The following is a 72,089-nucleotide window of genomic DNA, read 5'->3' on the forward strand; positions in this document are numbered from 1 at the left end:
CCACACTCATATTCCAGGCTCATCTTTATTATTTTTGCATTTCTTTTCTGCACTTGGAATTTCTGCTTTCCAATTTTTGACCATTTATGTTAATGCCCAGTCTTCACTTCCAGGCTGGACTATAGTGTCTGGAGGAAAATTGCTCTCTTACCCTTGTCCGGGTCCTGAAGGCACGTGAGGCAGAGCTAACACGCACACTCAGTACACTCTTAATGACTACTCATCAGCAAACCTGGCCTTACCCTATTATCTTTCTCTAGCCCAGTGGCTCAGAGATGTCAGTCACCTGACTAGGGCCATTCTAAATGAGGTTTCCACTGATCTTCAGTGAAATGAGAAAAATGAAGGCAATGTAGACAGCTTTTCATAAAACCTAATTTATTCTATTTAGAGAACTAGAGTATTCTAAAATTATGTCTTGCTCCTACTTTGATATTAAAATGTCCTCTCTTTTATCAAAATAATGGTGAGAGTAGATGGCAATTACCTGTTCGTTATTTAATAGTCATAGTCAACAAAATAAAAATCTCAGGAGTAAAACATACATTTTCACTTCCTATTTCTTTTTCCTTTTAAGATTTTATTTATTTAGGGGCGCGTGGGTGGCTCAGTGGGTTAAAGCCTCTGCCTTCGGCTCGGGTCATGATATCAGGGTCCTGGGATCAAGCCCTACATCGGGCTCTCTGCTCAGTGGGGAGCCTGCTTCCTCTTTTCTCTCTGCCTACTTGTGATCTCTCTCTCTCTCTGTCAAATAAATAAATAAAATCTTTAAAAAAAAGAAAGAAAGAAAGAAAGAAAGAAAGAAAGAAAGAAAGAAAGCTTTAAAAAAAAAAGATTTTATTTATTTATTTGACAGAGAAATCACAAGTAGGCAGAGAAGCAGGCAGAGAGAGAGAGGAGGAAGCAGGTTCCTCGCTGAGCAGAGAACCCGATGCGGGGCTCAATCCCAGGACCCTGGGATCATGACCTGAGCTGAAGGCAGAGTCTTTAACCCACTGAGCCACCCAGGCGCCCTTCACTTCCTATTTCTTATTAAATATTGTTAGTCCACAAAATTGAAAAGTCTGGAAAACCCTGCTTTAGAAAACAGAACTTTTAATTTTTGTGGGGTTTCTTTGTTGTTGTTTTTGTTTTTTGTTTAAAACAATGTAATGGTCCCTACTGATGCTGCCAGATTCCTCCCTTGGGAGCATTATGTCAGTTGAATAAGTAGAAATGCACTAGTAACTACTCCATCTTTGGGCAGACGCCTCTAATCATGAGTTAGTGGGCTGTGTGATTTGCTTGAGCCAATGGGTTGGCAGCAAATCTGACATAAGCAGACATTTGAAAAGAGTTCGGTGGGTTTTTTTCCACACAGGGCTTGCCCTCTAGCTATTCTTGGAACCCTGCCTCTGCCACGCTTAAAAAGCCCAAGCTGGCCTGATCGATGGTGAGAGGCACGTGGACCATTTACCCCCGTTGCCCTAGTCAACATCCTACCAACTGCCAACCATGTGAGTAAGACCATTGGTCCTAGCCAGCTTCCTGCCAGCTAACCAAGTGAGGGCAGGCACATGAGCAAACACAGCAGAGACCACTGAGGCCCATATAAGAGATCCTCAGCAGCATGACGAGCCCACTAAGTGGCTGTTGCTTTAAGGTCCTATGTTTTGATGTGGCTTGCTCTGTGGCAATAGATAAGTGATACAGAGACATGGCACCAGTCTTCAAAACACTGAAGAATCTCTGAGATCTTCTCAGACTTGTAAGGATGGCACGACATCCATTGGCTAAGTGTATTTGGACTCTCAGGCCTGTCTTCTCTTCGAGACTTACAGGCCTGACTTTCTCTTATAAGATCTTCTCCAGGGCAGGAACCTAGGAGCCACTTGACCAACATCTTTTGCACAAATCTAATGTTTGTGATTGGCGCTGGCCTGGTATCGGGAGTGACCCACCGAATGTGATCTGAAGGTTGTAGGAAAGGCTTCCTCTCTCCACACATCTCCTTGATTAATAGTTGAAATTTCAACATCAGCAATTTATTCTCTGTGCTGAAGTTGTGCTCCCCATGAGGCTTCTAAAAAATGCAAACATTCCTGGCTGGGTTAGCATACTGTCATCCTCTTCCTGTGAACGCACTTATCAGAGATCTCGGTCACCGAAGGGTCAAAGTTGGGGTGAGGGTAAACAGCAAAAATGAGGAGAAATGCTGCGGGGTGACAAGGTCCCAGTTGCCAAACAGGGGGCTAAACACACTTCCCACTGTGGCTGAGTCAGCTCTGATTCCTGAGGAGAGCCCCAGCCACGAGCTGTGCTGCCCCCTCCAAGGAGAGGAGGAATGGAATCTGCCTGGCTCTGGACTCTTGCCCTGGGGGCGGGGATGGTTAGACATGGGGAAAGATTCATCACCTCTCAGGACCAGCATTTCCCTTGGAAGTCCTCATCTGCTTCTTTGTACCCCCAAAGCAACATGCTTTCAATACTTTTGTAGGGTGCACATTAGCCCTCTATTCTTGGCTCCACTTTCCACTGTCAAATCCTGGATGTCTCTCTACTTTTTCTTGGACTCCTTGGATGTGAACTGGTTTTGCCAACATGCCGAACCACAGTGATGAAAGCCACAGAGAGGTCAGGCCTATGGGATGCATGGCTTGCTGCTGCCAGATTCCTTCTTTCTGAACATTATCCAAGTTTAATGAGTTGAAACTCACCAGTATAATTAGCATGAGGCTTAAGATACTACTCTCTGTACGTAATTGAATTTAATTTACAGCTTGAATAATTGCATTTACATGTTCAACCAAATGTTTGTCTTTGTTGGTTCTAAAAGTCTCCATCCATAGTTATCTAGGAAAACTTAGCAAGGCCAAGGATCACTAGTGAAGAGCTAGGGTGTTCTCAGCATCACTTCGCTTGAACTGGAAGGTGGATTTGTAAAATGCAGTCCTTGGAAATTACCTAAAAGACTTTAGGCGTTCTGATCTGAGACACTTATCAGTTTTCTAGATGTATAGCCTTAAGCCTGGAAAGAATGCTGTTCTGTTGCTTAATACAGCAACCTTTAGCCTCCTGGGGTGAAAAGTACTTAGCATAATTAAACTGCTGACTGTTCTTGAAGGGGGAAGGTGGGTTTTGTTTTAAGATTACAAGTGGCATTTCCAGGCACTTTGAGTTGAGGCCATCTTGATAGTATAGGGTATCTTGCATTCTGCCATCCTTGAATTGCAGGCATAGCAAACTAAAAGCGCTTGTAAGAGACAGTGTAATTTCATACGCAAGTTCCCTAGGGTACCCCCAGACGTAGATGAAAGTATCTCTTCCCTCCCTCCCCCGCCCCTTTCCTTAGTAAGCTAAAGCAGCGCCTGAGCAAGACAATGTTTGCAAAGCTGAGCTCTTCTTTCCCAGGCATTTGGAGCAAAGATTATAAAGACTTATGATCTCATCTTCAAGCCTCACAGGCGGATGTAGAGCAACTGCAAGGCTTGGCTGGGGAGGATCGCTATCATTGAGCTTCAGCTGAGACTTCTCTGCAGTTGGGTTTGCTTTAGACTACCATTTTTCAAACTAGAATAATGTGTAGATAGATTCTCTTTCCTTAAAAAAATAAATTTAAAAAAATCCACATTCCAGGGTTGAATTATAGTGCTACTTAAATATGTCCAAACGCTAGCTTACATATGGCTTAAAAAAAAAAAAATAGAAAAAGAAAAAATCAGCAAATAAAACAGAAACAAACCTATAAAACCAATGACATATAAATGAACATCATTAATTAATTAATTAATTTTAAAGATTTTATTTATTTGACAGAGAGAGACAGAGATAGTGTAATAGAGAGAGAGCAGGAACGGGGAGGAGAGAGAAAAGCAGGCTCCCACCTGAGCAGGGAGCCCCACATGGGGCTTGATCTCGGGACCCTGAGAACATGACCTGAGCTGAAGGCAGAGGCTTAACCCACTGAGCCACCCAGGTGCCCCGAACATCATTAATTTAAAGAGATGTCCTGCTTGGGCTTTGAAGAAACCACATCACCTATGAATGAATTCGTCAAGACTGCTGCTACCAAGGACAGTTTGCCCCATTGAAGTTATCGGGGGAGAAATGGATGAATCAGTCTTTGCCTCATTCTTCTGTGTCAGGACCAAAATGAATTTTTGACGCTGATCATGCCAGTGAGTCGTTGGTCTTCCATGCTGTGAATGTCCATCTATGTATGAAGTGTGTGCCTGTTTCTCTGCACAAGCCCGTGACGATTAATGTCATGATGCTTTAGCAGCGAATGAGAACAGCAGGTGGGAGAAAATGTTGATTGTCCAGACCAGGGAACCAGACCACTCCCCTGAAAGCAGCCCCATCTCAATGAACAAACTCCAGGCTCCAAGATCTGGGGGCTCCTTGCAATCTTCAGATGGGATGAGGGATTTGGAGAGGGATTGATGCCAGTCATGCCTCCTCTTGGTCAGGTGAGCTGTCCCAAGCACGTGTCTGAAAACAGCCTGTTGTCTCAGCAAAGTCCCATCTATACCCCGTGACAGCAGATGGCAGACAATGGTATCAGGGAGAACTTCACTTTGTGGCAAATATACCTGGTTTATCTGTGAAAATCTCTATTGCCTGTGGCCCCTGTAAAAAGACATTGCTCATTGGCCTTCACTCCATGGGTCACAGCCTCAGAAGATGGAGTCCTCCTTCCATCTGGAGGCCCAATGCCTTGTCCTACACCACTCGGGTTCTCTCTCCTGCTCTGAGAAAGCACATACCTCACCTATGCCAGTATTCATCTACTCTTTCTGCTTCTGAATTTATCCATGCCCTGGGCAGGGTCCCAATGATGTATTTGGGAATCCGGTCTCAGGTCTTTATCAACTCTCTAATCCTATCAGCATTTTGTATGATTTCACTCTTACAGCTAATTTAGCAACCAAACCTTCAAGTTCTGAGCCTATTAGCATCCAGGGCTTTTCCCCACCCCTTCACTCAGCCCTCCACTCAGGTGATAGCTGCCATCCAGCCATCACGAGGAGCTCTTCCAACTGTGGAAGCTTAACTTCCCACATCTTTTTTTTTTTTTTTTAAGATTTTATTTATTTGACAGAGAGAGCGAGAGATCACAAGTAGGCAGAGAGGCAGGAAGAGAGAGAAGAGGAAGCAGGCTCCCCGATGAGCAGGCAGCCTGATGCGGGGCTCAATCCCAGGACCCTGAGATCATGACCTGAGCCGAAGGCAGAGGCTTAACCCACTGAGCAACCCAGGCGCCCCTTCCCACATCTTACTCTCTGGTCATAAACCTCTGCTCACAGTACCTCAGATCTTTGCCCTCACCCAAGCATCTGCGATTGCTCTAATTTATTCCATATAACCACTTAATCTCAATGGTACATCCTTCTGGCCTAGACTTCTTGGACTATTGTTTCCATGACTCACTTGCCAACATTCTTGGTTCCTTTGATCTATTGTTCTTCTGTTACACTTGCCCCATAAAATTCCAACTCCAAATCAGCTTAACTGTTTGACTTCTATGTTTTCTTATATTACAAACCTCTCAGACCGCTAATGCTGATTTATAACCTCAATTAGACTTAAAGCTACCCAGCAATCTTTCTCTCTCTCTCTCTCTCATTCCCCACAGTGGTTATTTCAAACCTCCTCTACCTTCAAATAGTCTACCCTGGCATAACTTTGTATACTTTTTGCAAGGAACTAAGCTCTTATTTCACTAAGAAAATAGAATCCATTTTAAAGAAATTCCCTCCATTTTCTGCTACCCTGCCTAAAACTCAGCATCGGAATCTATTCTTGTTGCTTCTTGATTGAATAGAAGAGGAGAATTTACCTACTTCCTCATCAGCTCCCATCATGCCAGTCCTAGCCTGGGACTAATTTCTCCACCTCTGCTCTGGATTGGATCTCTCCCTGCCTCTCAAGAGGCTTTGTTATTCATCAATTATCCCTTCTGTCTCCTATACTTCAGCCACTTTCTATTGGCTTCTTTCCACCAGTATCTGAACACACTCAAGTTTAACCTACATTTAAATAAAAATTCAACTCCCACTTAATCTCATCTGTTTCTTCCTATCACCCTGTCTCCTTATCTTCACAACAAGATCCATCGAAAGAGTTGTCCACTCACACTGTTTTCACTTAATCAATCACCTCCTATTCACTCCTTATCCATGGCCTTCAGGCTGCTATACCCATCCTTGAACCAAAACCCCTCCTCCAGCTTGTCTTCCTGTCCCTAAATCCAATGCAGGATTTCATCCTTATCTCGCCGTCCTCTCTGTGGCACTGTAGACCACTCTCACCATTCCAACACTCAACCTCAGCTCCTGTGGCGCTGCACTCTTAACGGTCTTCTTCCCATCTTTCTGGCTGTTGTTTCTCACTCTTATTTTTATCTCTGTTCCCTTAATTTTGGAAGTTCTTGGAATTCTCTCTTAGACCTTCTTCTCTACTTACTCTGTATGTTTTCACTAGGCAGTATCAGTAATTGCATGGTTTCAAGTTGTTGAAGAACTATGGATGGAGCAAAGATGGACTTGAATTTCCAGCCAACAGGATGCCATTCAGAGGTGAGTGATGATCCCTAGTAATCTCATCTCTGGGAACATTTTCAGTCTTGGGGCCAAGACCGAGGGTTACACTTGAAGTGACTTACTCAGAGGCACAGTCCTAAGGGAAAAAGAAACTACTAAGTCTTCTGACATTTGAAATACCATATTAGAAATTTAAGAGACCCAAAAGTGTGGCCTTTTCCCCTTACAAGATACTTATTAAATTATGGGATGGCATGAGCATGATGAACTTAAAGATGGTCACAATTTCTCAGATATTGAGAGTCGGGATCTGTGCGCCCACTCTTGAGTCTGGGCAAGCTATGTGTCTGCTTTGACAAATAAAACTGTATGGAAGTGATGTTATAACAAATTCCAGGCTAGACTTTAAGAAATCTGAAGCTCCATTTCCTGCCTCTTAGAACCCAGACTCCATGCTGTGAGACTATCCAAACAGATCCATGGTAAAACATGTAGAGAGGAATCTGTCAATAGCCCCCGCTAAACTCCCAGCCAACAGATAGCAAAAACTTGTCAGACATGTGAGTATACCATCATTGAACTAGGTCCTTCCAAACTTGGTTGGGTCACCCTCACTTGATGCTTCATGGGACAGAGAAGAGGCAATTTCTTCAAGCCCTGCCCAGACTGTAGATTCATGATCAAAATAATGATTGTTGCTGTTTTAAGCAGCTAATTTTGGGGGCTGGTTGTTAAGAGGCAACAGACAACCGCAATAGCATGTAAAAGACTTGAAAAGAATGTCAAATTCTTCTCAAAAACTCAGTAAAATCTTCCATGGTCTTAGGAGGTTTAAGAGAAAAAGTTCTGCTAGGGGTAAATGGGTTATCTCTGTCTCAAGATATTTGATTTGATTTGATGTCTTTGATTTTAGAGCTAGTAGGGAGAGTTGGAGGCAAATTAGGGTATTGAAGAGGGAAGCAAGAGACAAAAGAGCTAAGTCCACAACTTGAAGTGAGGAACTGAATTCCTGGCAATATTCCAGGGCCAAGGAGGCAGAAATCTGTCAGGCTTTTAATAAAAACCTCAGAAGGGCCATTCACCTCTCCCAGCCTAAAAAATGGTTAGATAAAAGATGAAGTTAGTCATGCTAAGACTGCTAAGCAGCCCTGTGTAAGCTTAGTCTATAACTGTATCAAGGTGATTATCCCATTACCTTATCTACCTAGTAGAAAAGCAAGAGGATATACTTCCTGGTTAAAGATGACATCTGGAGATTTTGTGACTTTTTAAATAGATATTGTCCAGCATATTACCAAAACTGACTAGACTACTGAAGTTACAAGAATATATAACCCATACTCAGTATAGAATAAAAGACAATAGGAGACCCATAGAAAACCAAAAATGGACATTAAATACAAAGGCTTTAAAATCATTATGATTAATGTGTTAAAAGAAAATATAGAAACAGATGTACAAAAATGGATGAAAATAAATAATTTTAACAGAAGATTATAATTCATAAAAAAGATCAAATGGATGACTCAGAAATGTAAAATGCAGTATTCAAATTTATGATCTTCTTGGATGGTTTGAAATTAAGAGCAGAGATAGTAAAATACAAGATTAAGAACTCAAAGATGAATCAATTTAAAGAAAAGTGAAACACAAAGTCAGCAGAGTGGGGAAGGGGGGATGGAGAAAACAGATAAAGCACAGGAGAAATGTAGGGATTAGTCCAAGGCTAGAATATGTGTGAGTAGAATTCCAGGAGGAGAAAGAAAATGAACAGTTTCAAAAAAATATTTGATGTGATAATTGCTGATTTTCAAAATGATTGAAGGCACAAATTAATAGATTCTAAAAACTTAGTGAGTCTTAAGTATATATAAAGAAGCCACCCATAGGCACATTGTGGTTGAACTTCTAAAAACCAAAAACAAAGAAAAAATCTTTAGAGTAGCTTGAGAAGAAAAGATATTACATTCAAATGAGAGACAATGAAATTTATGGCTGACATTCTGATGGAAATCATGGAACCCAGAAGACAATGGAATGACAGCTTTAAAGTGCTAAAGTAAAATAAATACATAAATAAATACATAAACAAATAAAAATTCAATGGGAAAATGGTAATGAAATTAATATCAAAATTGAAGACAAAAACAAAGGCATTTTCAAACAAGAAAAAGATGAGAAATTTTTTTTCCAGACAACTGGAACTATACGAAATGTTAAAGAAAGTTGTTCTTGTCAAAGAAAAATGATTCCAGATGGAAGCTCAGAAATGGAAGAATATTAAGAACACTAAAAATGTGAATATAGGGGTACATGTAAAGTATCAATGATTTATAGCAAAATTAAAAATAATATCTGTGGGTTAATAAAGTAACTTATACTACATAAATGATTGGAGGTAAATGGAGATACATGGTTGTAAAGTTCTTGAATTTTGGGGAAGTAGTAAGGATGCTTACTTAAGTGAACTATAATAAGGTAAGGTTACATATGTAAGGTTACAATGATGTAAAACTGAACAATTAATAAAGGAAAAAACATTAAAATACAATTAACCTAGGAGAAAAAAGAAAAGGAGTGATAAAGCAGTAGAAAAAAACAGAAGATACCAATTATAAAGAAATAGAATTGAGTCACCTCCAGAAAAATCACACGTAGACCATTAAATCAAATCACTTAATTAAACCATTGAACGGCTGTCAGAGTGAATGTGAAAACTGTCATATGGTCACCTGAATTCCCCTGGTGGGGACCTATAAATGCAACTTGCATTCACTTCTGCTGTTTTTCATAAGATGCAAGCACAGCACCTAGGCAGGCCCGTATAAATCTCCCCAGACTGGAAGAGGCTATCTGAAAATAAAACCTCCCCTAGTGTCATTCAAAAATCCCTTTTTGGGCTCTTGACCTAGACTGTGTGCTCTCTCTCTCCTCCTCAGGCAGTCTACAAAAATCACTTTTGCTATGTGCTTGTTCCTTACCTAAGGATTCCCCTTGCTTTATATATACTTGACTGAGTCATAGACATTTAAATTATTTTGACTGCTGTCATGTCTATAGTAAGTATTGATATTCAACACCTTAGAAAAGGGGAGGAAACAGAATGCCTGGCATCAGTCAAGAGTGGCATGATAATACAAACAAACAAAATAAACCAGATGGTAAACTTAAATCCAATTATGTCAGTAATTACATTGAAATAAAGATTATCAGACAGGATAAGAAAAGCAACTATAAACTATTCACAATACAACACTTTAAATATAAGGGCAGAGAAAGGTTGAAAAAAATTATATTGATACAGTCACCAACCAAAAGAAAATTAATGTACCTACATTGATATGTGAAGAAGGCATAAGACATTTTACTAGAGGTGATGTTAAAAACTCAGTTCAAGAGTGAAATATTACAATTCTACTTTGTTTCCCCAGTAACAAATTTCAAAGCATATAATGCAAATATCAACAGAATTTTTATTTATTATCTATTTATTTATTTATTTATTTTTATTTTTTATTTTTCATTTTTTAAAAATTTTTAAAGGATTTTACTTATTTCTTTGACAGACAGAGATCACAAGTAGGCAGAGAGGCAGGCAGAGAGAGAGGGGAAGGGAAGCAGGCTCCCTGCTGACCAGAGAGCCTGATGCAGGGCTCAATCCCAGGACCCTAGGATCATGAACTGAGCTGAAGGCAGAGGCTTTAACCCACTGAGCCACCCAGACACCTTCAACAGAATTTTTAAAAAGTAGTGGACATATTCTCAATCATAGTTGAATATTTTAATGTTCTCTCTATAACTGGTAGAATCCAGTAGACAAAAATATCGTAAGGGTATAGAAGGATCTGAACAACATGATTACTTAAGACAGAAAAAAGATAAAGATTACACATAACAATGGCAAAATCATTCTTTTCTATTATGCATGAAACACTGACCACAATGGACCATGTGCTTGGCCGCAAAGAACATTCTTCAAAACACAAAAGAACATAAAACACATAAATCATATAGAGTAGTCTTGGACTACATAATGGTGATTTAAATACAAATAACAAAAAGATATTTAGAAAATCATCAAATGTTTGAAAATTAAGTAACACATTTCTAAAAAAAACTCATGGACAATGAAAAACTCACAGTGGAAATGATAACATTTCAGCTGAATGATAGTAAAACTATGAGAATTTGTGGGTGCAGTTAAAGCAGTACTCTGAAGAAGTTTTCCAGCTCTAAATTCACATTTAATTTTTTAAAGATTTTATTATTTATATGAGAGAGAGAGAGCACAAGGAGGGCTGAAGATGGAGAGGAAGTAGCTCTATGCAAAAATTTGATCCCAGGACTCTAAGATCATGACCTGAGATGAAGGCAGATGCTTAACTGACTGAGCCACCCAGGTGCCCTCAATTCACATTTTAGAAATAAAGCTGGAAACCCAAGTTTCTGTACCAACTAGGAAAAGTAGGAGTATATTATATCCCTCTCCCCAAAAAACCCCCAAATGACAGCAGGTTTTTTTTTTAATGGTTTTTTTTTTATAAAGTTTAATAAAACAGACAAATCCCTAGGAAGATTGATTTCAAAAATCACAGACAAAAAACAGAACTTAATAATATGAAGACTCAAAAGAGGGACAAAAATAATAGGTTCTATAGATGTTAAAAAAGTAGTATGTGGCTATGATAAACAATTTTTAAATTTTAAAATTAGATAAAATACACAAATGCCTACAAAAACACAACTTATCAAAAGTGACATAAGAAGAAAATTTAAAAACTAAATAGTTCTGTATCTAGCAGATCTGTAACTAAAACCTTCATACAAAGAAAACTCCAGGCCCCAATTGTTTTACTGATAAATATTTCTAAATAATGAAGAAGAAACAGCTCTTTAAAAAAGAAAAAAAAGAATCATTGTTTTAAATAGGAAGATCCGTTGGCTATCCATGCAGGAGGAAAAATGAACTTTGATCCCATTCCCATACCACATACATAAACAGCTTAAAAGTAGATTATAGACTTATTACACAAAAGATTAAATCATGAATCTTCTGGAAGGAAACATAGGTTAATATCTTCACTTTCAAGTAGGAAAATCTTAACTAGACAACAATTTGATAAGTAGAAATTGGTGAGTTGTACATCATTAAAAATAAAAGCCTCCATTCAGATAAATGATGCCATTACGGAGCAAAGAAGCAAGCCACTGATTAGACGAGGCTATCCAACAAAAGACATGTGCCTATCATATGTATATAACTTCCACTAATTAATAAGATAAAGATTGGCAACTAAATTGAAAAATGAGCAAAATACTTTGAACACATGCACTTCATAAGAGAATACCCAAATTAAAAAAAATATATGAAAAGGTGTTTATTCCTCAGAAAAATACAAATTAAAACCACAATAAAATATGATGTTCATGTCAGAGTGGCTTAAATTAAAAGACTGACAATCCCAAGTGTTGAAAAGAATGTGGGATAACTGTTGCTCTCATACATTTAGCTGATAAAAGTGTAAATTAATGCAATTAGTTTGGAGAAAGTATCTGACAGCTCCTAGTAAGGATATCTATCTATCTACCGACCTATATACCTACTATCTTTTATCTATCCTTTTACCTAGTAATCTAGTTACCCAATTACACTCCTGGACAAATATCCAATAGAAATACATACTTGTGCCCACCAAATACACGAACTAGAATCTTTATAACAGTGATGTTTTTAATGGCTAAAAACTGGAAGCAAAGCATCCATCACATCTGAATGGAAAAAAAAATTGTGATATATTAAATACAGTGGAATACAATGAAAGATGAGAAAGAACAACTTACTTCTCCAAGGAACAAGATGGATACACCTCACTGATATAAAGTAGACTGAAAGAATATAGACACAAAAGATTAGACACTGTAGGCTTCCATTTGTATAAAGTTCCAAAACCAAGCACAGTTAATCTGTGGTGACAGAGCTAAGAATAGCAGTTACTGCTGGATATGGAGTATCAGCCAGGTGCCGGAAGTCTCCCATGTCGTGACCTGCAGAGTGGGGGCAGGAGCACACATATGGAAAAAATCACCACCTTAGAGTTCTAAGATTTGTGGATTTGATCATATTTGAGTTATACATCAGAAACAAAAATCCCAACAACAGACTGATGTCTTCCAAATCTATTCACCCTTATGTCTTCTTGGTTTTCTCAAAAGACAATGGGAAAGCCAAGCCCTCATTGATTGAACCAGTGGAGATACAATGAGCTACTTTTAGAGGAAGACAGTTTATTATGGAAAAAGAAAGAGCAGCCAAAGGTGCTAGCTTCCTGTAGTCCTTGTCCAACACACCAAACAGGCCAACACTGAAACAAAAGGGGCTGATGCCAACACCATGAGTCATGGGCTACTCCGTTGCTGAGGAGCCAACTCCAGACTCCAGCTAAGTAGGTTTGTATTCTGGAACTCTGTTCTGAGGGGCGCAGGACAGAAAGGCTTCTACCTCAACAGAACTTTGGAAGTAATGGGAAACTGTCTCATGACAGTCTCCAGAAGAGAGGGAGGTGAGTGGGGGATGGGAACGGGAGATGGACTCAGAGCAACCCCCCACCCTCTCTTGTTCTCAGAGTATTATAAGACTTCCTGCCAAGATTCAGATTAGCTCTGGCTTTGCCTGTGTGTCTTTGCCTCTGTGGCCTCTACAGATATGTGCGAGGTCACCAAGGTGCCATGGAGAAGCCATTCCCCTTCAGGTTTCAGATCTGTGTCTTGAGTTTTTACCTGAAATATCTTAGAGGTATAGGTGAACCCTGTAGGCCCCTCAAATTCAATGTTTTCAGAACTGTGTTGATCTCCAACATTCCAAAGCCAAACCTCCTCAGTATTCGCCACCTCATCTGCCAAACCCAGAATGTGAGGTATGTATCTTAACACCTACATCTCCATTCAACCCACTCTTCTTCCAGTGTTTGTTATCTGTGTGAATGGCAACAGCACTCTACCAGTTGTGACAGTGAGGAACCTGAGTCATCCTCTTCGTCTGTGTATCCAACACAAACCACCAAGTTCTTTGGAATTTTACCTCTTAAACATCTCTTGTAGGCATCCAATTCTCTTTGCTTCCATCCCCATACTGGCTCCCTGACTATCACGTTCCTTCCTCATGGTGTTCTGCTCAAGCAATCTCTTCTAACTGGAATGACCTTCCCACTTAGACACGACTCTCTCAGATTCTCAGCCCAGTCGCTTCCCTTTCTGTGATCTGCTAATAAAACAAAAAACAATAATGACAAAGCGAATATATTAAAAAACAAAACAAAACAAAACACAAAGATCCCTATGCAATTAGATCTTAAAGCCTGTCTCCAACACTAAGCAGACATGGCAGCTGGGGCTGCCTTCCTGCATTCCCACCAAACTCCCTCTTTAATCAACGTCTGCTTTAAACCTTTCTCTATTCATTCCCCTTTATTTTTCCCTTCCAATTTAGTTTCTGTGATCAACTGAATAGGTTCCCAATGTGTAGAGCGGGGCCACAGTGCAATCTGCACCTGCCCTCTTCCCATCTGGACTGACCTTATTGCCGCATGGGAAAAGCAGCTGCCTAAAAGTTGTGTAACTGGAAGCCAGAATGAAGAGATCTCTGCCTTTCCCAGATGTATCTTCTCTTGACTTCGCCATGGGGCCTAAAGGATGGACGTACTCAACTTGGGACTGAAGTACTAAATATCCCATTAAAGTGCAAGTCAGTTCCTGCCAGAGCCACATCTCAACCTAACCACAATTTCCAGACACTCATCATTTACATTTATTTACTCATTGAGCACAGGTAATTGAGGACTATTTAATTAGGACTTTGTCCTGAGGATGCATTGGTGAAAACCTGGTGTTTCTTGTCCTTTGAAGAGAAGGTAGACATTATACAGCTGATTACACAAGATTGCAATTACTATTCATTTACCCATTCAATCATTATGTATCAAACATGTATGTACCCTGTACTAAGTATGGTGCTTAGTGCTGGGAATGTAACAAGTGACCATCACATTCTGTACCTTCATGAAACTTGCATTCTAATCAATCATAACTCAAGAGGGGCACCTGGGTGGCTCAGTGGGTTAAGCCTCTGCCTTCAGCTCAGGTCATGATCTCAGGGTCCTGAGATGGAGCTCCATATTGGGCTCTCTGCTCAGCGGGGAGCCTGCTTCCCCCTCTCTGCCTGCCTCTATGCCTGCTTGTGATCTCTCTCTATATATATATCAAAAAAATAAATAAAATCTTTTAAAAAAAGAAACAAATATAATCGAAGAGGACATAAGATTGAAGGTGAGGTAAGAGCTACAAAGTGTACACAGTTGTATGAGAGTATATAATTAAATAGATTTATATATATAAATAATATATATGTTATATAATATGTACATATAACTCTATAATTAGGAAAACTGGCTTCATCTGGGAGATCACAGATGATTTTTGGTGACTTTTGATGGATTATGTATAAAATAAGATGGAGGCCTGAGTGTGGAGGCTGGTCTTAAAAGATTAAATCTTAAAGAAATTTAAAAATTCTCTTTCAATTCTGTTGATAAATCAAAGAGAAATTCTCATTTGTGTTCTGGAGCAGCCTTACCACATCTGTAACCCATATTAATTTCTCATTTAAACAGAGAAGGCCGTCTTATGCTCAGGGTGGACTATAATATTATCAATATTCTTTCATTTCTCATGTTAATAATTGTTGTTAACCACAAATTGGTGGCCACTGGGACCAGTTTTTCACTTACTCATTTCAACACAGGAGGATATCTACTGTGTGCCTTCTATGCCATTACAGCAAATTTCCATTTTTTTCCTAAAGATATTGGGGAAACTACTGTGGGATTTTACACAGAGGAATAATATGACCAGATGTCCTCTTGAAAAATGACTCGGGCTGCTTCTCTTTGAACATTTCATTTAAAAAAACAAAAAACAAACAAACAAAAAATGAGGGGCGCCTGGCTGGCTCAGTTGTTAAGCATCTGCCTTCAGCTCAGGTCATGATCCCAGGGTCCTGAGATGGAGCCCCACATCGGGCTTCCTGCTCAGCGGGAAGTCTGCTTCTCCCTCTCCCACTCCCCCTGCTTGTGTTCCCTCTCTTGCTATGTCTCTCTCTGTCAAATGAATAAATAAAATCTTTAAAAAAAAAATCTATGGAAGTATTCTAAAATTTGTGAGAGCAAAAAAAAAAAAACCCTTCTTGCCACCCTTCTGTCGCTCTTCAATGAAGCACGATTTTCTATCTTCTACTTTCCGCGCTTGGAGAGTGTGCCAAGAAAGCTTGTCCAGACTTAATGTGAAATCATAGTTGCTGGTGCAGAACTTCAGGCTACCTCCGTGGGCTTCCTCTTCACCCTTGGCAAAGCCGACTCAGATACTCCGTGTCATTGGCTGGTTGGCATAATCCTCTGTGACCGCTGGAGCAGGGCTAACTCTTCTTCTCCAAATGAGGTGGCGGAGCTTGGCTTGACCGAAACATTCTGAGGTGGGTTGCTCATCTGCTAGCCACGGGGCCATTAAAGATAAACGCACTCTCATGCACCTGGGACTCTGAGCCACGTGCCTTACCTTTTGGTAGGTCTTCCACGGTGTCACACCTTCTTGAAGACTTCTCTATCGGCGTCCCTTCATGACTGCCTTCATTCTTCTACTCCTCCTCTTCCATATTTAACAACAACCATTAAAAGATGACTTTCGTTTCACTTTCATACTTCAGATGATTTTTTTTTAAAGATTTCATTTATTTATTTATTTGACAGACAGAGATCACGAGTAGGCAGAGAGGCAGGCAGAGAGAGGGGAGGGGAGAAGCCGGCTCCCTGCTGAGCAGAGAGCCTGATGGGGGGCTCGATCCCAGGACCCTGGGATCATGACCTGAGCTGAAGGCAGAGACTTTAACCCACTGAGCCACCCAGGTGCCCCTTCAAGTGATTTCTGACAGTGATGCTCCCTCTCCTTTCCAGTAGGGCTCAGGGATCACGTGGAAACGTGGCGATTATAATAGACTGCTTTGGGGAGGGGGTGCTTCTCTCTCAGCATCTATAGATTTCATTACAGACCTGGCATTGTAGGGTGGATGCTCCTTGCTAATTTTTTTCCCCTTTATTTTCCTTCCTCTGAAAAGCACATTATCACTATACTAAAGGCCTTGAGCAAAATTTAATTCATTCCACGGATCCACATCTGTAAAACAAGCACTGATGGGGAGAGCTGTTTGAAATGAAATAAGAGCTGAAGCTTACAAAGTTAAAAAAAAAAAAAAGAAAAAAGAAAAAAAAGAAAAGAAAAGAAATGGGCTGACATCCCTCTCTCAGTGTGAAAGGATTAAGATGGTTTTAATTATCTCACCTGGCTTTGGTTATTGCATTTATTCCCGCTCCCCATTGTTTCCTTTCTATAGCTAATATGATAGCATAAGGTCTGGTGTTATCATCTGGATTCCTCCCTTTAGGAAAGTTGAAGAGCCCCAGGTTAGAAAGTAAAAATCACAGTTCTAAATGTGCATAAATGCGTGATGACAAGAGCAGAGGCTTAAGTTCCTATGCTCAGTCATGTACAAATGCCAGTAATAACCGGAGACTCAAGACGGAATATCTCACACTTCTTTTGAATAAAGCAAACGGATTTCTGATGTGATCTGGATGTGAAAAGATGTGGTTATTGAAGGTATTGGTGCGAGCTCTTGGAATGTAATCTCAGATCCTGCCTCCAGGCCGGGCCAGTTGTATACACACAAAGGCAGGGTGTTTGGGGCATGGAAGTTTCTTTTGTTGACTAAAATATATACAGGCACCAACACAAAGAAATGGCTGCTTCTTGGCCTTTATTTTAAGATGATGGCAGACATCATGTTAATATTTCCTGTTTTTTCCTATCAGGAACTCTGTTTGGCCTGACTGGGAGCAGCGAAAGGAATTTTCCATGAGTCTTTTTTTTCTCTTAACACCTGAAAATTCTCCTGTGATAAAGACTTGACAGCAGCCTTGAGCATGGACTATGTTAAGGGAAAACTTGAAGGAGGAGAGAGTGAATAATATATCGCAAAGTAGAACCAATCCAGGGAACTGGAAATTATTATTATTCCAAACCCTGGGGGTGGAGGAGTAGGGTGGCACAAAGGGAATGGGGAAACCTTGCGGGGGCCCAGGGGGCTGGCTCAGCAGGCAAGAAGAGCAGCCCTTCTCTAGCCGTGGAAGTGAGAACATGGTCAGCAGAGTCATGCAGAACAGCTCAGGGAAGAGAGTAAGGTGGATGGGCCCTGCCGTCCTGCTCTCAGTCACTTTGCTGGGTGGGGGTCTCTTGGGTGCTGCTTCTGTTCGGGATCCATAAGCACCAAGAAAAGGAAATGGGCAGAAAGTGATGGGTCTATCAGCCTCTGATAGGAGCGAACTAGCAGGCCGTGATGGGCATGTAACTCTTATCCTAGCTCCAGAGATCCGAGACCGGCCCGAAAAACAGGCTGAATTTCTGGAGGGGTAAGTCGCATGACTCGTGGCTGAGACACATTTTTTAAAAGGCCTGAGCATGCGGAGCATCTTGGCTGATCAATCAAGGAATCAGTGGTCAAAAAGAAGACACCACCACTCCAGCTGCCCCAAGGCTTCCCATGCCATCCAGGAGCACTCAGAGGGATGTAGACAATCTCTCTTCCCTTTGGAACATCAAAGGAAAAAATCAAAGACCTTATTTTCAATTTGATTCTTATAACTGAATGCCCCACTGATCAGGATAAGCAAGGGACAAACACATTAATGCCCATATAAAATGGCTTTCGGAAAAGTAAGATCTGATCCACTGAGCCAAATGATCGTTACAAGCTGTCATCAGTAGAACCAAATTTCACAGCCAATGGGACACTTGGTGTCTTCACCTGGCTCAGGGGGAACTGGCCGTGGCATGGTGTGGAAGGAAGAAAAAAAATTCTACCCTGCAGAAGTGCTCTGTGTTTGTCTTGTGCAGTCTTGAGGTCACTTTGATTTTGTTTTTTTTTTCAGCTGTGTTCATACCACCAATCCCATTAGTCGGGAGGAGCCAATCGAGCCTGTTTGTGGAATCTGGGCTGTCCCTGGGGCTTCCCACTGACATCAGGGCCGTGCAGCTTGCTCCAGCCCCCGAGAGCAGGTCTGGGTTTGTCCCTTCTTTTAAGGTAAAAACAGGTTAAGAGCTGTCAATGAATAAAATGCAGATGAAGGGAGTGGTCATGATCAGATTACCTGCCCAAGTCAATTTATAGCAATCCCAGCAATCCCAACAGTGCGCATCTACAGACCTCCTTGGGCTTTGTCCAGAAGAAAGAAATCAAAGGTGGTTTCTCCCTAAATCTTTTATAAATTACAAAAATTTTCAACTGGAGTGCAAGGAACCTGCCTGTTGTCCAACAGAATCCCCTTGCCTTTGATTTCTAGAGGTTGACATCTGGGATCAAAATGAGGGCATCTGTAGACCATGGCCAGCCCAGTAAGCTTGCCTCACTGGAGTAAGCTTGCTGGTGCTCTACTCCTGGCTGGCTGAGCTGCCGCAAGAAAGCAAACTTTCCTAAACAGTGTTGACAATAGCGCCACCTCCGAGGGTGCCTCTCAGGCAAGAAGTTCCCACCAACGCCTACAGTGGCCGTCAAGCCGTCTTTGACAGCGTTAGCCATTAGAAAGTTTTTCTTTTTGTTAAGCCCTCATCAGCTTTATTATGCCTCCCACCTCTTCACAAAGGAGACATGAATTTTAAAATGTCTTTGCCCTGGAGCCAAAAGCACTCCGTTATAAATACTGTATTTGCCAAATTCAGATAAAAAGTCGATGTGTACTCTTGAGTGGCAATCGAGAGAATATGTCCCATCTATGCAGGCTCACGTGAACGTGGCTTGAGTCCATTTCGGCATTATGAGCTGACACATAAGAAACTGCTCATTTTGTAGACCACCATTGATTGACAACTGGCCACGTGACAGGATTCAACATGTACTATAATGGTTAAGAATGTGGATTTTGGAGCTCCTTCTCCCACTTGGTAGCTGTGATCTTGGGCAAGTTACTAACAACTCTGTACCTTAATTTCCTCATCTCGGTAATATTTATTTCATAATTATAATATCATTTTCACAACATTTATGGGAAAAAAAAGAATGGGCTAATATATGTAAAGCATCTAGAAGAGTTCTTAGTGTTTAGAGAAAATTATTCATTCCGTTTTCATAGGATTTCCTGGCTGTAATTAAATATCTTATTCTAGAAGGACAGAAGCTATGTGGGGTGGGGTGCATAGCTGCAAGAGGGACATTTGTCTAGGACTTCCTGTACAAAAAAGGCTTCTAAATTTCTGATGTTATCTCCAAATGAAGGTAAACATACAGTCACAGAGACACAGACAAGATTTACAAACTACTATAATTGGTAATAAGGTATTAATTATTAACACTTAAATTTATCACAATATTTAGAGACTTGCTTTGTCCTGTCTTCATTTTTCAATATATTTGAGCCTCATCAAGATATAAGAAATAAAACAGAGGACATGAGGAGATGGAGAGGAGAAGGGAGTTGGGGGAAATTGGAGGGGGAGACAAACCATGAAAGACTGTGGACTCTGAGAAACAAGCTGAGGGTTTTGGAGGGGTGGGGGGTGGGAGGTTGGGTGAGCCTGGTGGTGGGTATTATGGAGGACACGGATTGCATGGAACACTGGGTGTGGAACATAAACAATGAATTCTGGAACATTGAAAAGAAATTTAAAAAAATAAAAAAATTTTAAAAAAGATATACAATTGACTCAATCTTTTCAGTTTTGGCAGAAAAGGTAACAGCTAAAGCCACTAAGTCCTACATATTTCTTACGTGAAATACATAAGAAGAATACTGCTTAAGGTATAAAAAATGCCTTTCTTCTAGAGCCTTTGGGTTCCACAAAGAGATTACCGCTACTTCTAGCTCAATGCCATGTTCAAGTGCTGGCTAGGGGATTGTGGTCACTGGCTCCATTGAGTAGCTTGTCTCACTGCCCAAGGACAAGAGATGCAAACTTAAGCTTTTTGCCAGTGTTTCAAAAATGTCCTATTGAAAAAGATATTTAGGAAAAAAGAATCAGAGTTCCCACCGTATTCCATAAATTTAGATTTTCTAATATCTTACCATGAACTAAGACAACTAAGTAAGGAACTATATATTTACATGACTTTTTAATGACTGTTGCCACAGATAGCTTTCCTAGATAGCCTATATAATGGGCCAGTATGAGAGATAGTTCAGTTCAGACTCTTTGTTGATTCTACTACAATAATATTGTTTTGATTCCAAGTGGTGTCCATTTTATGCATCAAGGAAAATTCCTGTTTGGTCTTGGAACCAAGAGCAGTAAATTTTGTAAATTGACTGAATTTCCATTTTCAAGACAGCAGTTAAAAAGCTTAGAACCAAATTTATGCTTCATTAAATAAGTAAGTTTTTCTTATTCTTATTCTAGGGTCCATTTTTCAGCCCTACTATCACTTAATTTTTCTTTTTCTTTTTAAAAATAGCCTTATTGAGGCATTATTTATATACAACAAAACTGGCCAATTTTAAGTGCAAAATTCAATGAGTTTTGACAAATATGTGGAGCTTAGTAAATACCATCGTGATGACATATAGAACATTATACTCAAATAATGAATCATTGAACGCTACATCAAAAACTAATGATGTACTGTATGGTAACTAAGATAACACTAAAAAACTAAATAAAACAAAACAAAAGAATATTAAAAAACTCCCTGCTTCTCATTTCCCACCATCTCCCTTTCCTGTGCCTTAGAAACCACTAGTCAGGAGCACCTGGGTGGCTCAGTGGGTTAAAGCCTCTGCCTTCGGCTCGGGTCAGGGTCTCAGGGTCTTGGGATCGAGCCCCACATCAGGCTCTCTGCTCAGCGGGGAGCCTGCTTCTCTCTCTCTCTGCCTGCCTCTCTGCCTACTTCTGATCTCTCTGTCAAATAAATAAATAAGATCTTAAAAAAAAAAAAAAAAACCACTAGTCAGCTACTGTAGTTTTTCCTTTTCTAGAATTGTCTATAAATAAAATCATATACAGTCTTTTGTATTTGGTCCCTTTCACTTAGCATAATCTTTTTGATATTTAATGTATGTTGTTGAGTGTATCAGCAGTTCATTCATTTCTATTGCTAAGTACTATTTCCATTGTGTGAAGATATAGATAAGCAAAAATAGAAATTGATTCCAGTTTGGGGCCATTCTAAATAAAGCTGTTATACACCTTAATTTACATCTTTGTGTGAACATATATTTTCCATCATCTTATCAAATACATAAGGGTGGGATTATTGAATCATATGTTAAGTGCCTGTTTAACTTTATAAAAATGGCCAAGTTGTTTTCCCATATGGTTGCACTCTTTTGCATTTTGCCAGCGATATATGAGCATTCCAGTGGTTTGGCATCCTTGGCAACCTGTGGTATCATCAGTCTTTTTCATTCTAGATATTCGGTCTTTTTCATTTTAGGTATTCGATGTACCAGTATATTATTGTAGTTTTAATTTGTATTTTTCAATGCTTTTTTTGATATTAAGCATATTTTCATGCTATTTGTCATCTATATGCCTTTTTCAGTGAAGTGTCTGGTCAAATCTTTTGCACCCTCTCCGCCTTCTAAAGTCGAAATTTTACCTTCTTATTATTGAGTTGTAAGAGCTCTTTATATATGTCCTGCATGTATTCCAGATATATATTTTGCAATTTTTTCCCAGTCAGTTTCTTACCATTTTCTTAACAATGTATTTTCAAATGTAAAAGTTGTTAGTTTTGATGAAGTCTAACTTATTAAATTTTTATTTTATACTTCATGATTTTTTAAAAAATATTTTATTTATTTATTTGATAGACAGAGATTACAAGTAGACAGAGAGGCAGGCAGAGAGATAGAGGAGGAAGCAGGCTTCCCGCTGAGCAGAGACCGCCCCCCCCACCCCCAGTGCGGAGCTTGATCCTGGACTCTGGGATTGTGACCCAAGCTGAAGGCAAAGGCTTTAACCCATTGAGCCACCCAGGTGCCCCTATACTTTATGATTTTTATATCCTCAGAAATCTTTACCTAACCCAAGGTTATAAAGATGGTCTCACATTCTCTTCTAGAAATTTTATATTTTTTGATCTTACATTTGATCCATGATACATTTTAAGTTAATTTTGGTCTGTGGTTTGAGGCAAGAGTCCAAGTTTATTCTTTGCATATCAATATCCAATTGTTCCAGCATCACTTATTAAAAGGAACACCCTTTCCACTTTATCTTTGCACCTTCAAAAAAAATTAGACCATGCATTTATTTCTGGACTAAACACTCTTTCACAAGTATACGTGGCTGTTGTAGCTTCATAGTAAGTCTTGAAATTAGGTTGTGTATCCTCTAACTTTGTTCCTCCCTCCCCAAATTTTTTTAAGTATTCTAAGCCCTTTACAGTTTTATGTGCATTTTAGAATCAGCTCATCAATTTGCACACAAAAAAATTCCTCGTAAGATTTTAATTGAAATTATACTAAATCTTTTTGTCAAACAGGAAAATGCACCTTATGGACAGACCTCCTGCTACCAGGGGAAGAAATGACCTAGGGCCCCAGCGGCTATCCTTTGGAATCCATTTTTTCATTTGGGTCAGATGATGCCTCCCAGGGTCAGCTCCCCAGTCAAGGAATGAAAGTGGTAGAAATACTGAAAGAGACTCATTTTTGGAGACAGGGAACTCCTCTTCTGGCCACAATAGAGTCAAGGAATCCTTGTCATCTGTGTTGAGCTCCCGTAGACTGCACAGCCCCTGAGAGTGGTCCACCCAACCTTTCCTCTCTCCTTCACTTAGGGTCACACTTGCCTCGGAGTCTGACATCTCTCCCAGACTTTTCTGGCTGTCTCCTTAATCCTTTTCTCACAGGCTTCTTCCTTAATAAAATGGTTGCATTTTTAACCCTGTTTTTATGTCTGTTTCTCAGGGGGTCTAGATTAACACAAGTCATACCAAGAGTGGTCCAAGAAAGCAGACAGCAGGATGAAGGCAGAGAATGAGCTCAGCTACCCATTGGCAGGAAGAGGGCCCATGTCTGCTCCCTGGCATAAGATGCAGCTCAGTTTCTAAATATTTCACTGATGGTGACCCTTGAAAACATCCCTATGGAGGCAAATACCATGTTAGGTATAATGATACAGGAGAACAGTGCCTACAAAAGATAGCTGGTTCAGCTGGGCTGATACACTAGGTGTAATCGACTCCCTGCAAAGGAGACTGAGAGCTGTTAACATGCACTACTTAATAGCCAAGCATGAGAGCCCTAAAGCCTCCAGTGGTAATGGTGGTAGCTTATAAGGAGGTCCTCATCACCTATAGGTGGAAGGCAGGCATTACCAAAAGACAAGGTTAAGACTTAATTTTGAGAATGGCAGAGCTCCAAAGATATCCAAATACACTTTAAAAGCCAAGATGCCTGGATGGATGCCCTTGATGATGTTGACTCAGCAACACCCCCACTCCTGCCCTCTGGGCATGCACAGGGGCCTTACCTTTCCCCCTGGTAAGGGCTAACACTTAAGCCAGGCTCAAAGACTACAGGATCCTTCTCCCCATAAGGCACAAGTGCTCCCCTTCCCGCTTAGGAGCTGTCCCCATCTTCCCTCCTGCTGCCAGAAAGATAATTAGGGTTAAATGCCAGGCTAGTCCAGCTGTGGTCAGTGTAGGGCTTGATAATGTAAGATAGAGACTATATACCTAAAGAATTAAGTCAACTACCCACCTGCATGTACTGTCAAGAACAAAGAAAATGCTCCTGGGATTAGGTTTTGAGGATATTTGATTGAGGAGGATAGAACATAAAGCTGGATAAGCAACTATTTATTGATTTAGGGACATTTTCTCAGGATATGGGATTTATCACCCTAGTAAAGACTCAGGGGATAGAACAAACTTTTTACTGGGGTGGATTTTAAAAGCCTACAAAAAATGGTGGCCAGTGCTTAGCAAAGCAGAAATGTCTGAGCTTCCCTGAAAGACGGTAGGGGAAAAATAAAAAGCCTAAGCATGACTATGTTCCAATAAAACTTTATTTACAAAAACAGGTGTTAGGCCAGAAGGAGACTTGGCTATAGTTTTCCTAACATTGCCTTAGACAGCAGTCAGCCAAAGCATTGTTCGATATCTATAATTTCAAAAAAAGAAAAAAGTAAGAATGAAGGAGTAGAAGTCTGAGGGCAGTTACCCCAATAAAATTCACCATTCAGTGCTCAATCCCCAATCTGGAGCCCTTTGACATAAGAGGTAGCCAGGTCCTCTAGGATCCTATAATGTCATGACTAGTCTATTCTGTAACTGTACCCTAGTTCTTCCCCAAAAATACCTACAACCATTAATTCAGTTGACCATACACCGATTAATCAATTGCAGCCCCATTGAAGTTACTGTGCCAATTATGGTATTACTAAGAAGGCAGACTAATAAAGCCTCAGACCCATGGGATATAGCCATGGGTTTGGAAGATGTATCCTTTCCATTCTGATTAGGAAAAAAAATCGCAAACATGTTATGTTCATGTGAGAAGGGCAATATCCACTTACAGTTTTCATTCAGGGCTAAGTTAACCCACCTGTCACCCACTGTGGCTACACCAGTATACCTACTACATAGGACCACCTCAAGGAGGCAGAGAAAGTTCAAGGTTGGTTTGCAGGTAGTTGGCTCAGCATGTGGGTACAAGCCAGAAATGAATAAGGGCCACACTGCAGCACATTCCCGGGTGACTAAAAGCAGTAGAAAGAGAACAATTTTCCACTGAGTGGTGAACCTGACATTGCCTGAGTTGAGAATACACACAAGTTACTGGGCAGTTGCCTACAAGGAAAAGGACTGGGAGGTTGGATCAAGTCATTCTGGAGGAAGGGCATGTAGCTGAACCAATCAGAGTAGGCACAGAGTGTGAAGATGCTTCTATCACACATTCATGCCCACCAGAAAGCACCTGACCACCCCAGAAAAGGCACCAAGTAACTAAGTAGACAAAAGTGCCTTGATCAGTTGGCCAGCTTTGTTACCAGAGCTTACACGATAGGCCCATAAAGACTGGCCGCGGTGACACAGACAGACTACAGATGGGTCTAGTAGCATGAACTCCCACTTGCCCAGGCCTGCTTCACTCCTCCTGGCTCTGAGTGTCCAGCTTGTCAGCAACAGACCCCAACACTGAGCTCCTGGCATGGTACAGAGGGACTGACAGCTCCTGTAGAGGCAACTTGACTGGATGAGGCCCTTGCCATCTGGGCGGGGCAGAGTTCGTTCTCATGGACATGGATACTTGTTCTTGATTTGGATTTGTCTCTCCTTCCCTTGGAGCCTCTACTGTTTCAGCAACTCTTGAAGGCTCATGCTGGCCACTGTGTGGAAGACTGCCTGTACTGAGCAAGGCTGAGGTGAGGAGACCACTGTGGGGGCTGTTTCAGTAGGGCGGATAAGAGGTGATAAGAAGAGACAGCCGTGTGGTTAGTAGAGGTAGTGAGATGATAGGATTCCAGTTCAAATAACAAAAAGATAGACTGTTTTAAGATAAAAGCTAACTTCCTTCTGAGGAATCTCGGGCTCACCTTGCCCCGTTTTAATAGCCAATATGTTCTCCCTGATTATCCTCTGACTCAATGAATCCTTTGATAAAATTGCAAATAATGTTTCAGGGTTCCATAGTCACAAAGAAAGCAGGGCAAATATCTAGTGGCTATGTGCCCAGAAAGGGTGTTACTTTTGGCAAAAGGAACCAGAGCAATTTCCAAAGTAGTATTTATTCTTTTTAAAATTATGCACACAACAAATGTCTGGGTGAACTGACTTCTCTAACCCGTGCACTAATGTGTAGGTAGGCTTATAATTTGGAGCCCTCACGCAGGAAATCCTGAAATTATGGTTCTTTCAGAAGTGTTGACTCATCTCCTCACCACTTTCTGAATATATCCATTTAACACACCAATTAGTCATTCTAAATTGCATTCTAAATTCTGCAGGTGATTTTCTGATGAAATGTTGCTTTGCTAATTCTAGTGGGTGTTGTTTAGAGTTTGGTTTTGCACTGGAAATAGCTTTGATTTTGCTTTTGATAGAAATGGAAAGTATTAGAAAAGGCCCAACCAACTGAATATTTCCTGGATACACCACTGAGAATCCAGCAGACTGCTCTATGAGGTTCATATTCAAATACGGCATTCATGCATGTACACCCTTCAAATCTGTAGAAAGTAAGCCTTGGCCACAGATAGTTTGTGGCGGGAAAAAAAACAACAAAACAAAACATCGCTTTTAACCACCTCTGTGTAATTCCCAAGACACATGCGTAAGATATTCTTTGGAGCACACAGCGCCTACCACACAGCACGTAGGGATTTATTTCACTATTTAGTATCTTCCCAGACAGATTAATTTTCTGCCATGAATGCCTAAGTCTCAATGTAAAACATTGATTCTAATTTAAAAGCAGTGATTGCAAATCTTAGACAAAAGCGAATACTTCTCACCGAGAGTCAGTTATACGTAGATTTTTAAATGATTTCTTACATCAAATGCATATCTTCGATTCTGAGACAGTTTTCTTCCAAGTGGATAAAAGGGAAACAAAGGTAAAGATAACAACTTAGCTTCTTCTTCATCGTTTGTGTGTTACCATGGCTTGGAAGCCAGAGATAAACATTTATGATGGAAAGGGAGGGCGGGGGTAAGAGAAAGAAGGGTGATGGCGGTGGTGGAAGGTCTTTTTTAGAGTTTGCTGTCTAAAATAGAGCTAGCCTCCAGGGCTTGGTCAATGGGATATATACTTGTCAATAACTATAAGTTAAAGTTGCTTAAAAACAAAGATATTTACAGCCCCTGGATGTACTGAATATAGCTGATTCACCGGGCAGGCACACTTGATTACGGCTCTGTGGTGTTGACATGGGCCCTCAAATCTCATGGAAAAATCAGTCTCAGATTGGGATAGGGAAAGTTGGCAGTTGATGGAAAAATGAGCAAATTATAGACTCTCCAAGAATCAAGTGTCTTGTCATGGATGCATGAATTTATCCAGTTTGGATGTGAAGTTCCCCTCCCCCCATGATTCTTCCATCTGGCAGTTATGAAATTCAACTTTGGGGTAAGGCTATATGAGTTTTTTTGGTTTTTTTGTTTGTTTGTTTTTGTTTTTTTTTAAGGCTATATGAGTTTTAAGGTTAATTCTAAGTCTTAAGTTCTATGAAGGCGTTAAAAAGTGGCATGTGGCCAAATTTTTGTTATACTCTACCATGTCCCTTTATGCCACCATGTCCCTTTATGCCACCCTCACATTTTCATAGAAAAAACACAAAGTTTCATTAAACTTACATGGATTTATTTTCTCCATTATCACTTATTACATGCAAATTACTTAACATGGAAGAGTTGGGGCCTCCTCAGGCTGGACTTTATTTTCCAAATCTAAAGAACCAAGCTATGTGTTCTGAATAGCAGTGTCAAAAGGATAGTATATTTGGAATTTCGATATATGGCTAATAAATCTCTCAACACTCCCTTTTTCCTAAATCTTTCCTTTTCTGGCTGCTCTTGTCACCACCTTCATCTATTCCTATTTTGATACTCTTTCCGAATTTCTTCTGATCCCAGTATCACAGACACACAGAGAAACACACAGACACACACAGACACACGCACACACACGCGCGCGTGCGCGCACGCACGCATACACATTTTCATCGTGGTTTTTTTTTTTTTTTTGCATTTTCCTTATCTCTCTACCCTTCTTCCATTTCTTCTTCTGTTCTTCATTTTAAGACTGAGGTATTGGAGCAGGACTTTGTGGACTCATTATGGATGGGAAGAAGATCAGCTTTTGATCCTCCAAACTGGAGAACATTTCTAATATTCCCCTTGGGAGAGACAGGAAATGGAAAAGTCAACAATATTAGTAATTTTTTAGTTTCCAGGAATTAAATTAAAAGCTAATTCTTGGTATTTAATACCTTAGGGACTAGGACTCAGGACATAGCTCCAGTGGACATAGACTTTCTATTTTCAATAAACTTCAGTAAATTTATTTATTAGTAAATTTCACTCATACTCACCATTCTGCATAGCATAGCAGGAAGAAAGCTTATTATTTTTAAGTAAAAATTTTATACATTCATACAGAAGAGTGCATGAACCATAAATGCATGGTATATTAAATTTTCAGAGCTAGTGATCTTTATCACCAGGGCAAGAAAATAAGACATTACCAGGCTCCTAGACTCCCCAAACTTGCCTTTTCACAGTTAAGTCCTACCAAAAATGAATGTTCTCTAAAATTTCCTCAGCATGGATTAGTTTGGCAGGTTCTCAGTTTTATATAAATAAAATTGCACAATATATATATTTTCCTTATTGTTTCTTTTTGCCTAAAATTATTTCATGAGGTTTGTTTGTATTTTAAAGGCATAGTGGTAGCTTCTCCCCATCTCATTACTTCATCATGCTCAATTATATGATTATATCACAACTTATAGTATCCATTCTATTAATGGGTATTTAGGTGGTTTCCAGTTTCTTGATTATTATAAATAAAGCTGCTATCAATGTTCTTATATACACACATATATAGTTTTCTTTGGCATTTAACTAGGAATGGAGATGCTGGGTCATAGAATATGTGTAGTTTAGGTTTTAAAAATATATATTTTTTAAGATTTTATTTATTTATTTGACAGAGAGAGATCACAAGTAGACAGAGGCAGGCAGAGAGAGAGAGGGAAGCAGGCTCCCCGCTGAGCAGAGTGCCTGACGCGGGACTCGATCCCAGGACCCTGAGATCATGACCTGAGCCGAAGGCATTGGCTTAACCCACTGAGCCACCCAGGCGCCCCAGGTTTTAAAAATATTTTATTTATTTATTTGACAGAGAGAGAATAAGAGAGATCACGAGCAGGGGGAGGGGCAGAGGGAGAGGGAGAAGCAGACTCCCCATCGAGTGGGGAGCCAGATGAGGGACTCGATCCCAGGACCCTGGGATCATGACCTGAACCAAAAGCAGACACCTAGATGACTGAGCCACCCAGGTGCCTCTATAGTTCAGTTTTAGTAAATACTGCCAAACAGTTTTGTAAGGTAGTAGTAGAAATGTACATTCCCATCAGAAGTATATGAGAATTCCAATTGTTTCACATGCCTGCCAAAGCTTGGTATATTCTGTCTTTTTATCACTGATTATTCTGTTGGTTGAATGGAAATATTCCATCTTGGTTTTAATTTTTATTTCCCTTGTGACTGATGAGCACATTTTCCTATGTTTACTGACAATTCCGGTATTTTAGAGTGTAAAATGTTCAATTCTATGTCCATGTCCTTTTGCTTATTGATTTGTGGGATTCTGGTAGACAGCCTTTAGAATGACCTCCAAAGAGCCTCACCTCTGTATTCATGCCCTCGTATGCCTCTCCCTTGAGTGTGGACTGAACCTAGTGGCTCACTTCTAATGAATAGAATACGGAAAAGTTACGAGATGTCACTCTGAAGATGGTGACTTCTGTCTTGTTGGATCTCTCTCACTCTCTTTGTCTGTGTCTCTCTCTGTCTGAGAGCGCTGTTTAGGGGAAGCCAGCTGCCATGTTGTAAGTTACTGAAAACCACACTGATGTGGCTGTCACACAGGTGGCAGCCTGAAAGTACCCAGTGCCTGCAATGGCCACATGAGTGAGTTGGGAAACATTGTCCCCGAGTCATACTTTGAGAGGATAACGGCCCCCGCAGACAGCTCCACTGTGGTCTCATGAGCGATCCTGTGTCAGGGGCTCCCAACTAAACCACGTGTGGATTCCTGACCCATAGAAACTGTGAAACAGTGAATGTTTGTTGTTTTGGCCACTAGTTTTGGCGAAAGCTCAGCATTAGATAAATAATATAAAAAGTTCTTTACAGGTTCTAGATTTGAGTCTAGAATAGTCTAGCCTTTGCCAAATCTTCTCCCACTCTTGGCAAGCCTTCTCATTATTGATTCTTTTGATAAGCATAGGTTCTTAATTTTTCATGTATTTCAATTTACTGTAATTTTATTTTATGATGAGGGCTGATATGTTCAACTTAAGAAATTTCAATTCATTTTTACTTACCCAAAAGTCATGAGTATCATCTTTAATTGCTGCCTTTTCAAAAGAAGTACGCATTCATCTGAATAGAATATGTTTTCAAATGATAACATTTATTGACTAAGGGGAAAGCACCATGCTAGCTGCTTTAATACATAATTCAAACTCACAAGGTACTGCGTAGCAGAGGGGGGATTTAAAACCAGATCTATATGAGCCTCTCAAAATCTTCACTGTTTACTATTATTTACTTATTACTTTCATGACACAAGCTTATCGTTTTGGGATTCTGGCTGGTCTAAAGTATTTTTTGTCTTAATGAGGCAAGGGAAAGGGGGCCCACTGCGTTCGAAATTAATCAGTTTGTCTCCGAAAACACATTGATGTTCCTTTTTTCTTTCAGTTTCTTTATGGTGATTTCAAAGTCGTTTCAGAGTTGCATTTAGAACCTGCACTGGGCTTCAGGTTTTTTTGTTTGTTCTTTAATATTTATTTTATTTATTTGACACAGAGAGAGAGAGAGAGAGAGAGAAGCGCACACAAGCAGGGGGAAAAGCAGGCTCCCTGCTGAGCAGCTCCCCTGCCCCCGACGAGGGATTCAGTCCCAGGACCCTGGGATCGTGACCTGAGCTGAAGGCAGACGCCTAACCAGCTGAGTCACCCAGGCACCCTGACTTTGAATATTTTGTCTTCTGGTCCAAGCATGAATCTTCTGTAGTCCTGTGGACTTGGATAACTCATTTCACCTCTTTTAGTGTGTTTTGGGGTTTCAGAAGTGGACAGTTTTCCTTTCTTGAGCACCCAACATTATGCCTTTTTAATGGTGCTCTGATTTTTTCTGGAGAGTTACCTCCTTTCCATCAGGCTCAGCCTTGGTGACATAGAGCAGGAACACTGTGCTCCTGCTGGGAAGACAGCCCTGGCCCTGGAGACACCCCTCCCGCCCAGCACGGCCAAAGAACAGGCACAGACCTTTGGCTCGACCTATCAAAAAACTCATGCAGGGGATTCAAGGGCCTTATGTAAAACTGGAAATTAACTGGTTTCAGTTCATTCATTCCAGTGGACTGGCCTGACAGTCAAGCAGCCCCTGTCCTCTCTCCACCTCCGGCCTGTAGTACTTTGCAAGGATTGAATTGTATCCAGAGAACTAGCTCAGTGCCTTTGCCTCAGTAATTGCTCAATAAATGTTATGCATTGCATATGCATATCCTGGTTAAAGAGTTTTTCTTTTGAAAGTACAACAATAAGACAAACTGTGTGGTTCAATTTTTATCCTCCTAATATTTGCATTTGGCAAACCAGGTCAGCTCCTTTGGGTGTCTGATTCATGCTTTACTTCAAGTTCTTCATTACAGCTAATGGCCTTGTTCTCTCCATAACCAAGTGTATAGAATGTAGAAAAACTTAGCATAACTAGAAACAGCTGTTGAGACAGTGACATCGTGCATTTGCGTGCCATGTGTGCTATATGGTCTTCTTAAAGACTGTGGTATCTAGTGCCTGTTAACAATTTGATGGTATATGTCTAATTATTGAATGTTCTCATTCTGGATGGCCTGTTGGGTCTTAGGGACTAATCTCTTTGACTTAAATCTTTATACACTTTCAATGGAGCATTTCAGGGTCAGGGCAATGACACAACCTATTTATATGTCTGTTTCTATATATTTCCCCCCAAATTCTCTCAGAGCAATTATCTTTTCTTCACCTTTCCAAAATATTTGGGGGTGGGGGGGAAGATGGTGAAGAAGATAAAGGGCTCTTGAGAGAGGATGGTGAGTAGATATGAGACGGAGGCAAAAAGAAAACCCCCCATAGGGGCCCATGACAGTCCCATGAAGTGCTTTCTATGTTCCACTCCTTCAGGGGCCCTTCGTAAGGCCAGAGCAGCTCATCTAGACTCGTATAGGCTGACCATACAGAGTCTGGTCTGTATGTCTGTATGTCTCATTAAGACTTTGAAACCCTCTGGAGGAGAAGTAGGGACCATCTGCAGCAGGGTAGAGGCAGACGGGGAGCCATGGGCCATAGCAGGGGTGGGTGTTGTGGAAAGCCAGGCAGTCAGGATATCCCTCAAAACTCATGCAACATAGAGACTGCTTATGAATTAAAAGTTGCCCCAAAGAGCAAAAGAGCAGGACAAAAAGCAATCCTTTGCTGGGACAATAACTCTGTCACTTACCGTCCGGAATGGGAAATGATAAAATCCTAAGCAGCCCCTCATTTATGGACACCAGTACCAAGTTCATTTTGGGACACCAGGCTTGGACTTTGGCCCAAGCTGAAGGAAACTCCAGGTTTTTCTTGCAGCGAAGCAGTTCATTGTTCGCAGCAAGGAGTCCATGTGAAGGCCCCTCTGGGCAAGAGGGGAGCCACAGTCCCAGCTGCCTCCAGAGGCTGGCTTAGGATTTCTCTGATTGTCCACCACCAGAAGCCCCTGCCACCCACACTGGGCTGTCACTCCCCAAGGCCTGACCTCGGGGACTCTCTCCATAGCTGCTTATATCCCTGCTTGAACATATCTCTTTTCCTGCTCAAAGAGAAAGTACATACACATTTTCTAGAAGATAAGGAAGGACAAGGTTGGGAATTTTCCTTAAGGAACTGGTGAAGAACCCAAAGTACATAAAACAGAGCTTTCCCAAAGAGCGACCACAAATGTGTAGAGATCAAGGTTCTGCATGTCAGGTTCATTACAACCTGATGCCATGTTAATTCCATAGGAATATCCACCCCCCCCCAACCCACCCACCACCTCCACTCTTCAAGCTTGAAAGCTCAACTCAGATACCTGCAGTCCAAGCTCATGTGGATGAAATTGTTCTGGTGGATTTTCATCTCCTCTTAGAGCCTTCTCCTCTCCTGCTCTCCGCTGTGGAAACATCTCCTGATTATCCCTTCTGGTTCCTTACTATGCTGCATATTCTTGTTTCGACCTCCCTGGTCCCAGTGAGTCCGGCTCTGATCCTTGACTGTAGAATCAGGTCCAGGAAATTTCTTTTCCTGGTTGTAAGTCATCTTCATGGATCTTGAAGCCATCTGTGTACTACAGGTTTATAAGGACCCAAACACCTATAATCTCTACTCTTGGTTGAGTAAATTCTTACTACCGTGGTTAATTAGCCTAAATCAGAGTCTCTTGGAGGGCTTGTTAAAAACCACAGTTTCTTGAGACCCTCTCCTAGAGCTTCTGACTCAGTAAATCTGAATGGGGTCTGAGTCTCCATTTTTAGCAAGTTCCCAGGTGATGCTGCTGGTCGAAGATCACCCTGTGTAACCTGCCGATCTGTAGCTTCAGTTCTCCTAGTGTGGCTTTTGCACCAGCTATACAGGAACAAGCAGGGGTGGGGGAGGCAGGGGGCAGAAGGAAAAGGAGAAGCAGGTTCCCCGTTGAGCCAAGAGCCCGACATGGGACTCAATCCAGGACCCTGGGATCATGACCTGAGCTGAAGGTAGATGCTTAATCGACTGAGCCACCAAGGTGCCCCCAAACCTGCATTGTAATAAGGTTTCCAAGTGCTTCCTACAGATCAAAGTTATATCCTCCCCTTTGTACTTATTAAATCAAGGCAGTTACATACCAGTAATGTGCCAATGATACACAAATGGCAGTTGGAAACATTACTTTTATATTAAAATGGACATGGGTATGTTATGAGGTAGAATGCACAATTCACAGAGCTTTTTAAAGTGAAAACAAGAAACGATGAAGAAATTTCTGGTTTATAGCAGGTAATTTCAAACTATATCCATAAGGATCTTGGGCATGTGCAATTATTACCATCCTCCCTTATAAGTAATTACATGAGGTTGGAGGAGCTGGATTTCTTTATCTGTTTTGAAAGTTAGCATCTGGCCCTGATTCTATTAATCAAGATACAGCCTTTAAAAAAAAAAAAGAAATGATGATGTGGTTTTAATAGTGGCTCTACCTTTCCCGAGGGACAGCACATAAAATTTTCTTGTCCTAAAGCAACAGAAGACTTCTTTTTCAGTTGGAGGCCTGGTAATCTTATTGGCCTACCCTCTGTTCTCCATTTCAAGCCTGCTTCCGGTGATAATGTCTTCGGTGAGTTCTGATGTGATGCTTCTCTCTCCTCCCCTCCCCCATCCCCTCCCACCAGACTTTTTTCGAAATCTTGCTTCACTCTGAGTTACAATATGAAGCATTTTTATGCATGCACTAATAATAACAGACGACACTATGAGAAAGATCATCCTCTGTTTTCATACAACTACTCTGACATGTTTCCTTGGAGAATTTGGTTGATCCTGCTTTGTTGAACATCTAAAGAGATATGGTAACTAGAAAAGAGGCCTTAGAGACTAAACAAAAAGTGAGAAGCTTATCAATGCCTTAGAAGACAATAAAAGATGCAGAGAACAAATTGCAGAGTTACATACTGGAGAAAGACATAAATGCATCAGAGCACACTGGATGGTGAAATCCTACCCAATAAACTCTCTTGCCAACAAGCACTGTTGCTTTTGAACTTCTCATTTAGCGAGTTGGGAGGGAGTAGAAAGACTCCAATTATGATTCTAATATTCCAGTACACAGATAAGACAGCAGTCTTTTTTTTTTTTTTTAAAGGTCATGATTGTTACTTCTCTTATAGGTCAAGAATCCTATTTTAAGCTGTGTAGGAACGTCTTTCTGAATACAGGTGACGAAGTACAGGGTCATAGAAGGAAAGACTCTGGTTGAAAACACATGTACCTGTTCATGTTTTTTGGCCTTGATGCCCAATAACTCAAGTGGTGAAGGTTCTTCCCAGTGCCCGAGGATTCATAGCTGTGGATAAAAAGCTGGAAGTTTGGAAGTTTGGGAAGGAAATATTTTATAAAGAGTGGAGTCTCATAAGATGCTCTGGATTATGGCTGTTTCAGGGCTTACTGTAAGACGCTCTGTAAAACGCTCCTACACACCAACCTAAGCCATACTGCATAGAAAAAGGCCAGAATACCACAATTTCCTTCCCTCATTATTGTACCTGCGCTCTTCCTGCCTACATTATAGCCCAGAAAAACTCCCAATCCTTTTATTCTGGTGCATGTAAATTCAATTGGAATTTTATGGTAGTCTGATGTGTCTAAATGTAGTCTATATAGTCTAAATGACTATAAAGTCATTTACATTTTAAAAATTGTTGAAGAAACAGATGTTGGTAATTGATATAGAACAGAGTGGAAATATATAATAATGGGATCTTCTCTACTCCAGAGCTAAAGAAATGGACATTAGCCTGAAAAGGACAATGATTTTCCAAGCTTTGGATTTTTTAGCACGAGAGCAACTTTGTCTAGTCAGATTTCAGAGACGCAGTACTTGCTCGAACAATGTGGTCCTGGTTTTTCAGCAAGTAGCAGGTTTGATAACAGCCTTTCCCTTCACAGATTTTTGGTCCAACTTTGACGCTGCATTCCTGGTGCCCCTCCTCCAAGTGGGGTATAATTCCGGAGGAAGAATCATGCCCAGGCCTAATAATAGATGCATAAAATCTGACATCCTTGGGACTTTCACATGATTGTCAGAAGGCAAAATATAGAAGATGATGTAAGTTGAGCGGTTAGGAATTTTTAGTCTAATTTCACTGTCCTCATTAATACATCAAATGTGAAAACTTCATTAGATTCTATGCCCATTATTGAGTAACAAAGAAGCAGAGTTAAGCTCTTAGAAGGAGAACTATTTTTTTTGGACTAATGAGCTTTCCCTCAAAGGAAGCAACTTTGTTTCCTCTCTGCCCACAGGTGCTTTGAGGGGAGGAAGCAAGCTGCCGGAGGGGGAGCTGTACAACGTCACCTAACTCACCTGGGTGCGGAAGTCATCTGGGGTCCCGAAGGCTCAGGTGGGCATGGGGGGGGTGTTCCAGGGACAGCCCTCCTTCCATGGAGGAAAGGTTTCATAGCATGTAATCCGAGGGCTTTGGTAGCATCTATTAAAACAGTGACATCTCCTATGGAAAGCAGAGTGGTCACACCAGGGGTTCCACCTGACGAAATAGGAGCGATATAAAATCAGCGACACTCTGCCTTCATTGCATAGACAGTTTGTGCCCTCTCTTCTCAGGAAGTCTTATAATCCAAGGTGCTGATCAAAAGGGTGGACCAGCTTCCCAGCCCCTTTTGGTTCTTTTGTCTTTCTTTACTTGAATGAAAACATTGAGGATTTTTTGGTGTGTGAGTGAGCTTAGGTAAAGGACCCTGACAGCTTCCTTCTCAAACACCCAGGAAATAATCTAGAAGTCTTATAAAGAGTCCCATTCATATCATAACACATAAAATAGAGTAACCAAATCACATTAAATTAAATAAACGGGGCTGAACGTATCCCAGAGATTGCGAACACAATAGTATTTGAGGGAGAAATAGATGAAAAAGAATATGTTTCATGTGAAACCCAGACCACACTCAACCCTTTTGATCTAATTAAAAACCTTTCAGTCTGGCTTCCCTGGTTTGGCTTTTCCATGCTTTCTATAGAGTATTTCCACCAGAATGCTGGAGTTCTGGGAAGCCTGGGGCTGTGTCCGATGTGCTGAGTGATACAGAGCTCACTAATGTGGTTCCTGGAAGAAGCAATGACTTTTCTCGATGTGCTGTTTCCATTCTGACACACCTCAAACCACTCAGCATACTCATTATAGATCTTGGTTAAAAGCCATTTCCCAGCCCCTGAAGTGCAGCTATCACTCACTCACGCGATGGCTTATTTTTGAGATTTAGGAGACTGTGCCCGACCATGTTCTATTGGTTGGAGACCTTAGATTGCAAGGTGAATGTTTTGTCATTAAAAGTGAGATGCAACGAAGTTAAAAATATTGGCAAATATCAGAATGATGCCATCTCAATGCAATTGCTACCATTTTTGCTTATTGATACGTGTTTATGCTCGACACGGTGGCAACCATGGCGTTATTTCTAAATCTGTTTTTTCTTTTAATATAGCTTTATCCCATTTTTTGCTATTTTCTTAGCTATTTCTTTCTGTGACTGCGTGTGAATTTATTGTGCAATGTACCCACCTTGTCCTGATGCTAGACGGTTCAGATTGGGTCCTTTTCTTTGCCTTTGTGTTCAGAATGTTATAGAAAATTCTCTACCCTCAAACAGCTTTGGCTTCTCCTGAATTATTTTCTTAGGATAGAGTCTTAGGAATGAAACTACTAGATCAAAATTTATGACCCTCTTTGTTGCTCCGTCTATTCTTTGTTGCCCTGCTTTCGCTCAAAAATTGTTATACTAATTTACGATGCTAACAGTAATGGCGTGTTAAATGTATAAAACATTTTAAAGTAAATTTCTGATACAATTGTTTTGCTAATTCAGATGACAGTAGTTCTTCCTCTTTGCTTTAATGCATGTTTTTTCTTTTTGTTATACTGGTGGAAATATAAATTACTTCCCTGTATTTATTTGGATTTTCCCTTGTACCAATTATCAAAGTGACATATTTTGTAATTTCTCCCATGTGCAGGACCCATCAATTTTATAATGGGGTTTTGAAAACCTGAGCAGCTGATTAGGGCTCCGTGATCTACCTGATTCTTCTATTACCTTAAGAAAAGGTTCGGAATGGATATTTTTGACTTGAAGACAGGACATGACAAACATTCAAGCCAATGGTTGGTTGGACTCCATGACTTGCTCTCTCCTTTCAAAAGTAGAGAACGTCATTAGGAGCTGTAGCCTCAAGCTGGTTATTGTAAATGGAATAAACTTGATTTTACCAGGAGGTCATACTTTAGAAGCATTCGGCTATTCCAGGTGCATGCCTTGGAAGCCGAGCTCACCTTTCCCAGCATAGGGTATAATCTTATATGAAGCCTGCTCTACAATGATGGTAGGTCTGGACAGCCACCGCTGCCCTGGACCAAACCATCTGTCACTTCTCACAACTTCTCTCCATACCCTGAATGCCCTGCGCAATTCTTAGCAGGTAGGAGGTGCTTAATAAGTGAGGGAGTGAGAATGTGATCCCCAAATTACTCTTACTACAATTGGGATGTGTAAAGAAGGTACCGACTCTTTACTGGATCTAACACTGACCTTGTCTTTCTTAGGAGTTGGCAGCCCATCTGCTAGGTGGTAGAGAGGAAATGCTATCGTTTGGTGTAAGTCTTGGAAGGGAACAATAACTGACACTCTCTTGTGAGGTTTAACTTAGTCTCTTCTTGGTAGAAGTGCACAGTACTTCAGACAGTTCCCCTGTCTCCAAGCTCATCTCTCAGAGGCTATTCCAGGCATGGGCTGGGGTTGCCCTGAGTTGTGTCCATGGAAGAATAAGCAAGTCCCCAACCCGGAACTGGTTCTGGCTGCCTGTGCAGATCCAAGTTCAAGTGGCATTCCTAATCACCGTGCTGATGAACTTGTGACCTGTTCTGGCTTGGCTTGCTCAGGACCTGGGCAGTTTGGCCTTTTCTCAACAGAGGATGGTGCTGCAGATACAGGGAGCACTTGACGCATCTTCCATGTCCCCTGGCCTAGCCTGCTTGGTTTCTAGCCCCCTTGGGCAACTACCCGCTCTCAGCTCCGTAGGAAGCTGGGGGCCTCAGAGCACCACCTGGGCACCTCTGCCGAACCAGGAAGCTTCTGCTTCTTCCCCAGGGCCCAGGCTGCCTCACATTGAAGGAATGCATGGAAACACAAAGGAAAAAAGGAAGCTAGCCAGCATTTCCCCAAGTGGTACCTTTGTTAAATGAAAGAACGAATTCTGGGAGATCCTTACAAAGAAGTCTACCATGCGAACCTAGACACGGAGAAACTTTAAAATTAAGCTCTGGGAGCTTGGAGGCGTGTTGTGAATTCTTACCCTTGTGCCCCAGGCAACCAATAACACTGCGATTCAAACATTTTGGCTTGTTCTTGGTAGTTCAGTGCTCATCTCTGGAAGAATGAGTGAAGGGGTGCAAAGAGAAAGGCCGGAAGTCTGGTGCTAATGAAGTCCTTCCTTCCGGAGGGTGCGGGAATTGTCAGGAACAGGCACTATGCTTTCCCACGGAGGTCTTGGACATCACTTATCTCACATGGAGGTGGGCAGAGATGCCAGGGACAGATGGACTGGGAGTGCGTGTGTTTTGTTAGGGCTGATCCCAAGCTCTTTCATTTCTTTCTTAGTGATACTTTCTCCTTACTTCGATCCAAACTCCCACCCAAAGGAGCAAGAAAGCTCAAAGAAAGCTACGCAGTCCTTTATTTCTCTAGGTCTCCGTGTTTCTGCTGCTACACCTGAGAACCAACCCAACTCCATCATCTAAACAAGCAGGCTTCCAAAGCAGGGACTGCCTTAAAAAATAATAAAAATAAAAGTACAGTATTATTTTCATAAGATGCTTGACTTCAAAATGCCATTTTATATTTGTTAATTTGTATTAGTGTTCTTTTTAGCCCCCAAAGATACTTTTGTAATTATCCTTATTGAAAATAGGTACTATTAAGCTTATTTTGAGTGTCCCCAGCCCGGGCAAGTGGGGCAGCAGAGAAGCACTAGCAGCAATCCAGAAAGTGGAAGAAGAATTTTCCCAGAATCTGTCATCTTTGGGGAGTAATCCCTCCTACAGAGAGTTGGGAGTTTTGCTGGTTGGTGTTGAAGAAGGCAACAAAATTCTCTGTTTGACACTCAGATGGGACATTCCCTTCAGACCTTAGAAATAGCCTCTGGCTTGAGAGTGAAACTCAGGTTCAGGAAAGGGCTCTTGGATAATCTTTTAACTGGTAAAATGTGAGCAATTAGGATAGCATAAACCTACATGTCTCTCAAGGGGGCAAATATCCACCAGAGCAGCCACGTGAAACCCCACTGGCCAGGAGCACTCAGGGAAGGAGACGTTGGTGCTGCTGCCTGGCACTGGTTGACCTAGGACAAGAGAAGTGGCTTCCTAGAGTCTGAGGTGGAGACCACAGAGGTCGCCACTTTACTTCCCACGAGCGACACCTCTTCTCATTACATAATTTCCCCCTCTGCCGGCACCGTAGGCAAAGCGTATAGTAAAGAGGCTCTCCTTAGCCAAAATATAATTTTCTGCACACCATGATTAGCAAAGCCTTCTTCTGCACACCAAGAGCCTGTGATTGGCCTTGATTACTCAACAATGGGAGGTCGGGGATAGGTTACGTGGTATCTTGTCTCAGGCTCTCCCTCTTCTCCCATCAAGGGATAATCACCATGATTCTCAAATTCTAAATTCACTGAGGGCTGATTTGCCGCCCTTGCCACTTACCCAACCAATTTAGCAGCAAGGCACTCCTGGGGCCTAATTTCTGGTTCGAGCTGTGTTCCTCCACATCTTAGAAGAAATGAAAACTGATCTGATGGGAATGCAGGGTTATTTTTCGTGTGGCTGATTAAATCTCAGCTGAAGGATGGATGTGGTGGCCATGGGTGGGGATCTGGAAGCATGGCGGCCTTGGTGACCCTCCATCACCTGTGTCCTGCTGATGGACCTGCCAGCCTTTTGAGGTGAACACTGAGGGTGTGGCAATGTCAGGACAAACCATGGAGAGGGAGTTGGAGAATGCCGTGGCTGACACCCCTTCTTTTGCAGAAGACAGAGGAAGCTAGGGCACGGGAAATTGATTATTTCGTAGAGATTCCGCGGATCAGTGGCTCAGGGCCCACCGCCATGCTCACGCTTGTTGTAGCCCCCTCTCCTCTGTCTCAGCTTCTCTTCCTTGAGAAGAGAAGACATTGTGCAATGTCATCCACCAACTACCTGAGTTATTCATGAATGTTTCCTAATGTATCTTAGGGAGCAAGAGAATCATCACCATTTTTCCTTACAAATTCTGTTCCTCCTGTATTTATGCTCCTCCACTCGAAGTGCCCCCCCTGGGCGTTATTCTACATGAATGTCCCAGGCATTGAGCGCCTCTACCTTGATTCTTTCCTGAATTCCACTTTTACACTGAGAACTACCCGCCTTGTACCTCACTCCTTCAACCTTTTCCCCAGACAGCTGGATATCTGGTTCAATGCAATCAAGTTCAATATTTACAGTTAATAGATGATAGCATGTATCTCTCTTCACTGGGAATATGATACCTCAATCCAAAGAAGTGACACCAATGCCAGAAATTTCAGACTTCTCAGGCAGAACCGTGGATGGATGGAACAGAACACAGCAAGTCAGTTCTCAGCGGCCCTTACCGTGCATCTCAGGGCTGCCTGCTCCGATGACTCTTCAGGTCACTGAGTCATCCCTCACACTCTTGTCCCAAACTTACCTGTGGGGCCACTCTGGAGAGTGGCCCTACTTTCCAACCAGAAAATAAGCCATGTGATCTAAGAAAAGGGGGGAGGGGGCTTCTAAGTTAATGGGTTTATTGACAGAACAAAGAGAAATCTGTAAAAACACCTCATTTAGGTATGGAATAAAAATAATGTTTACTAAAACGGTGAAAATCACAGGGAATTTGAAGCTTTTCTGAACAGGGAAGCTGTAGGTTCTGTATAGTGGCCATGTTAGAGGACGGTGGCTCAGTGCTCTGGTAGAGCCAGTGCCTTGGATCCAGGAACCTGTGTTTTTATCACAGCAGTTCCACGGACATGATGTGTGACTGAGATCAAGTCCGTTAGCATCTGTGGACATGGTTCCCTTTATCCTCTAAAGGTGGTCCAAGAGTGCACAGCTTTGTCTTCAATGATAGACGGACCTCAGTTTCCATCCTGGCTCTGCCATGTGGCACAGTATGTGACCTTAAGTGGGTGACTTATCCCACCTCTGAGCTGCAGCTTCCTCATCTGTAGAGAGGACAATGGTCCTCAGTTCTCTGTGCTACTCCTATCGTGACAGACACATGAGAAGTGTTCAGTTAGCGGTAACTATAATTATAAAAGTAATACAATATGATGGGTAGTTTCACTGAATTCAAAGTTCCTTTCTATCTCAATCTATTGGGAGAGAGGGTAGAGGAAATAAAGGGACATGTTTACAGGTTATTGTTTTTTCCTCCATTTTCCTCAGGCGATCTAGAGGCAGCCTAATACAACTCGCAGGCCAGGATGACTCAGCCTGTTGCCTTCCATCACCTTCCCCGACCCTGCCCACCCCACCCAAGAACATTTCTGGGGAAGAGGTAGGCTGCGCATTTGAAGTACAAATCCTCAGTTTCATTTCCCAAATGAGTTCTGTCAGGATCCAGAATCTACTTCTCTCATAATGACCTTCCCCAGTGAAAATTAAAGACTCATTAATCTATAGACAGCCAAATGTAAAATTGTGCTTATAAAATAACACCAGCTAAATCATCATCCTTCAACTTTGTGGCAAATAGGAAGCTTTTAACCTCAGAACACTTAAGAAATTTGGGTTTTAAGAAACCAAAACCCAAAGGTAATACATGATTCTTTGCAAAGAAACTTCCTGCCATTCTCCCGCTGTGGCTTTTTTCCCCACCTACCTAAACCTCATGGAAGTAAAAATAATGATTGATCATGCAAAGTGGGGCTTGTCTACAATAACTGAAATGTGATTTAGGAATGCATAGCCATGGACAGTGGTTATCAAACAGGAGATCGCTCATTAATACTGGGTGATAGGGGCGCCTGGGTGGCTCAGTGGGTTAAGCCTCTGCCTTCGGCTCAGGTCATGATGTCAGGGTCCTGGGATCGAGCCCCGCATCGGGCTCTCTGCTGAGCAGGGAGCCTGCTTCCTCCTCTCTCTCTGCCTGTCTCTCTGCCTACTTGTGATCGGTCTGTCAAATAAATAAATAAATAAATAAATAATCTTTAAAAAAAAAAAATACTGGGTGATAGAAGGTTGTAGACAGAGCCTCTGCTCTGTGTCCCAACAGCCTAGGGTCTACTCGAGCCCTTCAATTGCCCCATCAACTTGAGGACCAAGGATTGTCAGTGTGAGCCACAGGTTCCTGTTAGCAAAGACAGTGGGTACAACTCTGTGCTCACTGGCCCAAAGAAATCCGGGTAGTGAGCATGAGAAAATGTTAGCTCATTTTTCTGGGATCTTTTTTATTTTTTTCCCCTTAAATAAGAACTTTATAAAAATTACTCCCAGGGTGCCTGGGTGGCTCCCACCCAGTTAAACGTCTGAGTCTTGATTTGGACTCAGGTCATGATCTCAGGGTGATGAGACTGATCCTCTTGTCGGGCTTTGAAATTGGCATGAAGTCCACTTGGGGTTCTTTCTCCTCGTCCCTCTGCCCTCCCTGTGCACGCAAGTGTGTGCTCTCTCTTTACAACAAAACAAAACAAAAAACGCGAAAAAGTCCCATGTACCCTCCCAACCCCCTTTAAAAATAGTCTTTCAAGCTGGTTCATTGACAAATGATGGTTTTGTCGTGTAAAGACGGTACGAAGCCGGGATCACCTGGAGCGTGAAGGGTGAGTTCTAACCACCTGGTTCTGGCAAAGACAGGAATCTGGATGGATTCGGATGACTCATGGGGTCATGTGCAAGCCAGGGATATGTTCAGTTCTCTTTCCATTCCTCTCTCTGCTGCTTTGATTAATTCATTGAACTTACTTATTCTAAAATTATGTATTAACTATGTGCTATGTGTCTGAAATAGAACGTTGAAGAGATCATAGTTGTTGCCTTCAGGAAGCTCCTAGTCTCTTGGAGAAGATCACAGGGAAAATGAGCAGGGTGACCCCGGGGATCCATGAGATACTTGGAGGACACAACAAAGACTCCTGGAAAAAGTGACATCAGACATCTAAGGGCATAGTGACTCGGGGGTGCAGGAGTGACATCAATGAAGGAGTAGAATTCCAGACAGGAAATTGAATCTAAAACTCAAGTGATGGTTGGCAAAATCCGATTACTTTCCGAAGTGTCACCTCTGAGGTCATTCAGACGTGGAAGAGATGCTGTTGCTCCTCTTGCCTACCTCCTGGGTGCGAGTCACTGAGCTGACTGAGGCTCGCGGGAAGAGGAGATGGCATTTTTGCTGGCTCTCCAGACTGATACTGGAAGCGGGTTTCTCACACTGTGTCATGGGCCATGGGTACCCCCGACCACTGAGTTCTCTTGTGGACCACAGTGAGCGCAGCAGGTGGGCAGTGGGGAAACCACTTGGGAGAAGAAGGAATCCTACTGGATGCATTTCCAGCCTCTCAAGGGGGGCACTCAGAAAGGATGGTGTTTGCCAGCGAACAGAGTCTAGTCTAACACACTCTAATGGAACCTAACACAGTTCCCCGGTCCACCCAGGATGCCGGGGTTGGAAATGCATTACACTAGGGCCAAGAAGATGCACTCAGACCACTGGCGAGATCCTAGCCACTTCTTGCTTTCACTAGTCCTGAGAGAACCAGACACAGGGACACTCCTCATCGTCCCTCCTGACATTTATGCCATCAGTGAGCACAGGGCTTTGCTTCTCAAACTGTTTGGTACTCCCCACCCAAATTTATGCTCCGTGGTTCAGATTACCCACCTCACTGGGTCCTTGTGAGGATCATGTGAAAGTGCTTTCTTTATAAACTCTGAAGTGTCATCTAAACACAGATTATTTATGTTAGTTTAGTGCCATCAATCTGCACAGAAAATCCCAAGAGGCAGGTAAGGCAGGCATTATGAACTCCCTTTTTCGAATTGAAGTAACACAGAGGACAGGGAAGAAAATGCAAGGCGTGGAACCAGAAAAGTCAGGGATGGCTCTTTTTCTGGAAGAACAGTAGATTTTACAAACTCTCTACCAATCCAAGAATTTCAAGTTTGAATAATATGGTTTGGCTTAAATTTATTTTTTCTAAGTCTCTAGGGATTTCTCCCTCTTCGCCTAATAAACAGGAAACTGAGTATGGCTATCAGTGGGGACAATGAAAGCCAAACCAAACAGCAGATTTTTTTTTTTTTTTCCAGTGAGGATCAGGAGGGGCAGGTACGGAAACTTCTATGAGCAAAATGTTCTCTCACCTTTCCCTGAGGGGCAGAGCATTTTCTGAACACCAGAACATCTTTGTTCCTGCCCGCTCTCGAGTGGCTCTGCTCTAACCCGACATCGATCCCCTCTGTGAAGTGTCTTTGTCACTTGCAGCTTTAAGTGCTGCCGCGGCTGCTGGCTGATGGAAAAGGGACGGTGTGTTGGGGTGGCCAGGAGCGCGACGGTGGCTAGAATTCCCCACGGAAGGGGACTTATCTTGATGAAAGGAGCCAGTGGCCAGACACTATGACTGGTTTTGCCCTTTGCATTAGCTACAGGGCACCGTAGCATTCAGAACCTGCTGGTCCACCAGCTAGCCAGCATAGCTGGGCTTTCTTGGGTGGGATCCCTGAGAGAAGAATGGAGAGTGCATGGATTTTAATTGGACCCATCAGTGCCCAGGAATGGGAGGTCATGCAGAAAGTAGCTCTCATTCAAAAAGGAAAACACTCCTAAAAGCACCGGGCAAGACCCATGCTAAAAGAAGAGGACATGGTTTTAGTGAGGCTGACCTAAGTCTGGGATTGTCCCTCCGTGTCTTTGTCCTTGTGTGGTTCTGAGAAGTGCTGCTTCCTGCTCTCCAGAGTGTCTCCCAGATGTTACACAGGACACTGTGTCTGAGACCTTATAATGTTCTGACCCAGACTGCCCAGTAATACAATCCTGGACCACATTTACTGAGCACCTATTATGTGCTAGACATAATCCTACATGCATTGACCTCACTTTAATCTTGAAATCAACCCAACCATGCAGGTGTCCTCCTTCCCATTACACAGCTGAGGAAACTGAAACAGAGTGGTTCTATCACTTGCTTAGAGCCATTGGTAAGGAAGTGACTAAGATCTACCTCACTCCCATGCCCAGGTCCTCACCACCAAGCCACAGCCATGGCTGTCCTCAAGGCAGGATCCTGAGGTCCCAGTGAGTTCCTACCACATGGCCTGAGCAGGTGTTTGTGGCTGGGACCTATGGGTGGCTCTTACCAGGGCTCCCCATGAATGGCCAAATCAGGAATTCATTGCTCTCCTCAGCTGGTTGGCTGACTTTCCCAGGAAAGAAAGCTTCTCAGGGTTCCCAGGCATATGGTGATGTGTAAGGCCTTCTCATCTAGTTTGGAAAGGGGGTACACTGACCAGAAGTAACTGGCCTTCAACAGTAGTATGTTGGGCTGAAAACAAAAATGCAAAGCCCTCTAACTTGGAGTGGTACAGTGTTCTAAGGGACACCTTCTATTAACATATTTATATTTCCTGCCATGACATAAATGCCCAATATGTGTGACAAAGTTTTTAGCAATGCCATAAAATGGAAATAAGAACTGACTTCTTGGGTTGCCCACTTCTTGGGAATTCTAACCAACTGTGATATAAGCAGGGTTTTAGCCACATTGGAGAAGGAGATTGGGAGAGGATACTGTGGCTTGGGGACAGCAGTGTTTTGGATAAGGCATTGACCTTAGAATTGGACCTCAGTGGGAATGTCGATTGCCACAGAGATTGGTGTGGGAGGACTTTTGCAGGCATCAGAAGGACCTCTGCTCAGAGGATCTCGAGTTTTGCACCCTTGGGTCCTCTGTGAGGTCTTGGCTCTTTGTACTTCAGGTCTGTAGGTGTGACTTCACATCTTCCACTCGGGGGTTCCTGCCACTTGGCTGCTATGCCTTCCCCTCCTGAAGCTTAGCTACAAGAGCACTCACGGAGGAGAGCAACTAACATGGCCGCCCTCGTGGACTTGAGGTCCACACACATTTTTGTCACCTGCCATCATTCTGAAGGCTTCACAGTGTAACTACAGGGAGCCGGTTTCCATTTCCTGGATCTCTGTGGTGGGCCCAACTTCCCACAGGTCTGGCTTTGGCTTCAGGACAGAGATCCGTGTTGTGTCTCCGAGGCAATCTGTGACCTCCAAAATGATGGCAACAGGCCACAGAGTGTTGAGGGGCTTCTGCTTTCTCATTTGGGGGTCACCTGAGGGTGGAACCAGGGAGAAGAGCCTAGAATGGGAGTTTAGTATAAAAAGACACATACCTTTGGGTTGCCTTTTTAAAAAAATTATCATTACTATTGATTAAGGAAAGAGGAATATTCCTCTACCACAACACAAATGTGTGTGTGTGTGTGTGTGTGTGTGTGTGTGTGTGTTTTAACATGGCCTGAAATAAATGTTTTATACAAAATTCTTTTTGTGAGGATACAGCTATGGACATAATTAAAATACCATTTTAACAGTGGAAATGGTTAAAATGACTAGTGTTGGAGAAAGAAAACAGCCTCCTTCCCTTCGTATCAAGATGGCTGATTAACTTTACTGTTGCTGCTAAAAAATCTATCCCGACTCTTTTAAGGTCCCTGTCAAGAGCTTGATCTTTTGACTCTATTCCAAACTCCCCACATGGTAGACCCTCTTCTTCCATAATTGTTTCATGCGCCGTCAGCAGTATGGATGGACAGTATTTTAAATCTCTTAAGGTATTTCTATAAAATTTCTTTAATCTTGCTCGGGATAGACTTTTACGTCTTTTTCCCCCTGAGTCTCTGAATCGGGGCAGGCACAGAGTGGCCCTCACAGACATCTTTTGTATTTCTGATTCGAGTGAGATCTTTTGGATACCTTGATTGTGGGACAATTAGATTCAATAAAGCCAGGGAACAAAGGAAGGCCCGTTTATTCCTCCTCCTCTGGCTGCTCAAGAAGGCCCTGGGACTGTGTTTCTTTCTCTAATCTCCACCACTTTATTTCCAGATTACGGGATTGAAAGGCCACAACAAAACCTGTACCTACATTAGCAATTAACATCAACTCCCTTCTACAATCATTCCATTTTCCCTCCTGCTGTTCTAGAAAAACCTGAATTAAAAAGCCTGGTGCTGCTCAAGGGCAATTAAGAGCACTGAGATGACAGAAGATCTTAGAGCCGGGGACAAAGTGGCCCTGGGAGGGATCTGGGCCCGGGCTCAAAGTCACGGTGGGAAGCGTGTGCCCCGTGCAGCCTGTGCTTTATGCATGAAGAATAAAAAGATTTTCATCACCCAGGATAATGCAATTAAAAAGTACACCACCAGAACCCACCCCATGCCAACTTGTTCAAAATTGGGCCTCAGACCCAGGGGCCGAATTGAAATGCGAAGCTTCAACATCTAGAATGAGCAGAGATGGGGGAGGTGGGGGCTGATCTTCCTCCTTGTGCAGACAGGTGCCTGTTAGCCGAACAGAGGGACATATGTTCATTGCCCATAGTAAGAAATGATTAGAGGACCTAGGATGGGTGGACCGGGGGAGACACAAGCAATGTCAGAGGAGAAGCTAATTAAAAGCAGGATCTCGGGTCTCTTTGTCCTCTGCACTCAGTGTTTCTGCCCTGTGCTGTACACACACAATTTAACATGCACAGAGAAAGGAGAGCAACCATCTCTAATTGCCCGAAAATGCATAGCATTTGTTGTCCTGAAGGCCGCTTTGCCCAGGTGGAAATTGTTTTCCCGATTATAGCGCTTTGCCGATGTCCAGTGTGCAGTTGGGAATTTTTTTCTAATCTTACTGAGATGAGTGCCATTCAGGCTGCTGATTACTGACACAACAGAGTAATCATTCTAGACGATTGCCGTGACCCTGGGTTGGCAACAGCACTGAGGGAAGAGAAGGGCTCCCCTTCACTAACCAGAGCCCCTGGGGGTGGAAACGAGGTGAGGTGCTGTAAGCGTGGCCTGCTTTCCATTGCAAGGTTGTACTGCCCCAGCAGAGATCTGGAAGGTCTCCTCCTTCTGCTGCAGGACGTTCATTCTGCAGGAATTATACTTCTGGATCTGACTCCTGTCCCCAAGGTCACTCTTCATGGCATATGCATTCCACTAGCAGGTGGGACTAACCAAGTTGAACGTAAATCAGCAGGCATTGTCCTACAATTGGCTGTGAAGGACTCACCTAGGTTTGTTCCCATGAAAGTCTCAAAGCAAAGGGGCAATTTCAAGGTGCTCTTCTGCCCAATGACAAATTTTGTTTCTGCAATATGTGGTAGGAAAGAGTAGAGGGACAGGAAGAACGAGGCTCACCAACGCAACAACGAAGGCAGCCAAAGAGGTTTGGGCTATGGTGATACTGACTGTTAAAATTACTGAGGGTCACCTCTGTGCCAGGTGCTAGGCTAAACCATCACATGCATTCTCTTTTTTAAAGATCACGATAAGCCTGTAAAGTAAGTCCTTTCATAGGTCCATTTTACAGCAGAGCAAAATTAAAGACACATGGCTAGGAAATGGCACGGCCAGGATTCAGATTGGTCAGTCTGTCTTTGCACTTGACCCCAGCTCCTAACCAGTATCTCCAGGCTGAATGTATGATGTATAAAGAGAGAACAAAGATTCTTGATGATAGGCCCATTTCTAGTTAACAAAACCAGATGAAAAATGGCAACCTCTAAAAATTTGTTATGAATGATTTATGTAGCCAGAGCAAATAATGGACACTCCTAACCAATCACTATTTCTGTCTACACCTCCCTCCATAATGATCTCATACAGAGCAGCAGCTATGGGACCTCGGGATGGACAGTGGTTCACACTGGGAGTTTCTTGGGAAAGACACAGTTAGAACCTGAAACCTAGAGCACCAGCAGGTAATTGTTTCCAGGATGCACAGCTCAATGTACGCTTGGGAAGGTGGAAAAGGCAGGGAGGAGATGGAAGAAGGAAGGCAGAGGGAATTGCTTTTTAAAAGGTGCAATTCCTTTGGTGGAACATTTTTGTATCTATATAAATGGTATCAGGTGTAGAAGGAAGAGCCACTCTAAAAGCTAAATCCTCACTCTCTGTAGAATGAATAGTCTTCTTGTCTATACTCCATTGGCAATTAATGATACACCATCACATAACATTTTCATTACTACCAGCTTGTATTACTGTCTTCAACCTTTATTGTTTAATTCCTCATGTGTTATTGACCTATCTTCCTAAGTATATGGTAAGTTATTTGAGAGGAGAAAATGAAGTTTTTCAATTACTTTTAAGCTTTATAGCACCTAATAGACAATTCGGTCCATATCTATTGGTTGATGAACACAGATGCTTGTTCTCGTTTTTCTCCTGGCTTGATGTAACAAAAGAAATTTAGCCTGAGACACAGCAGAGGGGCTCAGAGGAGAATGGCAGGAAGAACTTTGTCACTACAACTCCAGCTACTTCATCCATGCACACATCCATCCATCTGTTGACCCATTTATTCAATGTTCCTACAACGACGTCAATGAAAAGTCTACAGATAAGCTCTCACAGCACCGTAGCAAGGAGGAGAGGATAGAGCCTGCTAATAATGAAGGGAAAGATGGAAATGCTTGAGGGCCTCAGTTTGCTACTGACCACATCCTCACATGATTTTCTGTTGACTCATTCATTATTCGTTGAATGTGTACATGTGTCAACAAAATAAAGACCCTATACTCGCAAAGCTTATGAACTAGCGAGTGAGAGAGACATTTACAAAATAATGCCAATGATTATTTAATTGTAAGCATAATGAAAAAGAAGCACAGTTTATATGGGAGTATACATGGAAGGAGGGTTTCTAATCTAGATTTGGCCAAGAAAATGGTGGCCAAAAAATTGTGTCCTGTAGACATTTCATTGACACTGAAATCATAGAGGCTGAGGGTGGTGGTAAGCCAAAGGAGAAGGGAGAAAATGGAGAATTCCAGGTATAGCAGTTGGGTGGCCTTGAAGTTGAAAATAATTTGGCACAAAAGAAAAAATGAAATAACACAAGTGAGTACAGTATGGGGGTGGGAGTGGATGCTGGTGGAGCCAGGTGAGGCTAATGAGTGGGGTCCATGCAGGAGGTCCTGGGTATGGGTTTGCATTATTTTTGTCTTAGTTTTACCATCTAGCATTCACCTTTTCTTTCTATTTGTGGGCATCTCCCACTGTGTGTGACATCTGAGGGACCCATAGCTCTACTCACCTGTTATGGAGAATAAAGGAGGGAGATCCCCCTTTTCCCATCCTCTGGCATTCGAGGCATGATCATGGAAACGATGTTTGTCCAGTTACTCTTCTCAGATAACCCTGAGTCTTTGAAACTGAAGCAAGAAATGCAGAGCCAAAGGAAGAGTACAGAATCCACTCATGGCAGTGGCATCCTGTGGCATCAAGCGGTAGCAGTAGCACTCTCTGCTGCCCTGTCCTTCTAGATTGTTCCTTCCATCTGGCCTCCAGAGCTCCATCTGTTCCTATTTTCTAAGCCACCCAGAGAGTCTGTGAGCCTGCTCTCATCTTCTGGACTCTGAACTCTGAGTTCATCAGAACTAATTCCAGTTGTTTGTAACCCAGATTCTCGAAAGGTAAGTGATGCTAAAGAGGTTGAAGGGTTCTATCAAAGGTGTATTAAGAATGAATTTTAATTGGGACATTCCAGAAGTCCTTTATAGTTTTCAAACTACTTTCACATGACTCATTTGGTTTTTATAGCAACCAAAGAGGTAGGCACTATCATCTTCCCTTTATTCAACAAAAAGAGAACAAACAGAGTTGGAAGAGTGCAAGTGATTTCTTTCCAGCTGATTAGTGAAACAGCTAATTAATGGCAGAACAAGTAGCAAAGACCAGGTCTTCCTGTTTCTTGTGCCTCACTCCTTCTGCTTCCTCTTGCAGTGGGGACAAGACCAGGGGCGCGAGAAGTGAGAGCAGGTGTCATGACTTCTGTGTCAGCAGTAGCACACACTGTCTCAGTTCCACATGTGAACTCACCTACAGACATTCTTGTAAACTCTGTACTCACACCCAACACTGTTCCTATTGGATCGTAGATCCACGTAAGGAAGAAGGTAGCTTCCCCAGAACACAGTCTGCCTGGAAAGACTTCTAAAGCACAAAGCTGCAGTTCGGAATGTGCAGGATGACAAACGTGTGTAGTTGCAGAGACAAGCATTCTCATTATGGAAAAGTTTGAAGCTTGAAATCGTAAGATGCAAAACCAAAAAAAAGGTGTGGCATTAAAAAGATTAAGTACGGTATTATGTAGCTGCTGAGAAGAAGCAAAGATCGGGAGTCAAAACACAGGCTTTGACTTGAGACCCAGAGACAATACTGACCTGGTAGGATTCTCATAAGGCTTGAACATAGTAGCACATGGGAAGTTCTTCGCATAAAACCCATTACAGGGCAGATACACTATGAGATGTTTGTTTCCTTGCTTTGTTTCCAAAGGCATTAGAAACCAAGTGGAGATCAGTCTCCCAGATTGTTAGGGGTCAGAGAAGATCTTTAGCACAGAGAACCACGGTCAAACTCAAATCTGTCATGCAGGGGTTATGGAGAGAGGCTAGGGAACCCAGAGGGACAGGGAGAAAGCAGCATCAGTCTCTTTTCTCATTCTCCAGACCAATCGTATTGCTGAGATTGTCTTTCTAATCATGTGTCTGGAGCTTAAATGACCCATTCAACCTGCAGGGGTGTGAACTGAAAGAAATTGGTGAGTTACTGGGAGATAAAACACACGGAAATTCTTCCAACTTATAAAAAAAATGTTAGATTTTTTTTTCTAAAATAAAATTGGTATGAAAAAAATTTTTTTTTCTTTTTCAGGGAAAGAAACAAAGGGTTTTTTTTTTGTTTTAAATCAATAAAGAGTATTTTCTTTTCTATGAAAACCAAATATTTTTCTAAAAACAAATTTTATTTTCCCAAATATTTGACAAGAGCAAGCTGTAAAATTCTGAAGGAGTTTAGTCAGCTGTGCAGATTGACTTTTGAAGTGTAAAATAAACCTTTACTTAACAGATGTCAGGACTGTGACTTTGAGAGATAATGACAGTTTTTATAGTAGGTTGGTGACAGAATTTCTAAGAAGAATGAATAAAGTTTTGGTGCCAAGTTTGGGGAAAAAATGACAACATGATTATTAAAAATTGACTGAGTTGAGGAAAGCAAAAGTCAGTGTTTTAATTTGTTTCATTAGGCAGCGTAAGTTGTTCCATAAATATCAGCAAAATACATTTAACAAAAGGATAGACTGTACCATTGGATAAGAATGAGAGTAAATCAAAGGCCTTACCTCCCTCCCAAACCACCATGAATGAAGGTGACTTAAAATAATTTCAAAGGTCAGGGCGCCTAGATGGCTCAGTTGTTAAGTGTCTTGGGCTTAGGTCATCATCCTGGGGTCCTAGGATTGAGTCCTCATAGGGCTCCCTGCTCAGCGGGAAGTCTGCTTCTCCCTCTCCCACTCCCCCTGCTTGTGTTCCCTCTCTCACTCTCTCTCTCTCTCTGTCGAATAAATAAAGGCAACTTCTACTGCCCTGTGTGATGCCTCCCAGCAATGATGCTTAGGAGGACAGCAACTTTGGTTAGGGATCCTGTGCTTTTCTGGAGAGGAGGATTTTGAGAATAAAAAAGCTAACTCCAGAATATTTTACCTGAAGGGCCAAAGCCAGAATCAGGAACTGAATATCCAGTTCCTCCTCCTTTTCACATTTACTGGCTTTTGAAATGGTTTGGTGAGAATCAAACATCTTGATATCTGATTTCTATTTGTTCTCGATTTTTTTTTCTTTTTCTGCCTTTTGTAGGTTTAATTAAGGTGTGTAGGTTTAATTAAGCAATTATAATTCAATTTCATCTCCTCTACTGAATTATTTAACTTCTTTAAAATAATTATTAGTGGTTGTCTTAGGATTTACAATATACTTTTTTAAATAATTTGTGTCTGACTTCAAATAAATTATACCGCTTCACGTGTGGGGTAAGCACCTTTAGAATAGTCTATTTCCAATCCCTCCCTCCCACCCTCTCCCAGATCGTCATTAATTTTACTTTTACACAGGCTGTAAATATGCAATACATTGCTATTACTTTTTGCTTTAAATAGCTGTCTTTTAGAGGAGTGTCTGTGTGGCTCAGTCAGTTAAGCATCTGACTTTGGCCCAGATCATGATCTCAGGGTCCTGGGATCCAGCCTGGTGTCAGGCTCCCTGCTTAGCAGGGAGTCTGCTTCTCCCTCTCCCTCTGTCCCTTCCCCCTGCTTGTGCTTGCTCTCTTTTATTTTATTTTAAAATATTTTTTAAACTATTTTAAAATTTTATTTTAAAATAAAATCTTTTTAAAAATAGTAATCTTTTAGAGAAATCAATAAAAGATTATATTTTACTTCCTTTTATTCTTTCTCCAGTGCTCTTCATTTCTTTGTGTAGATCCAAGCTTCTGAGCATGTTCATATCCCTTCTGCCTGAAGAAGCTCCCTTAACATTTCTTATGGAGTAAGTCGGCTACCAAGGCACTTATTCTTTCAGCTTTGGTCTATTTGAGAAAGTCTTTGTCTCAAGTTCGTTTCTGAAGGCTATTTTTTGTGGATATAGAATTCTGGGTTGACAGTTTCCTTCAGCATTTCAAACATGCCACACTATTTTCTTCTTACTGCATGTTCTCTGGTGAGAACATGCTGGAACTCTTGTCCTTGCTCCTCTGTAGATAATGTGTCTTCTTCTTCATCATCATCATCTTCTTCTTCTTCTTTTAAACTCTAGCTACCTTCAGGATTTTCTTATTTTGTTGGTTTTCAGCAGTTTGAAGAAGATATGCCTAGATGGTTTTGTGTTTTTATTTTTGTATTTATCCCATTTGGTTTCTTGAATTTGTGATTTGGTGTTTGTTACTCATTTTGGAAAATCCTCTATCATTTCTTCAAATATTTCTTCAGCTCCATGCTCTTTCTCTTCTGGGATTTTAGTCATGCATATTTTAGATCATTTAATATCATCTGAAACTGTTGGCTGGTATATTCTGGCCCATACCCCTCTCACACACTCTTTTTTCTTTTGCATTTCATTTGGAAAATTTCTTTTGACCTATATTCAAGTTCACTGATTCATTCCTCGTCTCAATCAAGCCTACTGAGCTCATGAAAGGCAACCTTCATCTCTGTTATCGTGGTTTTGTTTTCCAGCATTTCCATTTTACTCTTTTTATTGACGTACAGTCGATATGCAATGTTACATTAGTTTCAGGTGTACAATGTAGTGATTCAACAAGGGTAGATATTATCCTGTGCTCGCCTCAAGTGTAGCTACCATCTGTCACCATAGAATGCTATTATAATACCATTGGCTGTATTCCCTATGACCCCTGGACTTACTGGTACCCTAACTGAATGTCTGTATCTCCAACTCCATTTAATTCTTTTTCATGGTTTTCTTCTCCTTGCTGACATTACCTATCTGATCTTGCATGCTGTCTCCTTTTTGTTAAATATATTAATAAGTTATTTTAGATTCGACTTCCGTGTCATGTCTTAGTCTGATTGTGATGGTTGCTTTGGTCTCTTCAGACTATGTATTTTCTTGCCTTTTCTTAGTCTGATAATGGTTTGTTATTATTGAAACCTGAACATGTAAAATCTAGTAGATACTGAGATCAATAAATTTTGTGCTTGGAGCTAAGCATCTCATTTTTGCTGCTAGTCCTTCCCCAGCTTACTTTAAATAAAATTGACATACAACACTGTATACATTTAAGGTGTAAATGTGATGATTTCATATATGTACATATTATAAAGTGATCACGATAATAAGGTTAGTTAACATATACACCACCTCACATAATTACATTTTCTTCTTTGTGGTGAGAACACTCAAGATCTGTTCAAGTGTATAACGCAGTATTATTAACTATAGTCATCATGCTAAACATTAGATCCCCTTTACTTAAGCATCTTACACCAGAAGTTTATTCTCTTTAACCAATATCTCCCCACTTACCCAACCTCTGGCAAGTCTATTATGTTTAGATGAACTTAACTTTTATTTGTTTATTTTTTAGATTCACATACAAGTGAGAACATACAGTATTTGCTCTCTCCGGCTGATTTATTTCACTTCCCATAAAGCTCTCAAGGTCCATCCATGTCATCACAAATGGCAGGATTTCTTTCTTTCTCATGGCTGAAAACATTCTGTTGTGTACACTTACCCACATTTTAAAGGTCTATCTGTGAATGGACACTTAGGTTGTTTCCATATTTCAGTTATTGTGAATAATACTGCAATAAAATGAGACTGTAGATATCTCTTTGAGGTGATCACAGTTCCTTTGGATATGTACCCAGATGGGATTGCTGGACCAGATAGTAGTTCTACTTCTAATTTTTTGAGGAACCTCCATATTATTGCCATAGTACTGTTGAATTAGATATAATTTAACAGACAGATCTAACAGCATTTTGGTGGGGAGTTTAGTGTTTTCTGTATATTAGGTCATGTCACTTGCAAACAGAGATAGTTTTACTTCTTCCTCTCTGATTTGGATGTCTTTTATTTCTTTTTCTTGCTTAGCTGCACTGGCTAAGACTGTCAGTACTATGTTGAATAGGAGTGGTTAGAGTAGGCGTAATTGTCTTGTTCTTAATCTGAAAGGACAAGGGCTCAGCAGTTTATCATTGAATATGTTGGTTACCTGTGAGTTTGTTCTATTTGACCTTTATTATGTTGATGTGTGTTCCTTCTATATCTAATTTGTTGAGAGTTATTATCTTAAGAGAGTGTTGAATTTTGTGAAATGTTTTTTCTGCATTTATTGATTGGATCATATGATTTATTCCTTCATTATATTAGTGTAAGATATCACATTTATGGATTTGCTTATTTTGAAATGCCCTTACATCTCAGAGATGAATACCACTTAATCATCATGTTTGATCCCGTTAATCTGCTGTTGAACTCAGTTTCTTAGAATTTTGTTGAGCAGTTTTGCATCTGTACTCATCAAGGATATTGGACTGTTGTTCTCTTTTCTGGTGTCCCAATCTGGCTTTGGTATCAGGGTAATGCTGGTCTCATGCAATGAGTTTGGGAGCATTCCTTTATCTACAATTTTTTGAAATTTGGCATTAATTCTTCTTTAATTATTCACTAGTAAAAATTCACTAGTGAAACCACCTGGTGTTGGATTTTCTCTTTCAGGAGGTTTTGATTATTGAGTCAATCTCCTTACTCATTATTGGTCTATTCAAATTTTCTATTTGTTCATGATTCTGTCTCAGTATGTTGTAAGTTCCTAAGAATTTATCCATTTCTTCCAGATTATCTAATTTGTTGGAGTATAGTTGTTCATGCTAGGTCTTTCACAGCCTAAGTGTAGGGTTTTGTGTTAATATTGTCAGGAGTTTGGGCTGTGTTTGAAGGTTGCTGTTGTCACAATCATCTCTAATGCCCCATGATCTCAAATTCCTTTAATGATAGCTGTGTTAGGAAATGAGTTAATTGGCCAGGACTTTCTTCTCAATGTCTATTTTCCACTTGACTTCGAGTTTTCCTTCTTTCTGTTCACCAGAGAGAATCTGTCTCATTGGAGTGATCTCAGATATATATTTTACTCAACACTTGTTAGCATGGTGGTGGAGACTGGAGGAGGGGGCATTCTCTGTTGCTCATGAAGCTTCAGTATGAGGTGAGCATTATGGATTCGTATCTTGAGAGTATGGCATTTGCCAGTACGCTGCCCCTCAACCATCTTTAGTCCTAGATCTAGCCTTCTGGCACTTTCCCAGGGTAGAGTTTTACTTAGTTTTCTCTTCTCTTCCTTCAGCTACTGTGGATTTTCTCCAGTGCCCTTAACTGGCAAATTTTACTATTCTTCTTCCTGAAAATTAGAACTTTTGTTCCACAGAAGAGATACTAGAGATGAATCTGGGTAGAGTTTCAGCAGTGAATACTACTCCCTTCCCCCAGTCAGCACAATGAGAAAATTTTTAAGAGTCTTTTCCATCTTCTGAGTCCCTGGTGGTGTCCATGGAGGAAAGGACTGTGAGAGGGTAAAAATCCCTCTATGTCTACTACCCAGAGACTTCATATCCATATGGCCTTGAGTAATTCATTAAAAATTTTAAGCTCAATTTTTTTTTTTTTTTTCTGACTTATGTGGCATGCAGTGGCACTTGTTCTCGGTAAGCAAGTGCATGAATTCTGTTTCTTCTTGTAGGCACAGTTGTCTCCCTGGATTTGAGGTTATTCCTTTGCCCTGCCATACCAGTTCTCCAATGGACTCAGGAAAAGTTATTAATTTTGTTTGGTCAGTGGTTTGTTATTTTTTCCCCTTAATTGTAAGGGTGGAAGCAAATCTCTATCCAGTTCTCTAATTCTCTCAGCTGAAACCACACAGCCCATGTATTAATTTTTAATGCTGAACCAAACTAGATTTCTGGGAATAGCTCCATTTTGCCACAATGGTCATTTTGTGTGTGAATATGTGTGTATTTGAATTCACTTTTGAAATATATATTTGAATTCACTTTGCTAATATTTTGCAAAGGACCTTTTTACATTTATGTTCATGACTGATACTGTTTTGTAAATTTCTTTCCTTACAATTTCTTTTTCAGGTCTTTGTGTTTCAGTTATTCCAAATTTCTTAAATGAGTTGGAAATTGTTCCCTCTTCTTTTAGTTTCTAAGAGTTTGTGCACATTTTCATCATTCCCTGCTTCAAAGTTTCATCAAACCCACCAATGAAACTGTTGGGGAATCAGTGTATCTTTGTAGGAAGATTTTTTTTATTAGAAATCCATTTATCCAACAGATACAGGATAAGTCAGATTTTTAATTTTTTCATCAGTTTTAGTAAGTGGTATTTGTCAAGTAATTTGTCCATTTGTTCTAAATAATTACATTTATCATAAAAATTTGTCATCATATTTACCTTGTTGCCTTTATAATGACTGTAAGATCTATAGTTAGATTACCCTCTTCTTTTAATGCCAAGATGGGCATAATCTACTCCGCCCTTATTTGTTGATTATTTGTTCTAGGGACTTAGCCTTTTTGTGGGCCTTTTGAAAGAATCAACTTTTGGCTTTGTTAATGTCTTCTATTGTTTGTCTGAATTCCATTGAGTTTTATTATTTCTTTTATTCTGCTTACTTTCACTTTTAGTTTCTCTTCTTTTTTCCTAACTAAAGTAAAAACTTAGTTGATTTTAATTTTTTCTCCTTTTTATTAAGGCATTTAAAAATGATAAATTTCTCTTGAAGTACTTCTTTAGCTATAGCCTACGAATTTTGAAGTGCTGTGTTTTCCTTGTAAATCAATTCAAATTTAGTATTCTCACTTGTAATTTTAAAAAATTTAGTCCATAGATTTTTTTTTAGAAATACCTTATTAACTTTATAAATATTTTTGCCTTTCCTAGGTATCTTTTTCATTTCTTACTTAATCTATTATTGTCAGAGATCATATAGTGTAAGATTTCAATGTTTTGGAATTGGTTAAATTTTATTTTATGGTTCAATATATATGGTTCAGTCAAAAAGAATGTGCATTCTGAAGTTGTTTGTAGTGTTCTATAGATATCTATTAGTTTAGATGGTCGATTGTGTTTAGACCTGCTGTATCTTTACTGGATATAAATATATGATTTATAAATGCATAAATCATATATATATGATTTCATAATTACTGTGAGAGAATGTTGAAATCTTTAACTATGATATGAATTTGTCTCTCTCTTCCTTTATCTTCACCAAGTTTTGTTTTGTGTTTTTTGAAGGTATGCTATTAGATCAATATGTATGTAGGATTATTATATATTCCTGATGAAATAGATTTTATTATCAGCATAAATCATTCTTCTTCAACTATAGTAATACTCTTTTCCCTGAAATTATTTTGGTCTCACCATGCCTGCTTTACATGGTTTATGGTTTTCATGATATATCTTTTTGCATCCTTTTAGTTTCAACCTTGACTATATCTTTATATATAAAATAAATCTCATATAGTAGTACATAGTAGGGTCTTGCATTTTCCAAATTCATTTGACAATCTCAACCTTTTTATTTGATCATTTAGATCATTTGCTCTTAATGTAATTATTATTATGATTGTGTTTTATTACTTTTAAATAATTAGTAAGGGATTAGAGTATACCTCAAACTTAACAAAGTCCATTTGAATCAATTTTATACCACCTCACACTTAATATCTCACATGTCTACTTCACACTTCACTTCTAATTCTTCACATTTCACAGTGTACAAATATAATACACCTGCCCCAGTATAATTCCATTTACTCTCCAATCTTTGCCTTAATGTTGTCACGCTTTTATTTCTACATGACGAATAAACCCTACCTTAAAATAGTATCATATTCATTTTAAATGATCAACTATCACTTAGGAAATCCTAAAAGGAAGAGGAAGCATCGCCTTTTATATTTATTCATTCATTTACCATTTTTTGGTGGTCTCCATTCTTTCCTATAGACTCAAATTTCCATGTGGTATCACTTCCCTTCTGCCTTAAAAATAGCCATAATTATTTCTTAAAACTCAGATCTATCAGAATACATTTTTATATTCTGTATCTCAATTTTGACTTATCTGAAAATGTCTTTGTGTATGTTAATTTTGAAGGATATCTTTTCTAGAATGTATTTTAGAATTCTGAATTTTTTAATTATATTTTATTTTGTTTTTAGCATTTAAAAAAATATTGTTCCACTGCATTCTGCATTTCATTGTTTTGGATAAGAAATAAAGCTTTATTTGTGTTATTATTTTCCTCACATGTAATTTTTTTTAATTTAGCTTATTTCTGTATATTTGGCTTTTAGAACTTTGGCTATAATGATCTTAAAATGGTTTACTTTGCATTTATCTTACTTATGGTGCACTGAGCTTCTTGAATGTGTAAGTGGACATTTTTCATCAAATCTAGGAAAATGTGAGTCAATCTAGGAAAATTTGAGTCATCCTTTTTTTTTTGAAATGAACTTTTTTTTACTATTTTTTAAAAAGGTTTATTTATTTATTTTAGAGAGAGAACATGGGCACAGGCAGGAGAGAGGCAGAGGGAGAGGAAAGGGACTCTCAAGCAGATTCCCTGAGGAGTGCAGAGTCTGACTTAGGGCTTGATCCAATGACCATGAGTTCATGACCTGAGCAGAAATCAAGTCAGACACTTAACCAATTGAGCCACTCAGGAACTACTTTTTATTACTTTTATATACAGAAAATTCAACAGTGTATACTTAGCCCAGTTTGGTGATAAGTTCTTTAGGCTTTGTCTTTCCCAACTTGGCAATGTGAGCTAATTACTTTGGACCCAGAATATTGCCTCCCCAATGGGGATCTTATCATATCTGTCATTATAATTGGTCCTGACAGCTTTTACCAGCTTAGCCAGAGCTCCTTTGCTTTCCAAGTAAATCTGGATGAAGGCAAGGGTGGTGTAGGCCTTCCTGTTGACCAGATGCCCAAGCCTGGTCTTCCTCCTAATAATGTAGTAGAGAACCTCCATCTTACAACACAGGACAGGCAGGAAGACAACCAACTCAATGGGATCTACATCATGAGCAATCATTACCAGCTGAAACTTCTTGTTTTCCACCAATGTAATGACAGTATTAACTCCAGCTCAAAGGACAGATGGCTTCTTAGTGGGGACATCCCCTTTGTCAGCAGCTTTCTTCTCAGCCCAGACCAACAATCTCTCTTCTTCTCTTGCTTTGTCTCTGGTCTATATTTGTGCGTAAGCTTAAGTAGTTGAGTAGCTGGCAGTTCAAGGCCTGGATGAACTGGTTGATCACAGGAGGCAACTTTAGACATTTATGGAGAATTGCCCTGTGTACCTGCAGCCAGATATAGCAGGACCATCTGACAAAGGGGGTGAAATCCTTTTGGACTGTCTGATGCCAAAATTCTTGGGCCTTTTCTCAACAGGAGAATGACCACATTCTTGGCCTCCTCCTTCTTCATAAAAGCAGGAGCAAGGGCTTCCTTTTCCCCCTTAGTCTTCTTTCCTTTTGACACCTTGGATAGTTGAAGGAGAGGGCTCTTTATTTCTTAAAATATTATCATTCACTTCTTCTGGGATTCTAATTCCAATAGAAATTAGAAATTATATATTGTGCTACAGATTTCCAAGGATCTTTGCTTTTCTTCCACCTTTTCCTCTTTCAGACTGAGTTATTTTTCAGACTGAGTTATTTTTATTAATCTGTCTTCTTGGTCCTGACTCTTATTTTACTTTCAGTCTACCATTAATTATTTCTGCTGAATTTTAAAAAATTCTAAGCCATTGTAGTCTTTTGTCCAAGAATTCCATTTCCTTTTATCTTTCTCTTTCTGTTTCCATCTCTCTGCTGAGATTCTCTAACAATTCATAATTAAGACAATATTTTCTTTAAATACTTAGACATATTTATCATATCTGTTTTATTGTTACTGTCTTAACTCTAACATCTGCTTTACCTTGAGATATTTACCTGCTTTTTTCTTGACTATTGGTCACTTTTTTTTTTTTAATGTCTAGCAGTTGTTATTACATTCTCAATAGCATAGATAATACATCTTAGAGTCTTAAGATTCGGTTATCTTTTTCCTAGAAAGTGTTGATATTTATTCTGATAGGCCATCCAATTACTAACTAATCAAGTTGAACTTGTGTAGAGATGGTTTCCTTTAGAGTTTTTTTTAGGTCATATCTGGGGTAGACCTTCCTCTGGGATATGATTCTTATTGCTAAAATACGTGGGGTTTTTTTTGTTGCTAGATGCCAAAGTGTTAGCAAGTTCTTTCCTTTCCTACTGGACTGGATCTCCAACATCTTCCAGCATTGCTCAAATTCTGGTAACTTAATTTCACTTTCTATTCTATTGCTGCTCTCCAGGAAGCCATTCACTGCTCACCTTGTGCATACTCAGCTAAATCTTTAGCCAAGAACTTGTGGAGAGACCACATGGAGACTTCTGGGATCTACTCCACTGCACGGCTGTCCTTCCCAGCACCCTGCATGATGGATTCTAGTGACTTTAAAAGCCTTATACTTGATTTCTACTTTCTCCACTCAGAAAGATCATCATGCTTTGCTTGGGCTCCAGCTCCCTGTGCCAGAGTCAGGGTATTTTCCCTAGACAGAGAGTTGGCATGATTGTAAGTCTATCTTCTCTCAGGGATAGCAGCCTGGCACTAACTGTATTTCAATTCAAGCAACAATTGCCTCATATATTTTGTCCAGTTTTATAGTTACTCTCAATAGGAGAGTTAGTTTTGCATCATTTACTGAATCATGGACAGAATCAGACTTCCCTGGCTGAGGATTCTTAAATGTAATCTGATTCTTTACTGAGACGTATGGTTCTTTGACCTTCCTATAATTACCAGGCTACCTGTATTATCTTGACTATTCCTTGCCATTGACTACTCCTCCAACCAAAGCTTTGTCTCTCAAAAGTCTTCTCTTCCTTTCCCCCTTTTTTAACTCATGAAAAAAATCACGAGATCGTTTTGTGTGGAGTGGATGTATATGACTTTAAGATCTAAAAATGGCATAGGTTAGTGGCAAAAAGTGAACTCAACTTTAACATACCTTTAAAATGTCTATATCATATGAGTACTTGGTTTTTCATCTCCATATATCACATAATTCAAATTTATTGATAAACCCTTGGATTCTCTTAAGCCGATAACAGTTACAGAATACATTTTTGGGGTGTAGAAGAGAAAACTGTGTCCTGAGAAGTTTGCTTACTTTGAGGGTGGTAATAAGCCTACTTTTACATTGTCACTTCCATTCAGAGTAATTTGTATAAATATTGGCATCCATCAATTTCCTTATTTCCTTTCCCTTTTCCTTCTTTCTCTTTCCCTTTCTTCTATTTCTCCTTCAATCACTATTTACAAGCAGACTTTTAGGTGCTTGGAAGCCTAAAATAACAATATCTCTTGGGGTATTCCACAGGTTCTTAAACTCTCAGCATTATCTTAAATTTCATGACAGGACTAAAATACCCCCCCAGAATTTTGCCATCTTTCTAGGAGCAAAACTAATGACAGTGATATTGGATGTCTTCTGGTCTCTGGCCTCAATGATCAAAAGTAGGTACTTCGGCAGCTTACTGAGGAATCCTTGTGAACTATCAGATAAATGATTCACATCAATAAAAAGTACTCCTGGGAGGTCTATCCAAGAGGAACAATGAATCAAAACTTTGCTGTTTAATAAAGGACATCTACTTTGTTCAGATATGCTCCGCATTTTTATTTATTTATTTTTCTATAGGGAGATTTCTAGTTTTTATTTGAAAACATCCCAAGATGGATCTAATTGTCGAAGGAATAATGCAAAATTCTCGAGATGGTATTAATTTGTAGGACTTGGTTAACACATGTAATTGTGTTCTTTTTCTTTATTCTACTTCTATATCTTTTCATATTAGTAATTCAAAGTAATATATAGTGATAGAGGTAAAGGTGTATATCATAGTAGTCTCTCACGTAAGGGATTACTTTCTTCCTTTTACTAGCGTTTTTTTAAATTACACTAATTATACTTTAATATAGACTTACTATTCAAAATATAAACTTACTATTCACACTCCATAATCAGAGTAAAGCATTTCCTTAATTTCCTCTCTCAATTCGAATGGATTTCTTTTACTATATATGTATTTTATTTGAGTCCAGTTTAAATTTTTAAAATGTGTTGAAAAGCACCTCTGGGTGTGTGGGAAACATCTAAAAATCAAATAACAATGAGGCTTGTAATTCCCAAGAACTTGGAGATCCCTCCCCTATACTCTCAAAGCTTGATCCCTCTCTGCTACTCATTATATGGTGTCATCTTGACATTTAGAAAAATTATCTATAGCAGTCATCTAAGCTACAATGAAACTTTTTTTGTCTATAAAATATTTCACTTGCCAGATCTTCTGATCCTGAGTTCAGTGTTCATACTTTATACCAAGGAAACTCATTTTCACTTTTGCACCCCTTTTAAGGTCTCGAACGTTCTTAAAATTCAATAGCGGAATATAAGCATTCATTAGTTTTTTAGAGACACAGACTCTATTATTTTCTTTCCATTTTTTGTTTTGTTTTCATTGCTGTAGAAATCTGTAGCAATTTTGAGACAATTTATTGTCCACACACTAAGTAAAGAATGGATCAATGACTTCTTTACCCGTTCACTTCACTCTGTGAGCAAGAGATTGTGCTGAGCGCATGCATGTGGCACACGGTGTAATATTTCCAGCTGTGCCCCCAAATATGATGCATGAAAAGGAAAACAGACGCACATTGGCATTTGGGAATTAATTCATAGCTACATAGGAATGCAAGGTAAAGGGAACCCCCACCCCCATTCCTGCAGTTAATAAATTTGTGTGCAGATGAGATAGAGGAGGCCCATGCTCTAAGGCCAAACCCAAAAAAGGTGTTTCTGACTGTTCCCAGCCTAATCCCTTTTGAGTTTCACAATCATGAAGGGTTTCGTGATTATTCTGTCTACAGCATTTCTCTCTTCTGCAGGAACTCACTGTGTGAAGGTTGCAAGGACTTGCATTGTAGGGGGAGGGTAGCGTCTTTGGTAAGTTGGTCTCCACTGGCTACAGTGCAAAGGCCTTCAAGACCATTTATGTAACAGCAGATCAGGTTCTAATCAACTATAGACTCTATACATAATCCTTCCATTGGATTCAGAGTCCAGGTTATGAGTAGACATTTTGCGTTTGTCACTGATGAAGGATTCCTCTAAAAGGAAGGATAGCATTTGAGCTCGGGCATGTATAGTTTATTACTAATTTTACTCTCTTGATTTACAAGGTTGTTAATAACTCATGACCTGATTTGCGTTAGTTCGTCGGTATAAGAAGAGAATCAAAATGAGGAAAGAAGAGAATTCACCCTCTGCAGTACTGTGTTTTGTGAACAGTATGAAAATCCTATTGGTGAGACATGTGACTCTTTTAGTCATTCTTCTATAAATACGGAGCCAAGAGCAACCCACCGCAAATATTTAAACTCAATCAGACCAGTTATTAGATGTCATGTAAATAATGAAAGGAAAAAGATGAGCTGGTTTAAATCATAAATAATGAAAGGAAAAGTATCAGCTGACTTAAATTCTTTTTCTTAAATAGTCTGTGTAATTAGAAACAGACATTGTCTCTCTCTCTCTCTCTTTACCAACTTTTTAAAAAAGTCAAAATGCTATGCCTTCTATAAGTTCTCATTTTTAAAAATTTGGGGGGTATATAAAAATCTATGCAATTGCAACTTTTTATTAGTCAAATAAAGACCAAAAACTAATTTAAACTAAATATACAAATTGATTAAAATACAAAGTTAAGGATTAACTCCCTCTTTATAATTGTAAGTAGACTACCCCTTTGTCAGGGATATTTGTTTTACCATCTTTATTTCAGAAATATTTCATAACCTCTGTGAAGAATTTATTTACTATGTTGAAGATATGGTTGTTCCTACAACTCCCTAAGATTTTTTTTTTTAACTAAGGGAAATAGAAGCACATGTGAGAAAAAAGAAAATTCAAATAAGAATAAAATAAAATAAATAAATACAAATAAAATTAGGAATAAGAAAGAAGTTTTAAATACTATACAAATAAAAAAGATAAAAGGGTGATATCAGAAAAAAACTACTAAGTAACATTAGAATTATACTTCACGCCATTTTTATGGTTAACAAGAACAACAACAACAAAAAAGTTTGAGGGGATGATAATTTTGTCAAGTTGGAGGTAAATTTTACTCAGAAATAAACTAAATGACAGTAGTTTCAAAATATTCCATGCCCGTTATTTTTAAATAAATATTTATTTATCAATTTGATTTTTCTGATTTATTTGATTTTGATTGATTTGATTTGTTTGATTTATTAATTCTCCCTGGGGAGGGAGAAGCAGACTCCTTGGGGAGTAGAGAGCCCCATGCAGGGCTCCATCCCAGGACCCCTGGATATGACCTTTAACCAACGGAGCCACCCAGGCTCGCCTGTTCCATGCCCTCTAGTTCTGACACTCTAGCCTGATAAAGAAATGTTACCTTAGCAATCCTTGTCAGTGCTGCTAGCACTACGAATGGTGAAAAATGTTGCTGAAGGAATACCACCAGCAGGACCAACAGGTTCATCAGCCCGAGGCTCTGTGCTTCCACTGCTCATCGTGGCCTGCACGTTTTCCAGCGTCTCACCTCCACAAATGAGCATCACTATCTTCAGCCCCCAGTACATCTGTCGTACAAGCTTCCGATCAGAGGATAGAAATAGGGACAAATGCCACCCTCTCCCGTGCACTTGCTGCTCCACCAACTGTTAGCAATTGCCTGGCATGTTTTCTACTTTCTCAGTCTCTCAGTTCCTGTGTTTCTGGAAGGTAGCTGACAGGTAAAGAGTACGATTTTCTTGCCAAAATCCCCCCCACTGTGCAAGAAGCGATTTGCTGTTCTCTAGAAATAAACAGAGATCATAAAGAAAAATATGGAAACAGGAGAAATGTGTCGTAACACTCTAAGGCTGAAAATGAACTCGAGAGCCCATTTCATCCATTCAGACAGCCAGACAGCCATTCATTCATTTATTCACTCACCAGATATATTTTGAGTGGATTGTGCACGGAACTGATGTTTAAATGGATAAGTAATGGGGCGCCTGGGTGGCTCAGTCCATTACAAGTCTGCCTTTGGCTCAAGTCATGATCCTAGAGTCTGGGGTCAGCCCACATCAGGCTTCCTGCTCTGTGGGGAGTCTGTTTCTCCCTCTGTCCCTCCTCTCCGCTCGTCCTCTCTCTCTCTCTCTCTCTAATAAATAAATAAAATCTTTTAAAAATGGATACTATGCAGCCATCAAAAGAAATGAAATCTTGCCATTTGCAACAACATGGATGGAACTAGAGCGTATCATGCTTAGCGAAATAAGTCAAGCAGAGAAAGACAACTATCATATGATCTCCCTGATATGAGGAAGTGGTGATGCAACATGGGGGCTTAAGTGGGTAGGAGAAGAATCAATGAAACAAGATGGGATTGGGAGGGAGACAAACCATAAGTGACTCTTAATCTCACAAAACAAATTGAGGGTTGCTGGGGGGAGGGGGTTTGGGAGAAGGGGGTGGGATTATGGACACTGGGGAGGGTATGTGCTTTGGTGAGTGCTGTGAAGTGTATAAACCTGGTGATTCACAGACCTGTACCCCTGGGGATAAAAATATATGTTTATAAAAAAAAATTTAAAAAAAAATAATGACTAGGAAGGTACAATTGAATAGGGAAAAATGAGTAACTAGTTTCCTTTTATTACATTATTATTTTAGAGAACCTGCGTCATATGAGTTGTTTTTACACATTTGGTATTTTCATGTCGCTCCCAGCAATGAGTATTTCAGTCAGCATGAATGTGAGATAATGACTAGTTACTGACTACCTTGTGACACGTAGGTAAAAGATGTGAGGATAGGGACAAAGGGTCACCTTTTTTAAAGGCCAGTTTAAGCATAGCATTGGGTGGGCTGAGACAGGAGGAATCATTGACACAAGGGAAGAAAGGCATGGGAGAAAGCATATCTGTGCCCATGCTTATCCACGATCAAAGAAAAAAAAAAAAGCCTCTCTTAGAAAGAAGTCAAGATTCAAGCAAGTTGGTGAGAAGCACTGGAGATTCCCCACTCATTTCTGGCTAGTGATCACTTACGTCTCAGTAGCCACTTCCTCTCTGTCCTGGAGTTGACTCTGGGACTCAACTGCAACCAAAGTATTAAAATTGGAAGAGAACTTACACCTCTCAGATAGGAAATCTGTTTATTTTACACAGAGTCCCAGGGAATGACCTACACACAGCCCCACAGCCCGTGTTGATATTTAGGATGTAGATTTCCTAATGTCTGGCCTTGTTCTAAAGGGATCCTTCATAGGCATCTTCTGAAAAAGTTACCCAACACTCTCTTTCAATTTGGAATGAAGGTGTGTTATCTAACAAGGATTGTCTTGGAAGACGAATTACATGGAAGGCCATTCTCCTCCAGATCTCTTAGCTTCAGTCAAATCCAAGAGTGTGCTGACGCTATTGGTTCTGGCTCACCAAAGCCCTTGTTGAATTTCTAGCTGTTGTGCAACAATCCAGATGACATCATTTTGGCAGCATGTGTCAGTCAACACCGCAAAAAGCAGTGCTGGAAAGCCAGTTGTCAAACATTGCAAATAGTTCCTAAATTTATAATTGGATAAAATATTCACTGCATCCATTTTGAACATTCTTTCAATGGACCAACTCTGTCCAGCAATAGCATGGCCTGAATAAAATAACCACACTTAATAAATATTAAATCATATGAGCAGTGATTTTCTTTTCTTTCCATTGAGTCACTTCAAACTGCCTGTGAACCACCCACTTGAATAATAAAAGGCTTGAACTTGAAGTCAACACTATCTGTGGACTTGGTCTCTGAAAGCTTAAATGCGTACTTCATATCCAAACGCAGCGAACAACTACAACTGGAATGGCTGGGATCCTAAATGTTTACTTCAGTGCTGGTCCTTTGCCTTCTCCCTCATCTGAACCTACAGACCATTCCAGGATTGGGAAAATTTCCTTACGGCCAGAAAGACCGTGTGCTTCTTCCCACACCTACTTCAGTATAGTGAATACAATATACCACTCCAGAAAACACAAGTCTTGCTCAGACAGAAGACTTCTAGTTTTACCTGATTTCTTGAAATGGCAATTTAATGGAATTTTTGGTGTATAATTATCTATGTTAAGTGATCTCGAGTCACTACATTTACTATTGTAAGATGATCTGGTCATTTTCTTCTTCATAGAAGGAACAAACAATTTGAATTCGCCATAAAATAGAAGCCTCCCTGGCAAATAGTAGTTAGTGGTGGGCGGCTTTTTAAGTCTAAATGGTTTTTCCTATTTGATTTACTTAATTGAGCTAATGGGTCTTAGGATCGGCTGAATAGTCCGGTAGCTAAAGTCATCATTAGCTATTTTCTTGGCTAACGCAATAATGACCCTTAAATTGTCTCCAGTATTTCCAATTACCTTTGAAAACATGTGGAATGTCAGAAGCCCTAATAGGAAACATGTATGATATGATGTTTATGGGAAATGTTTTTTCATAACTAGTAGCTCTCCCAAAGTCCTTTTAGGTATCAGGAGAAAATAGTGAAACAAATCACAGAACAAAACAGGGAAGAATCTGAACAGAGGATTTTGTCTTGAGAAATACTAGAATCAGAGGATACTGGAATGATTTAGAAATTCTCTAGTCCAATCATTTCATTTTATGGTTGAGAAAACCGAGGCTGGAGATGGTAATTACCTTATAAAGATAACATAGCTAACAGGTGGCAGCCAAAATTAGAACTCATTTTTTTCCATTGAAAAGTGTATTTCTTGAAGTAGTCTATTAAAAACAAGCTTTACCTAAGAGACACTTAAAGAAACTCCAAATCCCAAATGGTTTAAGGCCTTCCCCATTCTGTCCCTTCCCCTTTTCCATGCCCCCCCCATAAACATAAATTCCAATTCATTTGCAGCATTATTATAAAAACACTGAACTAGCTGTGGAGGATGGGAGAAGCAACAGTATAAAAGCATGAGTGAAACAGCCTGGTGAGGATGCTGTGTTGTAGTACAGACAATCTAAAGCAGTAAAGAAGGAGAGATCAGAGTTGGAGGAAAAGCGCCGAGTGTGGGTTGAGTATGAAAGCAGCCTGCCAGCCCCCAGATTCTAAGGTGGACCGTTAGTGGTATGTTATGGGCTGATATTTCACAGATGGGCAATTTCGTGCTGGGAGTCATCTGGTTTAGGGGTCCAGTCCTGGGGTTTCTTCATTTTTTCCCCTCAGTGCAGTGAAATTCAGGGATAATGTTTGTTAAGCAAACTCACAAACGAATGACTGTCTGTACCTGAGCTTATCTTGTTAAATCACAATGTGGAAAATCATTGCCACGGGGCCTGGAATACCTGTCAGCTGGTCCTCACATTTTCTCCCCTGTAGCAAAATCTAAGAGCTGCTCGAAGCAATGGCTATGCATTATTTATTATTGTATGCCCAGCACCCGGGGTAATGTTTGTCACATCGAAGGTGTTTGAGAAATGTACAGTGAGTGAATGAGTAAAGGAATGGTTTACCAGAAGGCTTCTGGTTGTGCATGAATCTGGATGAGAGTTAGATGATTCTAAGGAATGTCATCTCACAATTCTAAGTGCATATAGAGGCGGTGAAAGACCTTCCCTACATTCCCTGCAACCCAATCAACTCGAAGGAATGCCCGGGTCACATCTCTTGGCTTCAAAAGTGTGAAGATCCTAATTTATACCGAGGTGAACTCATTAAGACAATACAGTCCTGTGAGGACACTTGGAAACTTGGCAGCTGGTCCTCCTTGGCCACACTCTACCCTTACCACCTACCTCCATGTGAAACTGTCCCAGTCTATTACCTGAGGAAGCCCTCTCTTCTGCAGGACTCCATATCCCAAGCCAGCAGAATACCCACGCTAGCCATCCAGGATAGCTTCCACCTTCATAAGCTCCTAGGGGAACTGTTTCCAGCAGGGTCATCTCGAATTCCAAGATGACTGAACTCTTTGGTGAATGTTACCCTCCAAACTACCCAAAGCAACCTGTCAACAAAATAAATTACACTTAGAGCAGCCAATCCTGGTGGGTGAGTGGTTCTTTTCAATTTTTCCCTTTCCATTTAAAAAGTAAATCTATTCTTAAGTAAATCATAGTTGATTTTTTTCTTTTAACTTTAAAATTACTTACA

The 72,089-nt window shown here is 40.6% G+C and overlaps 1 long non-coding RNA gene across 1 annotated transcript; it reads left to right on the forward strand.

Moving 5' to 3' along the window:
* Positions 1-1,364: 1,364 nt before the first annotated feature.
* Positions 1,365-19,633, forward strand: LOC116594220. Its single transcript, XR_004287104.1, has 3 exons — positions 1,365-1,496; positions 6,463-6,557; positions 18,554-19,633. It is a non-coding gene; the product is annotated as an uncharacterized LOC116594220 (long non-coding RNA).
* Positions 19,634-72,089: the final 52,456 nt, after the last annotated feature.

Source organism: Mustela erminea, chromosome 6 (assembly GCF_009829155.1).
Source record: "Mustela erminea isolate mMusErm1 chromosome 6, mMusErm1.Pri, whole genome shotgun sequence".
NCBI lineage: Eukaryota > Metazoa > Chordata > Mammalia > Carnivora > Mustelidae > Mustela > Mustela erminea.